This window comes from Budorcas taxicolor, chromosome 11 (assembly GCF_023091745.1).
Source record: "Budorcas taxicolor isolate Tak-1 chromosome 11, Takin1.1, whole genome shotgun sequence".
NCBI lineage: Eukaryota > Metazoa > Chordata > Mammalia > Artiodactyla > Bovidae > Budorcas > Budorcas taxicolor.
In genome coordinates this window covers 25,887,802-25,939,782 of record NC_068920.1, presented here as the reverse complement: position 1 = coordinate 25,939,782, position 51,981 = coordinate 25,887,802, and the positions used below count along the sequence as shown (strand labels likewise).

General features: G+C 39.4%; 1 non-coding gene and 1 pseudogene across 1 annotated transcript; one reads left to right on the top strand and one right to left on the bottom strand.

Annotated features, from left to right (window-relative positions):
* Positions 1 to 21,392: 21,392 nt before the first annotated feature.
* Positions 21,393 to 33,625, bottom strand: LOC128056167 (chorionic somatomammotropin hormone 2-like; annotated as a pseudogene).
* LOC128057010 (U6 spliceosomal RNA) lies at positions 28,870 to 28,978 on the top strand. Its single transcript, XR_008200208.1, has one exon. It is a non-coding gene; the product is annotated as a U6 spliceosomal RNA (small nuclear RNA).
* Positions 33,626 to 51,981: the final 18,356 nt, after the last annotated feature.

Sequence of the window (51,981 nt, the reverse complement as noted above, 5' to 3'; positions counted from 1 at the left end):
AGGACACAGGGAGAAGCCAGCATGGGAAGAAAGAATTCTTACCAGAACCTAACCTTGCTGGCACTCTGATCTGAGACTTTTAGCCCCCAGAATTGTGAGGAAATAAATTTCTATTGATTATTCCACTGAGTCTATTGTATTCTTCGCTGGCATTCTTGGCTGACAAATACAAAATCATTTATTTTAGAAATTTACCAAAAAAATGAGGAGGAAATTGAAACAGTTATTGCACTTCTTAGGAATCTTTGCGATTTCGCAAAACGGATCCTTTCTTTGATTTCCACATCTTATGAGCTGACGGCTTCTTTGACCTAGAGACTGTGTTATTTGAAGTTTGGCTGATGCAGCCTTCTTGTTGAAAGCACAGTATAGCTCAGAAACAAAGGCAAAGGTTCCATCTGGGAGCCTAGTGGGATACACAGTCCATGGGGTTACAGTAGTCAGACATGACTTAGCAACTAAAACACCACCACCAAAGTACTTACAAACTCAGGGAACATTATCCTGGAAAGGCCAAAAATATCATGGATGAGCCTGATGGCATTGAGAAACAGATCTCTAAGGGATGTAAGGGGGATGTCAAACATGTTAGGAAAGCAGGATGGGCATGCGTTGCCCTGGTACAGGAGCAGATTTGACATGACCAGCAGCAGCAGCAGGCAGGACCCTGTTTAAATAAAAACATGAACCATTCTGAGATGATCTAGTTACTTGAGGTTATCAAATCCATCCTGTGGAGGCAAGCCTTTTCTTTCCCTGTTGTGCTGAGGAGGAGTTGGTGCTGTACTAGCTAGGGTGGGGAGGAAGGAGCGCCTTCTGTGTAAATTTAGATGGATGATGATATTTGCACAGAATGTGGAGAAGTAGATTACTCTCTGCATTTTCTCTATTTCTCCCAGAACTACTTCTGTGCTCTGCAAAGATTTGGAACTAAATTCTGAGCCAGAGTGTTTAGGCCTTTTTTTTTTTTTTTTTTTTAAGACAATTTAGTGCTGGGACTCTGCAGACTCTGACAGGGAGGCCCTCAAGGAGTTTGTAATTTTTTCACTCTACATTGACTAATGCTTGAATTTTAGACACTGAAATGACAAGAAAAGTCCAGTTGATCTGTGTGGTTTACCATCACGCTGGGGTAAGAGTAAACATATGACTGACTGATCGCTACTGTTGAGTACAAAGAGAATACTAAGAGAAAAAGGATACTGTACCTTGGATCTGCTCACTCACATTAATAACCCCATGCATGTCTTTGATACTTTCCCCAAAGCTTCAGAACCTCTTAAAATTTGTGTTTCACAGTAACCCTGTGAGATAGCGTTAATCTTCACTATGATCATCAAGTTATGTCAATGAAGATGCAATGACTTGGAGAGGGCAAGTAATTTTCCCTAGGTCCCATTATTAGCAGATGCAGGTGACTGGGCACCAAAACACTCATCTGTTCACTTCCTGATGTCATATCACATGTGTCAGTGGGCCTTCAGTCTGCATGTGTGTAACCAGGACCACAGTGGAAGCTGTGATGACTGTGCTGAAAGAGAAAAATATTTTGTCTTTGACTGCAAATTGCAGTGACCCTAGAGCATTGGTTTTATCCACTTGTTCTGTTCTGTCTATAATACTCACTGTTAAAGTCTTTGACAATTATCACTGTAGGGGCTTGGTTTTGCTGACTATCCTTTTTCTAGGCACTTTGACAGCTCTTCTACTTTAATGAATCTTTAATCTTCTTGTTACATTTGTTTCTTCAAGAAAATAGCAAATAAATCTCCAAATGATAATATAAGAATATTACCTGGTCAGCACCAATACAACATCATTGGATCAGCTCCAATATTACATCATTGGATGTGTGAAGAAGGCCTCTCTTTTCCTGACTTTGACTTTTTAGGGACCAAATTTACCTGTCTGGTCCAGAGTACATCCTGAAAACCCATGGAGCTTAGTTTTTGAATCATCTCCAAACATCTCCTCTTTGATATTAGAACTATACCTTCATGCTTCCATGATGTATTATAATATTTCAGAAATTATTCCTGGCCCTACTTTGGCCAACAGAAGCATAAAATCATTGACTTTTGCAAGCATGATTTTAATATTACTTTTCGTGTCCATTCTTTCTAGGTAACAGAATTTAAGACTGAAGTGAGCAAGAATTGAGTTTGGACAAGAGAACTTACAAAATAGAGATTTCATCCTCCTGAATGAGACCTGAACATGAGTCTTCTTCCAATTTACCAGAAGAGCAGTAATGTAATTAAGGATAACGTATCAGCATTTACTACTGATTTACTACAGCATTTACATTTTCTCTGCTCTTAGTTAGTTTAAAGGGGCGTGGTATCTAAGAATAAAATGGTTATTTAAAATTAGATGATGGAAATAGTCTTTCTAACATCATACACAAAAATAAACTCACAATGGATTAAAGATCTAAACATAAGACCAGAAACAATAAAACTCCTAGAGGAGAACATAGGCAAAACACTCTCCGACATAAATCACAACAGGATCCTCTATGACCCACCTCCCAGAATATTGGAAATAAAAGCAAAAATAAACAAATGGGAGCTAATCAAAATTAAAAGCTTCTGCACAACACAGGAAACTATAAGCAAGGTGAAAAGACAGCCTTCAGAATGGGTGAAAATAATAGCAAATGAAGCAACTGACAAAGAATTAATCTCAAAAATATACAAGCATCTCCTGCAGCTCAATTCCAGAAAAATAAACCACCCAATCAAAAAATGGGCCAAAGAACTAAACTGACATTTCTCCAAAGAAGACATACAGATGGCTAACAAACACATGAAAAGATGATCAACATTACTCATTATCAGAGAAATGCAAATCAAAACCACAATGAAGTATCATTTCATGCCAGTCAGAATGGCTGCTATCCAAAAGTCTACAAGCAGTAACTGTTGGAGAGCCTGTGGAGAAAAGGGAACCCTCTTACACCGCTGGTGGGAATGAAAACTAGTACAGCCACTATGGAGAACAGTGTGGAGATTCCTTAAAAAACTGGAAATAGGACTGCCATACAATCCAGCAGCAATCCCACTGCTGGGCATACACACCAAGGAAACCAGACTTGCAAGAGACACTTTTACCCCAATGTAAAAGTTGCAGCACTGTTTATCACAGCCAGGACATGGAAGCAACCTAGATGTCCATCAGCAGACGAACGGATAAGAAAGCTGTGGTACATATACACAATGGAGTATTACTCAGCCATTAAAAAGAATACATTTGAATCAGTTCTAATGAGGTGGATGAAACTGGAGCCTATTATACAGAGTGAAGTATGCCAAAAAGAAAAATACCAATACAGTATACTAATGCATATATATGGAATTTAGAAAGATGTTAACTATAACCCTATATGTGAGACAGCAAAAGAGACACAGATGTATAGAACAGCCTTTTGGACTCTGTGGGAGAGGGTGAGGGTGTGATGATTTGGGAGAATGGCATTGAAACATATATAATATCATATGCGAAATGGAATGACAGTCCAGGTTCGATGCATGATACAGGACGCTTGGGGCTGGTGCACTGGGATGAACTAGAGTGATGGGATGGGGAGGGAGGTGGGAGAGGGGTTCAGGATGGGGAGCATGTGTACACCCGTGATGGATTCATGTTGATGTATGGCAAAACCAATACAGTACTGTAAAGGAATTAGCCTCTAATTAAAATAAATAAATATATATTACAAAAATAAAAAATAAATAAATTGATACAGCCAAAAAAAAAAAAAGGATGCAGGAAGGATATGGTGACTCTATTAAGTGGTAAATATTAATAAATAGATACATCTAAACAACAAAAAAAGAAGATGTGGTACATATATACAGCAGAATATTACTCAGTCATTGAAAAGAATGAAATAATGCCATTTGCAGCAACATACATTGTTCTATATGTAGGTCCATAGATGGACCTAGACAGTCGTGCTGAGTAGATTAAGTCAGACAGAGAAGGAGAAATATCATACAATATTCTTTACAGGTGGTATCTAAAAAGAAATGATACAAATGAACTTATTTGCAAAGCAGAAGGAGGCCTACAGACTGAAAAAACGAACTTATGGTTGCTGGGGGGAAGGGAGTTCAGTTCAGTTCAGTTCAGTTGCTCAGTTGTGTCCAACTCTTTGTGACCCCATGAATTGCAGCATGCTAGGCCTCCCTGTCCATTACCAACTCCTGGAGTTCACTCAAACTCACGTCCGTCAAGTCAGTGATGCCATCCAGCCATTAGAAGAGAACTGTTATGTGATCCCTTATCCCACTCTAGATATTTAGTCAAAGGAAATGAAATCATGTGTCAAAGAGAGATCTGTATTCCCATGTTCATTGCAGCATTATTCACAGTAGACTTGGTATAGGCACAACCTGAGTATCTTTCAACAGGTGAATGGATTAAAACAATGTCATTGACATATATAGGTAAATATTATTTAGCCATTAGAAAAAGAAAGAATCTTCACATTTGTGGCAACATGGATGAAACTGGAAGACATCATGCTAAGTGGACTAAGTCAAAGACAAATACCATATGATCTCAATTATAAGGAATCTCCAAAAAAGAAAAAAAGATGGAACTCATAGTAGAAAATTATTACCAAAGACTGGAGGGTAAGGGAAATAGGGAGAGAATTCTAAAGGTTACACACTTTCATATATAAAAAATTAATAAGATCTGAAGATCTAATTTGAGCTTCATGATCTAATCATGAGATCTAATCATGAGTTTGAGCAAGCTCTGGGAGTTGGTTATGGATAGGGAAATGTGTTGCTGCAGTCCAAGGGGTCACAAAGAGTCGGAAATGAATGAGCAACAGAACTGAACTGAGAACCTGACGTAGAGAATGGTTACCTTAACTAGTAAGATGGTGTTGTATTTTTGAAATTGTCTGAGAGATTGGACATCATCAAGCGGCATCACCAACTTGATGGACATGAGTTTGACTAAGCTCTGGGAGTCTGGGATGTACAGGGAAGCTTGGCATGCTGCAGTCCATGGGGTCTTTAATAGTCGGCCATGAATGGATGACTGACTCAACTGAAGAGTGTGGAACTTACCTGTGTTCTCTTCAAAAAGCAAAAGTTAAACATGTGTGGTGATGGCAATGTTACTTAATAGAAAGGGAAACTCGTTCCTAATACGTGCATAAATGGGGGTGGACAAGATGACAGAGCGGTGGGTGGAAGTGGGGTTCACCTCTCTCCACGGATATTCAGGAATGTCTAGAGATGCAGCAGTTCCCACAGAAGACCAGGTGAGCACTGGAGGGACTCCCTGAGCACTGAGAAGGAATATCCGGATCCATACAGAACTCGGTAGGATAAAGGAAAGAACAGACAAGGAGGAAGGGGAAAGGAGGAGGAGAGCAAGGGGACCAGCCTGCACCTGGGGGTGAGGAAGCTGAAGCGCAGGGGAGAGATCCCCACATCCATGGCCGTCCACAGTGACCGGGGATGCATTTGGAGTAGTTGGGGAGTGAACTCACTAATCTGTGACAGTCTGAATGGAGTGAGAACCACGTAGACAAGCCATGCTGCAGCCTTTCATACCTTGGACAGGGTTGTAAGTCCACTGGTGTCCATGGAAGCTGGGAGCTGGAGCCATGGGGAATGTGGAATGATCCCAGGGTGAGGACTCCTGTTGACCGTGGGGAGTCAGCCTGATGGGATGGGATGGAGGAAATCTGCTCCATGAAATGCTTCTTAAGGAAAGCCAGGAGGCCATTAAAGGGGGTTCAACTGCCTGTGGAGTAGAGCTATCTCTTTCTCTATGCTGGTACCTGTAGGGTGAGCAATAGAGAAAGCCTTCAGTGAGGGTGGTCCTTGAGTGCCTGATGCACTAAGCAATGGAGAATTCTGAATGTCTATATACCCGACCCTACCCTATTCTCTGTCTAAATTTTGAATTTTAGCATTGTAATATTTTTATGAACTTAAATTTCTTCTGGTAGTTTCTGGTTTACAAATTAAGCTAATTCCTCACATCTGACTCCTTCTTGGTGTTTCAGGAAACTTTCAGAACCTTCCTTCCTCTCAAGGCCATACTGACCTTTACTTTACTTCCAATGTTGACTTCCCATACTTAGACTTCTTGCCTAATATATTCTTTCTTTCTCTACTCACTGTAAGTTTACCAGTAGATGTCCCTATTGGTATTAGTACTTATGATAAATTATTACGCTGATGCAGTAGAGAATCTAAAGGAATAGAGTTACAGCAATAATAAGAACTTACCTCAAGTTATAATCCATTCAGTTCAGTTCAGTCACTCAGTCGTGTCTGACTATTTGCGACCCCATGAATCGCAGCACGCCAGGCCTCCCTGTCCATCACCATCTCCCGGAGTTCACTCAGACTCATGTCCATTGAGTCCGTAATGCCATCCAGCCATCTCATCCTCGGTCGTCCCCTTCTCCTCCTGCCCCCAATCCTTCCCAGCATCAGAGTCTTTTCCAATGAGTCAACTCTTCACATTAGGTGACCAAAGTACTGGAGCTTCAGCTTTAGCATCATTCCTTCCAAAGAAATCCCAGGGATGATCTCCTTTAGAATGGACTGATTGGATCTCCTTGCAGTCCAAGGGACTCTCAAGAGTCTTCTCCAACACCACAGTTCAAAAGCATCAATTCTTCGGTGCTCAGCCTTCTTCACAGTCCACTCTCACATCCATCTATGACCACAGGAAAAACCATAACCTTGACTAGACAGATCTTAGTCGGCAAAGTAATGTCTCTGCCCTCGATGGTCCCATTTAAAACTAATTTTCTATCTATATATTATTGAGGTCTCCTAACTCATTTTCCTTACTAGGTGGCTCAATTCTGAAATGCAATATAGAAAACAATGGAGTGGTAAATTCTGGAAATTGCTTTCCTTTTGATATGCCTCATTAGTAAGGGTGCCAATATTCATTTTTTTTCCTCAGTGGGGCTATTCTTAGTACACATTATAGCTCACTGTGGGGTGATTGCTATTGATTGAAGAATGTACACATTGAACTGTAATTGTTAAACACGTGAGTGGAGATGAATAAAGTAATGCCAGGAAGGCACAGACTTTTGTTGTTCTAGAAGGAAAACCTTGCTGAGTCTCTCATCTACAGTCTAATCTTCAGATTTATTGAAACTCTTACTTTAATTATGCTCCATTAAATTTTTTGATTGTTTGGGTTTTTTGCCCTTGAGTTGTATGTCTCATGTATTTTTGGATGTTAAGCCCATATCAAATATATGATTTGGAAATATCTTCTGTCAATCTGTAAGTTGCCGTTTGATTTTGCTGATGTTCCTTTTTCTGGAAAGTTTGATGTGGTCCCACTGGTTTGTTTTTGCAGTTGTTGCCTTTGCTTTTGGTGTGAAACCAAAAAACAATTGTAAAGCCCGATGGCAAGAAGACTATCTCAATGTCTTCTTCTAGGAGTTTAATCGCTTAAAGTCTTATGTTCAAAATTTTATTCCATTTTTATTTTATTTTTGTGCATGGCAAAGACAGGGGCACAGTTCCATTTTTTCATAGGACTCTCCAGTTTCCCCAGTGCCATTTTTGACAAACTTGTCCTTTCCCCACTGGACAGTCTTAGCTGATTTTTCATAAGCTAACTGACATTATATGGGTGTTCATTTTTTTCTGCCTTTGCTGTTCTTCTCTGTTGATCTATGTGTTTATTTTTGTGCCAGAAGCAAATCATTCTGTCTTGATTACTATAGCTTTCTAATACAATTTGAAATCAGCAACCCTAGTCTCGAACTTTGTTCTTCTTTCTCAAGATCACTTTTATCTTTGGTGTTTTGTGATTTAATACAGCAGAATAGACCAAGAAGAGATGAGAAAAGTACACAGAAGAACTATACCAAAAAATATCTTAATGACCCAGATAATCACAATGGTGTAGTTTCTCTCTTAGAGCCAGAAATTCTGGAATGTGAACTCCAGTGGGTCTTAAAAAGCACTGCTGCCAACGAAGCAAGTGGACGTGATAGAATTCCAGCAAAGCTATTTAAAATCCTCAAAGATGATGCTATTAAGTGCTCCACTCAATATGTCAGAAAATTTCGAAAAGCCAGCAGTGACCAGATGACTGAAAAGGTCAATCCTCATCCCAGTTCCCAAGAAGGACAGTATTAAACAATGTTCAAGCCACTGAACGGATGCAGTCATCTCCAGTGCTAGTAAGGTTATGATCAAAATCTTCCTGGCTAGGCTCCAGCATTATGTGAACCTAGAACTTCCAGATGTTCATCCTGGCTTTAGAAAAGGCAGAGGAACCAGAGATCAAGTTGGCAGCATTTGGTGGAACATAAGAGATAGCAAGGGAATTCCAGAAAAACATCTGCTTCATTAATCTCACCATTCTGTGTGGATGAAACTGGAGCCTATTATACAGAGTGAAGTAAGCCAGAAAGAAAAACACCAATACAATATACTAACAACAAAGTGGAAAATTCTTAAGGAGATGGGCATACCAGACCAACATTACCTGTCTTCTGAGAAACCTGTATGCAGTTCAAAAAGCAACAGTTAGAACCAGACAAAGAACAATAAACTGGTTCAAAATTGGTGAAGGAGTCTGTCAAGGCTGAATATTGTCACCCTGCTGACTTAACTTACATGCAGAGCATGTCATGCAAAATGTTGAACTGGATGAGTCCTAAAGGCTGGAAGCAAGATTGCTGGGAGAAATATCAACAACCTCAGATATGTGAATGATACCGCTCTAATGGCAGAAAGCGAAGGGGAACTAAACAGCCTCCGATGAAGGTGAAAGAGGAGAGTGAAACAGCTGGCTTAAAACTCAATATCAAAAAATCTAAGATCATGGCTTTTGATCCCGTCATTGACATGGCAAATAGAAGGGGAAAAGGTGGAAGCAGTGACAGATTTCCTCTTCTTGGGCTCTAAAATCACTGTGGATGGTGACTGCAGACATGAAATTACAAGACAATTGCTTCCTGGTTGGAAAGTCATGACAAACCTAGACAGTGTGTTAAAAGCAAAAACATCACTTTGCCAACAGAGGTCTGTATAGTCAAGGCTATGCTCTTTCCAGTAGTCATGTACGCATGTAAGAGCTGGACAGACAATAAAGAAGGCAGAGTGCTGAAGAATTGATGTTTTCAAACTGTGGTGCTGCAGAAGACTCTTGAGAATCCCTGGGCACCAAGGAGATAGACCAATCAACCTTAAAGGAAATCAACCCCATATACACTTTGGAAGGACTGATGCTGAAGCTGAAGCTCCAATACATTGGCCACCTAATGTGAATAGCTGACTCATTGGAAAAGACCCTGATGCTGGGAAAGATTGAAGGCAGAAGAAAAAGAGGGTGACAGAGGATGAGATGGTTGGATGGCATCACCAATTCAAAGGGCATGAACTTGGGCAAATTCTAGGAGATGGTAAGGGACAGGGAAGACTGATATGGGGTAGTCTATGCAGTCAGTAAGAGTCAGACGTGACTGCCAACTGAACAACAACAGTTTTATGCAAGTTGTAGAATTTTTTTTTTTCTGTTTTGTGAAAAATGCCTTGGGATTTTGAAAGAGACTGCATTGACTATGTAGATAGCTGTGGGAAGTATGGCTGTATTAAAAATATTAATTTGTCCAGTCAATAAATATGAATTATGTTCTTTTTGTGTGTTTTAAACATTTCCTTTATGAGAGTCTTGAATGTTTTCATACATAGCTCTTTCAACACCTTTTTAAAATTTATTTCTAAGTATATTATTTTTTTGATGCAATGGGATTATTTGTATTTCTGTAATGTGTTTTGGTGTATGGATAGGTAACTGAGTTTTATATATTCAAATACTGTATACAAAATGCATGCTTTTTTACGGAATAGACAATTTTCCCCCCAAATAAGACAATTTTTTATCTGGGAGGTTTTTAACTGTATCTTTCAAAACTCTGCAATACCCAAGGTATATACAAGAAGAAATCCATAATTCCTTAGTCCTTGGCTTCGTATCAGCACCACAGAGCATTCAGTATGGATGAGGCTTTGGGTTACCTTAGCCAAGAGAGAGTCTCCTCAATGGGTGCCATGGTCTAATGCTTGTGTTCTCCCAAAATTCATATGTTGAAAACTTAATCCCTCAAGTGACGATTTTAGATGGTGGGACCATTTGAAAATAATTAGGTCATGAGTTCAGAACCCACATGAGGGCAGAACCCACATGAATGGGATTAGGGCCCTTGTGAAAGAGGCCTGAAATACTTGCTCATCTCTTCTATTTAGGGATATATCCAGAAGAGGCCCTCACTCACTCAACCATGCTGGCATCCTGATCTTGAACTTCGAGCCTTCAGAACTGTGATAAATAAAATGGTTTATAAACCACCCAGCCTCTGGCATTTTGTAATAGCAGCCTGCATGCACTAAAACACTGGACATGATTAAGTAGTGAAAAAAAATTATCAATCTTGTTTTCCCTTCCTAAGTCATGAAGGTGGAATAGGTAACATAGATAATAAATTCCAGTGGCACATGATAACATACTCCATAGAATTGTAAATTTCTTTCAAATTGTGGTTCTTTGACATGCTCACATAGGAAGATATTTTCTTAGATGTAATTTACACTTAAACCAATAGATTGTGGATTTTATGGGATCAGTTGAGGGTGTTAAGAGCAAAGACAGAGGTTTCCCAAAGTAAAAGCAATTTCGCTTGAAGACGGCACAATTACTGGTACCCCAATCTCCAGCCCGTCAGCCTAAACATGAAGCAACTGGCCCCTAAGGCCTGTCACTCAGCTCTCAACAGAATCCTCACATAACTGCTCTTTGACTTAGAAAACTTATCTTCACTTCTCTAGGCCTTGGTTTTCTCAACTAAACAAGGAAATTATTTTTACATTTCCAAAGAGTATGCAAATCTCTCTGGAAAACATGATCCCAAGCTGAGGTTTTATTCTTTTTCCTGAAAAGAAAATTATCGCTTGTTCATGAAGCTTCCCTGTTTGGATCTCTTCTACTTCGCATTATCTGCTCACAGTGTATTTCTCTGGCTTAGCTTAAAGAAAAATTCCTTGATAGAAATAATTACTTGATCGTTATGGAATACTACTTTTATCTTTGGTCTTTCAGTGAAAAGCAAAAGTTGTAGTTAAGCACACTAGTGAGAGAAATTGTTTCTAAATGTCAGTATGTCACCTTGAGGAATTTTGCTATGTGTAGTTGCCTAGTCAGGCCCAACAATTTACGACTCCATGGTCTGACGACCCACCAGGCTCCTCAGTCCATGGGAATTCTCTAGGCCAGAATACTAGAGTGATTTGACATGCCCTCTTCCAGGGATCTTCCTGACTAGGGATGGAATGCAGGTCTCCTGTACTGCAGGTGGACTCTTTACTGTCTGAGCCAACAGCTCCTGATAAAATGATTCTTGACGTATACAAAAGATGCATGATTGTCTACTTTTGTTTACTGCCACAGTGGTTTTATTCCCATTAACATATCAGTCCTGTTTCTATTCACCTGAAAGCACTCTAGAATGCAAGTTCTTTCTGAAAGAAAAAAAAAAAACACACACACACACACACAAAAGGAAACTTTATCTGGAATAGCAGTAAAAATTCTGTCCTATTCAGCCTTTTTGTCAGTGACTTAATTATCACATTATCTGAGGACACGAAACTGTGAGGGCTAGTGTAGGTGGAATAAAAGATCAAACAGGTTTTAGTTCAATGTATGCTGTGAGAGCATCTCAAAAATTCACTGAAATTTTATTCTGCACAAATAAAAGTGTTTCATTGAACAAACACCTAAGGAAGACCTGTTGGATACCAAGAATGGACAGCAGTGAAGAGCACACTTGTGGACTTTGTGAATTAGGACTTAAATTTTAATAGAAAAACAGAAATGACATGAATTTCAGAGTTAAATGTTGCACCACAATTGGGATACCTGTCGAGAGGGAGAAGCACAGAATGCCATATTTCCACATAACAAGGAGACCTGAGCTGTGCCAGAGTCAGGAAACGCTGTTTGCAGGAAGTGGTTTTTACTGAGATCTGAAAGATGTCGAGGAGGTAATCTTGTAAGAGAGAGAGGGTGTTCCAGGGGGAAGAAGGCATTTGTAAAGAGTTAGCCACATGTGAGAATATAGAGTGAGAAGATCGGACATGCCAGGATTCAACCTTCAGGGAATTTAATTTACTTGGTAAAACTTATGCTAATTGGACAGTGAATACAATGTGGAATATGATCAGCTGTGAAAGAGATAAGAATCAAGTGTTTTCAGAGCATAGGAGATATTTCAATTTGCCGGGTAATTCGGTAAAGATTCACTTAAACCTAGGAAACCTGGTTTCTATTGCTACTTTTGCATCAAGTTTTATAAGTTTAGATAAGTGACATAATCATTCTTGGATTTACTTATATACCTTTATTATGGGAGGATTGCCTAGGTTTCTGACTTTTCTGAATATCCAATGAATCCCTATTATTTGGAATTAAAAAAAAACCCTTTACATACCAAGTGTAATGTCTGAAATACCTACATAATTATATAAAAAGCATTGAAATTCTTCCTATTTTTCTTTTTTTCAGTTTAAAAAAAATATATTTTCCAGATAAAATGGCAAGATACTTAAAGAATACCTGACAATTTAATAGGTATACATTGTCAATGGATTCTTCATTGATTTAATTAACATATCTATTAATATCACCTCACATATTTACCTTTCAAGATCTTTTTGGTGAGGACTTTTAAGTTTTACTGCCTTACATGTGTGCTCAGTGATTTCAGTCATGTCCAGCTCTTTGTGACCCCATGGCCTATATAGTCTGCCAGGCTCCTCTGTCCATGGGGAGTCTCCAGGGAAGAATGTTAAGGTGGGTTGCCATGCCCTCCTCCAGGGGATCTTCCTGACCTAGGGATTCAACTCTTTACTCTTTATGTAATGTCCTTGTATTCCTTTGTCTTTGGAACTTTTCTTTGCCCTGTAGTCTACTTTATCGAATTTTAACATATGGTTTTATCCTTTTATTTTCCAAATATCCATGCCATTATTGAGTTTCTTGGGCTTTCCTGGTGGCTCAGACAGTAAGGAATCCACTTGCCTTGTGAAAACCTGTATTCAACCCCTGGGTTGGGAAGATCCCCTGGAGGAATACATGAGATCCATAGTCTTCCCTGGAGAATTCCATGGACAGAGGAGCTTGGTGGGCTACAGTCATGGGGTCACAAAGAGTCAGGAACAGCCTGGCAACTAAACCACCACCTGGTGTTCCTTCACATTTGCTCCTTGGGAGGAACAGCCCTACTCAGGCTGCCTTCTGATGCTAGGCTGGAGGTCAGGAATGCTGGGCCTGGCTTGTCTTCTCTTAGGTGCTGCTGTGTTGCTCTTCCATTCTTCAGGCCCTAATCTAGTTCACCTTCCTCTTGCCAACTATACAAGGTCTCCTTTAGTGGTCTCTTCTTATTTCCAGAACAAACAATGGGGTGGGCACAAAGAGATCAAGCCCATCTTGTTTGAACCAGAAGCCCAAGGTGTGTTTTAGAACCTAGGGAAGAGATTTCATGGAGGGAAGTTGAGGAGGAAGGTGAAAGGAGTCCACAGTAGGCTGGAGATGAAAGTCGTGGAGTCCCTTTCTTTAGAAGTCATCAGAAGCTGAGAAAGTATTGTTCCTAGGTGATATGTATATTCAGCTCTGAGTGAGTACACTTTCTGTTTCTGCAAACTGTAAGGCTTCTGTATTTTTTCATTAATTTCCTTTACAAATGCATATATATGATGATATCCATATGACATTTTATTCATTCTTCTAGGCCATTGCTCTGCATTTATTATAACCTGAGATTTAAACCCTGAAAAAAAGATTTCTGTTGTAGAGTTTGGATTATTTAGCAGTAGATGAATTGATGGAAAACAAAAGAACTAAAATGATTACTTAATTCAGCTCACAAAATTTTACATATGCATATGAAGAGAGTTACTTTACTAGCCTGTGAGATGAGTGTAATTGTGCAGTATTTTGAGCATTCTTTGGCATTGCCTTTCTTTGGGATTTGAATGAAAACTGACTTTTCCAGTCCTGTGGCCACTGTTGAGTTTTCCAAATTTGCTGGCATATTGAGTGCAGCACTTTCACAGTATCATCTTTCAGGATTTGAAATAGCTCAATTGGAATTCCATCATCTCCACTAGCTTTGTTAAGATCATGGTATCTGGTCCCATTACTTCATGGGAAATAGATGGGGAAACTGTGGAAATAGTGTCAGACTTTATTTTGGGGGGCTCCAAAATCACTGCAGATGGTGACTGCAGCCATGAGATTAAAGGACACTTACTCCTTGGAAGAAAAGTTATGACCAACTTAGATAGCATATTGAAAACCAGAGACATTACTTTGCCAACAAAGGCCCATCTAGTCAAGGCTATAGTTTTCCCTGTGGTCATGTATAGATGTGAGGGTTGGACTGTGAAAAAATCTGAGCACCGAAGAATTGATGCTTTTGAAATGTGGTGCTGGAAAAGACTCCTGAGAGTCACTTGGACTGCAAGGAGATCCAACCAGTCCATTCTAAAGAAGATCAGCCCTGGGTTTTCTTTGGAAGGTCTGATGCTAAAGCTGAACTCCAGGCCTTTGGCCACCTACTTTGAAGAGTTGACTCATTGGAAAAGACTCTGACTCTGGGAGGGATTGGGGGCAGGAGGAGAAGGGGACGACATAGGATGAGATGGCTGGATGGCATCACCGACTCGATGGATGTGAGTTTGAGTGAACCCCAGGAGTTGGTGATGGACAGGGAGGCCTGGCGTGCTGCAATTCATGGGGTCGCAAAGAATCAGACACGACTGAGCGACTGAACTGAACTGAACTGATGAAGAGAGTTATTCACATATAATTGTATTCTTGGCCACTTGTGGTATTCTGAGAACTTTGATTCAAACTATATATAAAAGAAATTACTTTATTATGATAGTTAAATAACTGGTATAATTATGTGTGTATATTCAGAATCCATTAGTCCAGTGGCCATAAAAATGAGTGTCCTCATCCCCTGGGGAAGAAAATGTTACTATTTCCATTTCTATTTATTTCTGTCTCAATGTAATTTAGTTTATATTTGTGTATATTTTTTAAAATGTCATAATATATTAGAATAGCAATGCATATATGATACTTTTACATAATATAACTAGGTCACTGACGGTGTGCTGAAAAATGGAAAACACTTTGGAGATTAGTTCTTCAGGAATCAGAAAACTATCAAAATTTTCTGCATAAAATGTGACTTAATTTGGGGAATTTACCAAAAATTTTTTTATGAAACCAGTTCAACTGAAGAGAGGGAGAATATTCAGCACATGCATATTTGCATAGGTTGCATATAGCTCAGAGACGGAAACATTTTTGAAGTTGCATAGAAGATCAAGAGACCTGACTGGACAGGGGAAAACTTGAATCTTGAATGCAAGAGAGCATTTGCTCCCCTCAGTGTGGTCTAAGTTGTTTTTCTTTGAATCACCTCCCTTTCTTCACCTTTATTCCCTAAACCCCATCCTCTGCTTTACTAGTTCTTTTCCAATAGTACAGATCCCCTGTTAACATACCATATAATGTACTTGGATTCATGTTTATTGCAGATTATCTGTCTTCCCCCAGCTAGAATATCAGTTCCATGAGGATAAGTGTCTGCCTGCTTAGTTTAGTGATGTAAACTAAGCACCTATAAGAGTTTCTGAGTCAGGGAGGAATTAAGTCAATGATCAATTGGTTAAATGACCAATAGAAGAGTACTGGGCAGGCGTATAGGTTTCGAAATTTTGTGATTTTCATTAGCTATTGTAAATAAGCTGTTCTGCAGTTAATATTACAAGGTTAAGACACGTTTCTGTATCTACTATCAGCATAAACATAAACTACATTTGAAGAAAAGGTTTAGACCCAATATGATAGCCAAAATGCACATTTGAAAAAACAAATTATACTAGTTTATTTGTTTTCTTTATCTAATATATAATTATATCCTTTTCAAAAACTTTTCCTTACATATGTGTGTATTCATATATGTTTATATATGAATAAACATATATATATATAAACATCTAGTCAAAGCTATGGTTTTCCCAATAGTCAGTATGGATATGAGAGCTGGACCAAAAGGAAACTGAGACCCGAGGAACTGATACTTTTGAACTGCGGTGTTGGAGAAGACTCTGGAGAGTCCCTTGGACTGCAAGGAGATCAGACTAGTCCATACTAAAGAAAACCAGCCCTGAATATACATTGAGAGGACTGATAGTGAAGCTGAAGCTCTAATGCTTGGCCACCTGATGCAAAGAATTGACTCTTTGGAAAAGATCCTGATGCTGGGAAAGATTGATGGCAGGAGGTGAAGGAGAAGGCAGAGGATGAGATGGTTGGATGGCATCACCGACTCGATAGACATGAGTTTGAGCAAGCTCCAGGAGATGGTGGAGGACAGGGGAGACTGATGTGCTACAGTCGGTGGGGTCTCAAACAATTGGATATGACTGAGTGACTGAAGTCAGTTGAAGGTATGATGTGTTATGTACATAACATAATGATTATATGATCATTATACATAAGTCACATTGACAAATATGCTATTTCAGTTTCAGGTATCATTATACGTAGATAATATTGAGATATACTGTTATTTTGGTTTCAGGTGTACAACATAATTATTTGATATATATGGCAAAATGATCACCACAATAAGTCTGGTGAACATCCCTCATTAGAAAGAGTTACGATTTTCTCCTTGTGATGAAAAATTTACGATCTCCTGGCAGTGTTCAAATAGGCCATAAGTATATTCCCTTTTTGACTTAGTGCAGTTAAATGAGACAAGTGGCTTTGAGTCTTAGAATCAAAGAATCATGTTGAAACAGTTGAGTTGAATCAAACTTCTCAGTGCCAACTCAGAGAGAGCTTTCTTGAAAAATCCATCCCTCATTAGGACCACCTGGCTGCCATCACACATGGTATGGTGTGCAGGCATAGATCGGTGTTTAAGACTATGGTATCTTTCCCACGTGTCCATGCATTTCTTTCTCAACATCATTCAGTGCTTCATCCGTCTCCTGTCTTCACTATCCAAACAGGTTATAATTATGGCAGAAGACGTCCAAGTAGCTAGACTCGCAGTTGCTTCCCACTGGGCAATTTGGAAAGAGGCTGGGAAGGAGTCCTTCCAGTATTAGTGTTTTACTTTCAGGGGATTAGAAAGCTTTTCAGTTTGAAGAGTCAATCAATGCAAATATGTCTCAGGAGTGAACACTGTTTAATTATTTATTTGATTAGTGATAAGATGACTCTCATCTGCTGAGAGGAAGGCAAAGAAGGGTGAGTATATAAGGGAGAATTCAGGAAAAAGGATGAGAACCTCTTGGAGAAAGTGGACACATGATTAAGGAGACCATGACCTCTATTTGGTTTAGGTTTTAGGTTTTGTCTAGGCTGGCTCTGTAAAGGTATGGGATGTTTCCATTTGATTTCCATTCATCCTCTCTGCTTTACAATGTATGTCTTATTTAAGTGTTGAGAGTGACTAGTGACTTACTGCTTGTTATCACTGGGTAGTCCTACTTTGCTTCTGGTATTCCATACCGTCTAGCAGAGATACCTTAGAGTACTCATTTCTATCATTTGCTGCAGAACCTTAACATTTTTTGGTGATTTCTGCTACTAAGATGATGAAATACAGGAAACTAGAGCTCAGGTGCTTTTGGATAAAATGTTAATTTATCTCCCCCCTTCTCTCTGACTTTTCAGTCATTTCTTGACTCAGCTAGTCTCATATTGTTCCATGCCTTTTTTGACTCTTATGTCTGCCTCATTCCTTGCATGTGGTCAAGGTCTATTTCATTTCCTGTATCTCTCACATGCTTTGCTTCTTTTCACTTGGCAGAGCCCTCTTTGATTTTCAGTGTCATAATATTCCCAGCTCTTTCTCATCCCTTTCCTTTTCTCTATCAGCCCCAACAGCCACAACTCCTCAATCCATATTAAAGTTTCTCTTTTCTAATTCTGGACATTCTGCTCTCTTGGACTGAATATTCTTGGCTTTCTGTTGCATTGAAGAATAAAGAAAAACTCTATTTCTATTTGATAGAATCATCTATCAAATGATTCTCCCTAATGCATAAAAATCCATACAAGTATTTCTCCGTTCTAACCCTACAATAATATATACAGTATATCATGGGAGCATAATCATGAGAGATACAACATGAATGGTAAAAAATGAACATATCTCATGTTTTTGTCAGACTTGATTTTCCACTGATACCTTATAATGCTATCTGTATTAATATCTCAGTTGCCTTGATCTGGGATGTCACAGATCCTTACTTCATAGGATGATCCTAAATGAATTGACAGATATACTGTTCTTCTATTTTTGCACATCAAGGTCCCATCAACGTTTCAAAACTCCATCATAAAGCCATCCCAATTGCATCACTCCTATGACACACTCAGATGGCTCCTAGCTTTACTTCAATCCACTGTAGCCCCGTGGTGGCATCACACCTTATTCTTCTTCACGCTACCATGCAGTATAGCAGTTGGTGTGTTTATATCACCCTCTCCTCTACAACTCGCAGGCCTGCTTCTTGAAAATAGAGATTTTTTTTAAACCTCAGTTCAAATCCTCATTGTATCCATGACATGTGATTTGCTAATCTATAACATCAGTGAACTTCAAAGGTTCTTCATTTGTTTGTTTCCTTTCAGGAACCACTGTTACTAGTCTTGATATAATAGGGCCATTTCTTTAAATGTAATCTTACATGGAAATCTGTAAAAGAGGGGAAAATCAACACTTTCTGGATGGCAAGGGAGTGATTGTTAAATGTTGTCCAAGTATCCCCGCTTTGGCTATTTCTGACTCACTCTATAGTATAACTATGGCTCTGTTCAATATTGTCTGAAATCTACAGTGTTACTTTTTTGGTCACAGTCAACCAAGGAGAGAGCTCTCAATATCACCACCTCTGTTGTTGATCTAAAGCCCTAAATTTGTGCTTGAAGCGACAAACATGAAATTGCATGTGGTCTATTGGTGTGTGTATGTTTCCTCCAATTACATTGTCCCCCTTATGCCAATTTTTCCCTCTAATAAATGCCATCCTCTCTGCTGGAAATATCTGAATGAAAGAAAGTTAAGCAAGTAACAAAATAGAATTAGATGTTTTGGGCAGTAATGACTTTAAAAGTGCTTATAGGGTTTTTTCATGGAAAGAGAATATGAGAGGTTTGCTATTAGAATATTAAAAGCATATATATTTGGGTCCTTAAAAATAAAGTGTTCTAACAGCATTTCATTCTTCACTACCCACATCCTAGACTCACTTTCCCTTTGCTGTTTTTCCTTCCTTCTGTCTTTCTCTTCCTTCTCTCTTATTCATCCCTCTTTCACTTCTACCTTTTGATTTCCCATTTTCTTTGTCAGGAATTGCTACTAAAGCCCTAAGATGCTGTAAAACCAACCCAGCCACATCACTGACTTCTTAGGAGAGCCAGTCAAGAGACTGGCCTTCATCCCAGGTCGTTTGGAGGCTGTTAAACAAGCTGAGTATCCCTAATCAAGTCTCAAGCTCCAGTCTCAGTAAAGAGTCTATTTGGAGGATTTTATAATTCAGCAACCTACTAGGGCATGTTTGTAAGGCCAAATAATTAATGACAAGGATAGTTACTCTAAAAGGAAGAGAGAATGGCATCTCACTTCTCATGTAATGTGGTTTTCAATCCAGCTTTCTGATCTACTCAGTTCCTATGTGACCACTTGGACAATTGTCCAGAATCCACAGTGATGGACTGATGCACACCAGTATTTCTGACATTCAATCATTCAGAGTGTTTATGATACATGGGTCTCCTGTGGGTGAGCTAGTAGGCAGCTCACTGTGGGCTGCTTAATATTCTCCAGATGGTGCTTGCAGAGTGAGGGGAACAGAGAGGCTCTCGTGACTACTGCAGGTGGGGAGTTGTGGGTTCCAGAACATTTCCCCTGAATAAAAAGGAAACTATGAATTTGGGGATCCCTAACTTGTGAATGTCCTGGAAAATCACCAGGATAAGCCCTCAAGAGAAACACTTGTTAGTTAGGGGGAATTTCAGATCAGTCCATCTGGACCAAGAGAAGGCTACAACAGCACCAATTAGTCAGTGATGTCAGAACTTTCCCATCTTGTTACCATCTACCCTGTTCCAACGTGGCCCAAGGAATGACGATCCAGAGAGGGAGAGAGAAGGACATTTGCAGAAATGGACAATTCTGCATTTCCTGGTCGGTCCCCTGGGCCTCAGCAGGGGAGAGGGAAACACTGAATAGGCTGAATATGAGGTGGAGCTGACACTTGACTGACCTGGACTTGGGAAACCCAGAGTGATGGAATGTGTGGAATGGCTGCAAGGTGATGCAGGAGATGAGGATGCAGTGGAGTGTGGGTGACGACAGCCCCTGGAGGAGGATGAGCCAGTTCACGTTTGTATCTGCTATGGTCTCAGCCTTCGTGTCCCCCAGAAATTTCATATGATGAAACCCTGATTCCCATGCCTATGGTATCCATAGGTGGGGCTTTTGTGAGATGATGGAGTTATAAGGATAGAGCCTCCTCAGTGAGTTGAGTGCTTTTATATATGAGACACTCAGAGCTCCCAAGGCCCCCTGCCCCTGCCACCCCACCGCCCCTCCTTCCCCCCCCCCCCCCACTGCCCCACCGTGTGAGGATACAGTAAGAAGTGTGTGACCAGAAAGGACCCTGCATGACCACGCTGTGGAAATCCATTTCCATTGTTTTTAAGCCTGTGATATTTTGTTATAACAACCCAGAAGGACTAAGACAGCACCCTAACAATGTTTAGACAGTTCAGTAAACTTCATGCTATTTACACAAAAGTGCAAAGCACTTATCTTGTCTGGTGTAACACTGTGATAGTTGGCTGACAGTTTGTGGCTGGCTTTCATAAAGAATCCTGAGAATTCAGTCTTCTTGGTAGCATGACCAGAACCATGAAGAATTGTCTAATTCTTTGATTCTAATAACTTGACCCAGAATAATTGGCTGTGACTTTTACATAATCTCTTAATGGTCTTCTTTGTAATGCCAGGTTCTGCTATTTGTGACTACTTGTAACAGATGCTTCATTCCCTCAATTGTAAGGGTGGATTTTCTTTTGATTTACTCTTAAAGGAAGATAAGAAATGTTAAGAAATTGCCCTCTTAGATTTTGACGTCTCTACAGAGTCTGTGTTTATTTTGTTAACAAGAGACCCATTTCACAGAGCATGCATTAAAAAGCTGTAAATTTCAAAGAAGCTTGCTATGGGATAGATCATTATGACCACCTCAGAGCTGGATGGGATGGCTGTGGATTTAGCATGTTTTGCGGGCTCGGCATGCCAGGATCTTGAAGTACATGTCAACTTTACGTGAATCCCTGCGCAGGCAGTGGAACAGGTTATAAAATTCAGAATGACGCCTATCTTCATCGCTGGACTTCACGTATGGGACATCTGACCAGACAGTGGGAGCATTGTGAATCATCTTCAGGGCTGGAAAAATAATCTAAATACCCAAATGATAATGACTTCCTATGTGTTTTACTAGTATTTGCTTATCTTTTGTTCTTCTAATTATCAAATAAAGATTTGGAGAAGACATATGAATATAAAACTCTCTATATATGGATTTTGGAACCAGCTTATGAGAAAACTATTAGAAATCTAAAAAGTAGAGACGTAACTCCAGTTTAGTTTTAAATTTCTCTTTTCTTCCTTCCCACTCTCATCCTTTGATTTGAGGAGAACAGAGGAAGAAGAAAAGTGGGACTTCAATAGCATACGTCCTGGGTTACTTTAAAGAAAAATGCTAATCTTGGAAATTCAGTTCTCTAGTGCTATTACTCTTGAAAATATTTCAACCACCTGTGCCCAGGAAGAAGCAAGCTTTTGGTGGAATTGTGTGCAATGCAGGGAAGGCTGCACATGTCAAAAATTGCAGTGAAATTCTGATTCCTTTACAGTAGAATCTATCACTGTGAATGACTAGGCTCCTGCTTTATGTAGTAGCAGTCTAGCATATAGAAGTCATGAATCTTTTTCTTACAAAATGAGATATTTCCAAACTCCTTATGCATTATAGAGGTCACCTCTTTCATTCATGAACAAAGCAAGAAAGCCCTCTGCAGGATGCTCACCTTGCTGAAGTGACTCTCTAAGAATGCTTGAAGTCTCTCTGACATGTCCTCAATCTCCTCGGTGTTTGATATGAAAGTCTCTGGCAATTCTTTCGTCCTCTGCAGCTCTGTGACTAGGTGATACAGAGGATTATTCCAGGAGTACAGTAGCACGAGTGTCCACTTGGTAATGCTTTCATTCTAAGCAACCATAAGAAACAGTCTCATTAAAATAATCATAATTCAGTGGTTTTGGTAACATGTGATCTTTGCTCAGAGCAGCTAACCTAAACAACTTTTGGTTATTCCTATGTGCATGCAAAGATTTTTGAAGGCAGTAAAAGTTGCAAAAGTATAAAAGGTAAGCTGTTAGTTCACACTTTGCTGAAATATAAAAATCTAGGTTATTTTAGAAACTAATTCTTCTGATGAGTTCTATATAACATGAAGAATTTTCATTTTCCTCTGAAATTCTACCACCACTCACTGAGTTCTTCTGTGTTTGTATATTTGCGTGAGAGAATCTAAGTATTTACAGCAGGTCAGTACGTGCCTGCAGTGCCTGACCCAGGAAAGAGGGATTCCAGCTGTGCCCACATCACTGTCACCCAGTGATTCATTTGTATTAATGAATCAGATGAGTCCTTCATATTGATTTTTGATCGGTAATTATTTTATGATATTACAACAAAGAGACAAGGAAGAAGACATGGCATTCCTAAACAGGCTTCTCTCCTCAGCTGATCCTGACACCAGCCCCCTGCTGACTCAGAAGAATCTGTTTTGTTGACATGTGTCCGGACAGAAAATGGCACAGCATTGTCTTTAGTAACAGCATCAGTGGGATTCATAATGGAGGGTTTTCCCCCCTAGTTCACTACTACTAGCAGAATTGAGCCTGAAAATTCCAGGGCCTGACTTTCTCTAGTAAATATGCTTGATTTCTTTACAGCCATGAACTGTTTTAGTGGTAAAGAACAGAAAACTGAATAGGATTAAATATAGTAATGCACATAAAGTGCTTAGTAAAATGTGAGGCCATGTAGTAACTCTCAATAAACTTTAAATTTAAGCTTATTGAACAATTTCCCCCTCTTCTTCCTCTTTGTCCTTTTTCCTTTACTTGTTCACCCTCATTATTAATGAGCTTGACAGAGGAAAACAATGCTGGTATCATTAAGAAGGTTGTAGAGAGAGAAGATAGTATTTTAAGGGGGGATGCATGTGAAAATATTTTAAATTACGTTAGGAGGAACGATAATGCAGGAAATCAGAAAGGAGAGATTATAACTGTGAAAATCTGGAGCTGCAATAAATGATTGAGGCTTGATATGTTAACTGTGTTTTCCTCAGAACAGCAGCAAGTTTTGCGGCCATGAGAAGCAAAGCAATGTTTTATAGGCCACTGTGCGGGAGATGTACAAATTAAGAATAAAAGGTGACAGAGGAGTCATGGAGGATGACGAATGAAAGAGGTGTCAGAGAAGTAGAAGCAGAATCAGGAGAGCCTTGAAAGGCAGATGCGAGGGCTTGGGTGGTGCAGTATAGGATTCCGAAGTAGGAGTCACTAGTTACAGGGAGGACTCAAACTGGGGTGTGTTTCTTTATATTCATGAATTTTGCAATCTTATATTTTACACATGGAAGTTCCCATTCATTTCCTGTTTCCATCCAGAATAATAGCTGCAATCCTGTGTCTAATGCATTGGTTGAACTAAAGTTGTCTGCATGGACAGTTTATAGATCTGTTATTTATCTTGCTACTACAAATCTCTAGTCATCCCTTGATTTTTCTCATGCTTCATGAACTGCATAATATAATTTCTCTTCAATTGCTTGTGGTTCCTCCACCTTTTTCTGCATGTACAGTTACCATAACCTCTAATGATCTGACGTCTGGTAACCTACATACTGTCTCATCTGAAACGGTGAAAAACCCAGGTGAAAGACTCACGTTCAGCTGGTGGGCTTTATATCTATCTTCGGGAAAATCGAAGGCATTGGTTTGGCAGCTGTTGTCGGCATTGATATGGTACTGTTTGCCCTGGGCATATTTTTCATCCTGAAAGTGATCAGGCAATTCGTTAGTGTTGTTGGGCATTCATTAGATGAACCCATTAACAGAACATTAACATCTTTGATAGACGTGAAGTTTTTTTAGTGGTGGGTCATCACAAAATTTGAAAGTCATTCTTTTTCTCCTTTTCTATACACTGTCTCTATAAAAATGATTTTACATACAACTTCTCTAAATTTAACCTTTTCCCTTCTCTGTTTTGTTATCTATTTTTTTTTTTTTTTTTACTATTTGAACCAAATCTAGTATGTATGTACCAATATTTGGTGCTTCCCAGGGGACAGTAGTGGTAAAGAATATTCCTGCCAATGCAGGAGATATAAGAAGACTCAGGTTTGATCCCTAGGTGAGGAGCATCCCTTGCTAGAGGGTACAGCAGCATACTCCAGTATTCTTGCCTGGCCAGTCCTATGGACAGAGGAGCCTGTTGGGCTACAGTCAGTAGGACTGCAAAGATTGGACACAACTGAAATGACTTAGAATGCATCCATGCACCTATATTTAACCATTTAATCTCTTGTTTACCTGGAAGAGTTGGAAAAAAAAAAAAACAGTCAAAATGGAGGATGAAAGGATATCTAGTGAGTAAAAAGAACTATGTGAATTTAATAGAAACCTTTAGCACCGCCGTTTATTAGCTGTCTGCCCTATGTGGGCTCCCTGATTGACCTAAAAGAATTAACATAAAACTTCCAAATACCTTCCTCAGAAAGAGAATAATTGTTTCAAATTGTAAACACCCCTTCTATTGTAGCTGGAAACCTATTCACTGCAAATCTTAAAACAATAATTTGTAGCTTTAAAAGAACTACAAGTATTCGTTTTTATGAGCAGGATTCAGCTTTGTTTAAAATGTTCCATCCACCCAGTTCACTGCAGAGCTGCTGCTGCTGCTATTAAGTCGCTTCAGTCCTGTCCAACTCTGTGCGACCCCATAGACGGCAGCCCACCAGGCTCCCCCGTCCCTGGCATTCTCCAGGCAAGAACACTAGAGTGGGTTGCTATTTCCTTCTCAAATGCATGAAAGTGAAAAGTGAAAATGAAGTCACTCAGCCGTGTCCGACACTTAGGGACCACATATACTGCAGCCTACCAGGTTCCTCAATCCATGCGATTTCCAGGCAAGAGTACTGGAGTGGGTTGCCATTGCCTTCTCACTGCAGAGCAGTTCTCATTTATTGGCTATTTACTCTGAGCCTGGAGAAGAAAGCCCATGGAGACCTTGAAGGACCAGAAAATCAATATGCTTCCTTTCCCCAGTCCCACCTAAAAGTGGTTTGTGTCAGGTAGTATTGTGGACTGAATGTGTATTCTTCAAATTCATCTGTTAGAGCCCTAACTGCCGAAATACTGTGTTTCGAAAAGGGTTCTGACTTTTTGGGATCCCATGCTCTATAGCCCACCAGATTCCTCTGTCCATGGGATTTCTCAGGCAAGAATACTGGAGTGGCTTGCCATTCCATTCTCCAGGGAATCTTCCAGACCCAGGGATAGAACCCAAGTCTCACATTGCAGGCAGATTCTTTACCATCTGAGCCACCAGTGAAGCCCATTAATGGGAAATGAGCTCTTAGGGTGGAACACTCATCCAATAGGTTTAGTGTCTTCATGAAGCGAAACACCAGAGAATTCTCTCTGTGTCTCTGTGTCTTTTCCTCTATCTCTCTTCCCCACCTCCCACCCTGTGTGGGGACTCACGGAGAAGCCAGCCTGGGGAGAAAGAGTCCTTACCAGAACCTCACCTTGCTGGCACCCTGATCTTGGACTTCTAGCCCCTGGACTGTGAGGAAATAAATTTCTGTTGTTTATTTCTCAGAGTCTATTGTATTCTTTTATGGCATTCCTACCTGACAAATACAAAATCATTTATTTTGCTTATTTAAAAAAGAAAATGAATGAAAGGAAATTGAACAATTTATTGCACTTCTTAGGAAACTTTGAGATTTCACAAAACTGATCCTTTCTTCAATTTCCACATCTTCTGAACTGACGGCTTCTTTGACCGAGAGAGTGTGCTCCTGCAGCCTTCTTGTTTAAAGGATAGTCTAGCCCCGTCACTTAGCGGAAGTTTCCTTCTGGGAGCCTGGCGGGCTACAGTCCATGGGGTCGCAGGAGTCGGACACGATTTAGCCACTAAAGCACCGCTATCATAGTACTTACAAACTCCTTGAACATTATTGCGGAAACGTTATGGAACTCGTGGGACAGCCAGGCAACTTCGATAAACAAGTCTGTACGGGATCTCAGGGAGGTGGCAAACACGTCAGGACTGCAGGAGGGGCATGGGTTGCCTTGGCACAGGAGCAGATTTGACATGACCAGCAGCAGCAGAAGGCAGGACCCTGTTTAAATAAAACCATGAGCCATTCTGAAATGATCTAGTCACCTAAGGTTATCCAATCCATCCCATGGAAGAAAGCCTTCTCTTTCCCTGTTGCTGTGAGCAGGACTTGTTGCTGTAGAAGCTGGGGTGGGAAAGGAGCGCCTTCTGTGTAAATTTAGATGGATGATCGTATTTGCACAGATAGACAGTTGGATAAGTAGGTTACTCCCTGTATTTTTGAATTGCTCCCAGAAGTACTTCTGTGCTCTGCAAACATTTGGAACTAAATCTGAGCCAGAGTGTTTGGGTCATTCTTTTAAGACAGTTTAATGTTGGGACTCTGCAGACTCTGAGCCACGAGGCCCTCTAGGAGTTTGCAATTTTTTTACTCTACATCTACTAATGCTTGAATTTTAGACACTGAAATGACAAGAAAAGTCCAGTTTATCTGTGTGGTATACCATCACACTGGGGTAAGAGTAAACACGAGACTGACTGATAACTATTATTGAGTACAGAGAAAATACTAACAGTAAAAGGATACTGTATGTTGGATCTGCTCACTCACCTTTGTAACCCCATGCATGTCTTTGATACTTTCCCAAAAGCTTTAAAACATCTTAAAATTTGTGTTTCACAGGAACCCTGTGAGATAGCCTTAATCTTCACTATGATCATCAAGTTATGTTAATGAAGATGTGATGACTTGGAGAGGGCAAGTAGTTTTCCCCAGGTCCCATTATTAGCAGATGCAGGTGACTGGGCACCAATACACTCATCTGTTCACTTCCTGATGTCACATCACAGATGCCAGTGGCCCTTGGTCTGCATGTGTGTAACCAGGACCACAGCAGGAGCTGTGATGACTCTCCTTAAAGAGAAAAATATTTTGTCTTTGACTGCGAAACAGCAGTGATCTGAGAACACTGGTTTTATCCCCTTGTTCTGCTCTGTCTATAAAACACTCACTGTTACAGTCTGTGACAGTCATCAGTGTGGGGGCCTGGTTCTCCTGGCAAGCCTTTCTTCTAGGCACCTTGAGAGCTCGTCCACCTTTATGCATCTTTAATCCTCTCGTTACATTTGTTTCTTCAAAAAAATAGCAAATAAATCTCCAAATGGTAATACAAGAATATTACCTGGTCAACACCCAAGACAATGTCATTGGCTCTGAAAACAAGGCCTGTCTCTTCCTGACTTTGACTTTATAGGGACAAAATTTACCTGTCTGGTCGGGAGTACATCCTGACAACCCACGGAGCTTAGGTTTTGAACCACCTCTAAGCATCTCTTCTTTGACAGTAGAACTAGACCTTCATGCTTCCGTGATGTATTGTAATATTTCAGAAATTATTCCTGGCCCTACCTTTGGCCAACAGAAGCATAAAATCATAGACCCTTGCTAGCATGATTTTAATATTACTTTTCCTGTCTGTCCTTTGTAAGTAAGCAGAATTTAAGACTGAAGTGAGCAAGAACTGAGTTTGGACAAGAGAACTGATAAAATAGAGATTTTATCCTCCTGAATGAGATCTGATCATCATTATTTTCCCAATTTACCATAAAGAGTGTGATAAATTAATTAAGGATAAGATATCAGCATTTACTAGGTTTTCTCTGCTTTTAGTTATTTTAAAGGGGCATGGTAACTAACAATAAAATGCTTATTTAAAATTAGATGATGAAAATAAAAGAAGTGGTTCTCAAAAAGGAGACTTATAAGTTGGAGAAATTTGGGACTATCTCTCTCATCAACTAAAAGCTTATTGTGACAGGCAAGGAGAATAATAGCTTATATAACATAAACGTATTTGTGTGCATGTATCCATGTGCTGTGCATAAATATATGCTTAATTCCTTCATGAAACTTTGGACCTTATAAATGCGATTTTATAAGAGGCAGTAAATATAGCAGAATACCCTAATTCCTAATGTAATTGATCATTTATTGGTAGATGACTAACTATATTATTTTTTCTGTTAAATTGTTTTTTTAATATTTTATCTCAAATATTTATTTTTAATTTAAATTTATTTAATTGGAGGCTAATTACTTTACAATATTGTATTGGTTCTGCCACATATCACCATGAATCTGCCGCGGGTGTACACATATTCCCCATCCTGAACCTCCCTCCCACCTCCCTCTCCGTACCAGCCCTCCGGGTCATCCCAGTGCACCAGCCTAAGGATACTGTATTGAAACTGGACTGGCGATTCATTTCTTATGTGATATTGCACATGTTTCCGTGACATTCCCCTAGTTCTTATTCACGTGTTTGCCTTGGTAGCACATATATTTAAAAACTGGAATAATACTGAGAAGATTAGCATGGCCCCTGCCCAAGGATGACACACACATTTGTGAAGCCTTCCATATTTTCCTGTAACAGCTTCGAGGGTTGGGATGGGAAGGAAGGTGGCAAGGAGGTTCAAGAACAGGGCACATAGGCATACCTATGGCGGATTCATGCTGATGTTTGGCCGAAAGCAGTACAGTATTGTAAAGAAAGTCCCTTTCAATTAAACATCAATAATTTCAATTATAAAAACTGTTATTAGGGATCATATAACAGGTTCACATATCCATTGTGTGACTAAAGAGGATCTGACTAGAAACTGATGGTGTCAATTATCATTGGTTAGTGATTCATTAACGTTATAGTTGAATGAGAAAAGTAAACTAACAAACACTACTGTCTTGATTCAGTGCCATAGCAAGCTATAATCCTTGTCTGTGTTCACTTTTAGGTGGTATAGTGCCCAAACTTTGAAACTGAGCCTGTTCCCAGAAGCGCAGTCATGAGTCCTGCCCAGGGTTTTTGTTCCAGATGCTGGAGGCTTCTGTTTGCTGGTCACTAAGGCCGAAATTTTTTCTCTTGAGCATTCTAACGTGCACAAGTCTTTATATTTTGGTTTTCTCATTTGATTCTCTTATTCTTTTGATCAGACTACCAAGTCCCTTTACGATTTATTTCTCAGACCCTTTTCTGCTTTGATTTTTCTGACATTCATTCGTGTACTTGCTTCCATGTCTACCTCTCTGAGTAATTTTCAGCATCTACATAAACCCTACCCTATTCTCTTACTGTCTGGATTTTGGCGTTTAGCATCAGCATATTTTTATGATCTTCATTTTCCTTCTGGTGTAGTTTGATACACAGTTTAAGCTGGTTGGCTCACATCTTGCTTGCTTGTGTTGTCTCCAAAAAATTAGAGAACTCTGCTTTTTCTAGGCAGTACTTCCCCTTGTTTTGATATTGTTGATAATTTTCTGTGATTTCACATCCTGCCTCATAAGCTTTGTCTTTCTCAATCTACTGTAACTTGAGACTATGTACCTCTCTTTTGGTATTACTATTTTAAGTAAATATCCACTAGTATAGCAGAGAATTAAAGGGAATAAAATTGTAATAGTATTAGTAATAATACATTCCCCCCAAATATAATCTAGTAATGCTCCCAGTTTTAATTGACTTCCTATCCATGTATTATTGAGGTCCCCTACTTATTTTTCCATACTAGGTGTTTCAATTTTGAAATAGAATATAGAAAACAATGGGGTAGGATATTCTGAAAATCACCTTGGATTTTAGATGCCACAAGATTAAGTATGTAATTATTAGTTTGTTATAGTTAATACGGCTATTCTGAGCACATATAGCTCACTGTAGAGTGATAGCTATTGAATGAAGGATGTATACTGTGTACTATAAAGAAAGCAATGCCAGGAAGACACAGGCTTTTGTTCTGGAAGGAAAAACTTACAGTGTCTGTCATCTACAGTCTACTCTTCAGATTTTTCAAAACACTTACTCTTCCTCTGCTTATTTAATAATTTGGGTTGTTTGATTTCTTTCAATACTGAGTTGCATGAGTCTCTTATATATACTTGGATATGGAGCCCTTACCAAATATGTGATTTGCAAATATATTTTTTTTTCATTCCACAGGTTGTCATTTCATTTTATGGATGGCTTCTTTTACTATGCAGAAAGTTTTGAGTTTGATGTGGTCTCACTAGTTTATTTTTGCAGTTTTTGCCTTTGCTTTTGATGACTGAGTTGTTTGAAATGCTTGTATTTTGGTAAGTAATCCTTTATCAGTTGTCTTTTTTGCTATTATCTTCTTCAATTCTCACCAAAAGACACAGACTGGCTGAATGAATACAAAAACAAGAACCATATATATGCTGTCTATAAGACATCCAATTCAGTCCTAGAGACACATACAGACTGAAAGTGAGAGGATGGAAAAAGATATTTCATGCAAATGGAAATCGAAAGATTGCCGGTTTGGCAATTCTCGTATCAGAAAAAATAGACCTTAAAAACAAAACTATTATAAGAGATTAAGAAGGACACTGCCAAATGATCACGGGATCAGTCCAATAAAAAGGCCAACAATTTTAACTATTTATGTACCCTACATAGGAGCACCTCAATACATAAGGTAAATACTAACTGACAAAAAGGAGAAATTGACAGTAACACAATAATAGTAGGGCATGTTAACACCACACCTATGCCAATGGACAGATCAACAAAACAGAAAATTAAGAAAGAAACATAAGCCCAGAAGGAAATATTAGAGCACACAGACCTAATTGATATCTTTAGCACATTCCATTCAAATGCAGAAGAATACACTCTTTTCTCAAGTGCACAAGGAACAGTCTCCTCATCTTGGGTCACAAATCAAACCTCGGTAAATTTAAGGAAATTGAAATTATACCAAATTTTTCTCTGACCACAACACTATGATACTGCTGCTGCTGCTAAGTCGCTTCAGTCTTGTCCAACTTTGTGCAGCCCCATAAGCGGCAGCCAACCAGGCTCCTCTGTCCCTGGGATTCTCCAGGCAAGAACACTGGAGTGGGTTGCCATTTCCTTCTCCAATGCATATAAAGTTAAAAGTGAAAGTGAAGTTGCTCAATTGTGTCCAACTCTTGGGAACCCCATGGACTGCAGCCTACCAGGCTCCTACATCCAAGGGATTTTCCAGGCAAGAGTACTATCATACTAGATATCGATTATAGGAAAAAAAAACGATAAAGAACACAAACACATGTTGATTAAACAACACATTTCTAAAAAATGAACAGATTACTATAGAAATAAGGGAAATCAAAACATACCTAGAAACAAAGAACAATGAAAACATGATGATCTAAAACCTGTAGGATGCAACAAAAGCAGTTCTAAGAGGGAAGTTTATAGAAATACAAATGCTACCTCAGGAAACACATTAAATTGAAAACCTAGCTTTACATATTTTTAACTCTTTTAAAATTTCTCTTACCAATGTCTTAAAGGTTTTGCATAAAATCTTTCAACACCTTCCTAAGTTTATTTCTAAGTGTTTTATCTTCTTGTGATGCAATAGCAAATGGAATTGTTTCCTTTCTTCCACTTTCTGATAGGTTGTTGTTGATATACAGCTAGGCAACTCAGTTTCATATATTGGAATATAGTAAACATAATGTATGCTACATCTCTAAAGGATAGACATTTTCCCACAAATAAGCCATATAGACGATCAACAGGTATATGACAAGATGCTCAGCATCACTAATAATCAAAGGAAATGCAGATCAAAACACAAGAGATATCACCATTTACCTGTTTGAATGTCTAGTACCAAAAATGGAAGAAATGACAAATGTTATTGAGGATGAAGAGAAAAAGGAGTGCTTATGCACTGTTGAGAGGTATGTATACTGGTGAAACTCCCATGGAAACACACTGTGGAGGTTATTCAAGAAATTTAAAAGAGAACGTTTACGTGATCCATTATCCCACTTCTGGATATGTAGTCAAAGGAAATGAAATCATTGTCTCAAAGAGAGATCTGTATTCCCATGTTCATTGCAGCATTATTCACAGTAGCCTTGGTATAGGCATAACCTGAGTATCTTTCAACAGGTGACTGGATTAAAACAATGTGACGTGACATATATAGGTAAATATTATTTAGCCATTAGAATTAGAAAGAAATCCTTCTGTTTGTGGCAACATGAATGAAACTGGAGGGCATGACACTAAGTAAACTAAGTTAGAGAAAGACAAATGCCATATGATCTCAACTATAAGGAGTTTCAAAAAAAAAAAAGGAAAACAGAGTAGAAAAATGATTGTCAAAGACTGGAAGGTAGGACAAATAGGGAGAGATTTTTAAAGGTTACATATTTTCCTGTATAAAAAATTAATAAGGTGAGGATCTAAGTTTGAGCTTCATGATCTAATCATGAGATTGAACAAGCTCTGGGAGTCGGGGATGTACAGGGAAGCCTGGCGTGCTGCAGTCCCTGGGGTCACACAGAGAGGGACACGATGAATGGCCGATGGACCTGAAGAGAGTGGAACTTACCTGTGTTCTCCTCAAAAAGCAAAAGTTAAACATGTGTGGTGCTGGCATTGTTACTTAATAGGAAGGGAAACTCATTTCTAGTATGTGCACAAATGGGATGGACAAGATGATGGAGGGGGTAGGTGGAAGTGGGGTACACCTCTCTCCACGGACGCATCAAGAACGTCTAAAGATGCAACAGTTCTTACAGAAGACCAAGTGAATACTGGCAGGACTCCCTGACTACTGAAAAGGAATATCCGTATCCATATGGAACTTGTCAAGGCAAAGGGAAGAATAGACAATGAGGAAGGGGAAAGAAGGAGGAGAGCAAGTGGAACCAGCCTGCACCCAGGGATGAGGGAGCTGAAGCGCAAGGGAGAGATCCCCGCGTCCATGGCCGTCCACTGGGATGGGGGAGGCATATGAAGCAGTTGGGGAGTGAACTCACTAATCTGGGACAGTCTGAATGGAGTGAGAACCACATAGACAAGCCACGCTGCAGCCTTTCATACCTCGGACAGGGTTGTAAGTCCACAGGTGTCCACGGAAGCTGGGAGCTGGAGCCATGGGGATTGCAGAATGATTCCAGGGGTGAGGACTCCTGTTGACCGTGGGGAGTCAGCCTGATGGGATGGGATGGAGGAAATCTGCTGCATGGGATACTTCTTAAGGAAAGCCATGAGGCCATAAAAGTAGGGTTCTGCTGCCTGTGTTTTGGTGCTCTTTCTCCATGCTGGTACCTGTAGGTTGAGCAATAAAGACTTCAGTGAGGGTGGTCCTTCAAAGCCTGATGCACTAAGCATTGGAGAATTTTGAATGTCTATATACACAACCCTACCCTATGCTCTGTCTACATTTTGGGTTTTAGCATCGTAATGTTTTTATGAACTTAAATTTCTTCTGGTAGAGTTTCTGCTTTACAAATTAGGCTAATTTCTCACATCTGGCTCAATCTTTGTGTTTCAAGAAACTTTGAGAACCTTCCTTCCTCTCAAGGCAATACTGCCTTTCACTAGCATTGCTGGCTTCCCATACTTTCACTTCTTGCCTAATATATTCTATGTCTTTCTCTATTCACTATAACTTTAGTAGGCAATGGAAATCCACTCTTACCTGGAAAATCCTATGGGTGCAGGAGCCTGGTAGGCTACAGTCCATGAGGTCCCTGAGGGTCAGACACAACTGAGCAACTTCACTTTCACTTTTCACTTTCATGCATTGGAGAAGGAAATGGCAACCCACTCCAGTGTTCTTGCCTGGAGAATCCCAGGGACAGAGGAGCCTGGTGGGCTGCCTTCTATGGGGTCGCACAGAGTTGGACACGACTGAAGCGATGCAGCAGCAGCAGCAGCAGCAGCAGTCCCTGTGTTGATATTAGTATTTATAATAAATTATTAATGGATGCAGTAGAGAACCAAAAGGACTACAGTTACAGCAGTAGTAATAAATTACTCCCAAATTATAACCATTAATTCTCCCATTTAAAATGATTTTCTATCTATATGTTATTGAGGTCTCTTAACTCATTTTCCCTACTAGGTAGCTCAATTTTGAAATGAAATATACAAAACAATGGCATGGTAAACTCTGGAAATTACCTTCCTTTTGATATGCCTCATTAGTAAATATGCAAATATTAGGATTTTTTTTCCCCAGTGGGGCTGTTCTTAGTACATACTATAGCTCACTGTGGGCTGATTGCCATTGACTGAAGAATGTACACATTGAACTGTAATTGTCAAACAAGTGAGTGGAGATGAAGAAAGTAATGCCAGGAAGGCACAGGCTTTTACTGTTCTAGAAGGAAAACCTTGCTGTGTCTCTCATCTACAGTCTAATATTCAGATTTATTGAGACCCTTACTTTTCTTACACTCCATTAAAAATTTGAATTATTTGGGTTTTTTTGCCCTTGAGTTGTATGTCTCATGTATTTTTGGATATTAAGCCTTTATCAAATATATGATTTGGAAATATCTTCTGTCAATCTGTAAATTGCCATTTGATTTTCTTGATGTTCCTTTCCTTGGAGTATGATTGGATTTTACTTGTTTGTTTTGGCAGTTGTTGCCTTTCTTTTGGTGTGAAACTCAAAACCTCCTTGCAAAGACTGATGGCAAGAAGATTACTTCGATGTCTTCTTCTAGGGGTTTAATCACTTAAAGTCTTATGTTCAACTTTTTAATCCCTTTTTAGTTGCTTTTTTTGTATGGTAAAAGACAGGGGTACAGTTTCATTTTTTTGTAGGACCGTCCAGTTTTCCCAGGGCCATTTTGAAAAGATTGTCCTTTCCCCACTGGATATTCTTGGCTCCTTTTTCATTAGCTAACCAACAATATATGGGTGTGCATCTCTTTCTGGCTTCGTTGTTGTACTCTATTGATCTATGTGTCTGTTTCAAGCCAGAAGCAAATCATTCTGTTTTGATTACTATAGCTTTCTAATATATTTGAAATCAGCAACCATGGTATCAAACTTGTTCTTCTTTCTCAAGATCTCAAGTCTTCTCCAACACCACAGTTCAAAAGCATCAATTCTTTGGCACTTAGCTTTCTTCACAGGCCAACTCTCACATCCATACATGATCACTGGAAAAACCATAGCCTTGACTAGACGGACCTTTGTTGGCAAAGTAATGTTTGTGCTTTTTAATATGCTATCTATCTTGGTCATAACTTTCCTTCCAAGGAGTAAGCATCTTTTAATTTCATGGCTGCAGTCACCATCTGCAGTGATTTTGGAGCCCCCCAAAATAAGGTCTGTCACTGTTTCCACTATTTCTCCTTCTATTTGCCATGAAGTGATGGGACCAGATGCCACGATCTTAGTTTTCTGAATGTTGAGCTTTAAAACAATTTTTTCACTCTCCTCTTTCACTTTCATCAAGAGGCTCTTTAGTTTGTCTTCACTTTCTGCCATAAGGGTGGTGTCATCTGCATATATGTGGTTATCGATATTTCTCCTGGCAATCTTGATTCCAGCTGGTGCTTCATCCCACCCAGCATTTCTCACAATGTACTCTACATATAAGTTAAATAAGTAGGGTGACAATATACAACCGTGACGTACTCCTTTTCCTATTTGGAACTCTTTTGTGCTCCATGAGAAAGGAATCTAAATAAGAGTATTTATACGTATATGTATACCTTTTTCACTGTTCAACAAAAACTGACATTTATAGCATTGCAATTCAATTATACTGCACTAAAAATAAAAAATGAATTAAAATAAATCAAAGATCTGGAATAAACCATATCCATATGTATAAGAGCTTTCAATGAACTCTTGGACTCCTAGCTGAATATGGAACCCCAAAATGGTCTTGGGAGATCCCCAAACTTGTAATTGCTATCTGAAGTGAGTAAAGTCTTGAGGACTTTCCACACTGAAATTTGTATCTGTCAAAGGCCCTTTTCTTCATATGCATAGTCGTGATGTTTCCATGTTGGTCAACAGGTACTTTGTCTAAGATCTCAGTAATTAACTCATATTTCAAATAGGAACATGTATTAGAGGGGCGGGGGGATTGCTCAATAACTGATATCCAAAGAAGAACCTGAAAACACTCTTATATTGTTGTGAAATCCATCCAGGAGTTTGCCATCTCAGACCCTCCACCTGGGACGGCTGGTCGTGATCCAACTTCCTTAGTCCTTGGCTTCCTATCAGCACCACAGAGCATTCAGTATGGATGAGGCATTGGGTTACCTTAAACAAGTCAGTCTTCTCATTGGGTGCCATGGTCTAAATTCTTGTGGTCTCCCAAAACTCATATGTTGAAAACCTAATCCCCAGAGTAACGATTTTAGGAAATGGGACCATTGGAAAATGATTAGGTCATGAGGCAGAGCCCACATGAATGGGATTAGGGCTCTTGTGAAAGAGGCCTGAAATACTTGCTCATCCCTTCTATTTAGGGATATGTCCTGAAAGGGGCCCTCACTCACTCAACCATGCTGGCACCCTGATCTTGGTCTTCTACCCTCCAGAACTGTGACAAATAACGTGGTTTATAAACCACCCAGCCTCTGGCATTCTGTAACAGCAGCCTGCGTGCACTAAAACACTGACTGTGATTAAATGAGGAAAGAAGTGTCAATCTTGTTTTCTCTTCCAAGGTCATAAATGTGGAACAGGTAGCATAGATATTCAATTTCGGAGGCACATGGTGACATATTCCATAGAATGGTACATTTTCTTTCAAATTGTACTTCTTTGACATGCTCACCTGAGAACATATTTTCTTAGAGGTAATTAACATTTAAACCAATAGATTGTGGATTTTATGTGATCAGTTGAGGGTGTTAAGAACAAAGATAGAGGTTTCCCCAAAAAAATCCAATTCAGCCTGAAGACTGGTACCCTAATCACCAGCCCGTCAGCCTAAAGATGAACCAACTGGACGCTAAGGCCCGTCACGGGGCTCTCATTAGAATCCTAACTTATATGCTCTTTGACTTGGAAAACTTATCTTTAATTCTTAGGACTTGGTTTTCTCAAGTGGAAAAGGAAAATTAAAGTAGGAAATCCTTTACATTTTCAAAGAATATGCAAATCTCTGTATAAAACATGATTCGAAACTGAGGTTTTATTGTTTTTCCAGAAAGAAAATTACTGCTTGGTTGTGCAGCTTCCCTGTTTGGATCTCTTACACTTCTCATTATCTGCTCTGTCCCACAGTGTATTTCTCTAGCTTAGATTTCAGAAAATACCTTGATAGAAATAATTACTTGACTGTTATGCAATATTACTTTTACCTTTGATTTTCCACTGAAAAGCAAGAGTTGTAATTAAGGACACTAGTGAGCAATACTATTTCTAAATGTCAGGATGTCAAGGAGGAAGTTTGCTGTGTGTAGTTGCTCAGTCATGTCCAACACTTTACAACCCCTTGGACTGACGATCCCTTGGACTGCAGCGCGCCAGGCTCCTCTGTCCATGGGGATTCTCAGCAAGAATACTGGAGTGGTTTGACATGCCCTCTTCCAGGGATCTTCCTGACCAGGGATGGAACCCAGGTCTCCTGTAAGCAGGGGGATTCTTTACTGTCTGACCTGCTGGCTCCTAATAAATGGCTCTTGACTATAGAGAAGATGCATGATTCATCTGCCTTTGTCTCCTGCAACAGTGGGTTTTTTTCCAGCTAACATATCAGTCCTGTTTCTATTTACCTGAACGCTATCTAGCATGCAAGTTCTCTAAAAGAAAAAAATCAATACAAAAGGAACTTATATCTGGAATAGCAGTTAAGGATTTGTCCAGTTGTCATTTTGTCCAAAATACCAGTGGCTGGGTATTTGCTTTTAATTATAATATTTACCTCAGAAAGAACAAATGGCTGGCCAGTTTCTGCCATGTTTGATATGCAATAAATAGTAACTTCAGGGCAGTTGGCATAACTCTGTAGACCCAATGGAACTGAATTAAAGGAGTGGGATTGGTGTTTTTCATATAATTAACTATAATATAGATCAGAATGTGGTCAGTGATATAAAAATTATGAGAATGAAATTAGGAAGCAATAAGGAGGAAGACGGTACTTTCATCTGGGAAAAGCAGGTAACAATCATCAAGGAGGTGAATTTCTTTTGTACCTTCCAAGAGAGACTAGGTGTTTTTGTCCAATGTGAGAATATTTGATTTGTAGGCTTGCTTTAAAGTATTTTTATCTGTTATCATCAGAGAGCTCAGCTAAGAAATTGAACTCCTCTAGTGAAGTTGAGAATCCTATGGCAAATCGTAAATTCAAGCAACAGATTCAGAGCACTATCTCTAGTTGTGTCCTATTCAGCCTTTTAGTCCGTAACTGGATTAAAACATTATCTTAGGACATGAACTGCCAGGGCTAGTGTATATGGAATAACAGACTCCAAATCTAGTGGTTTCTATCTAATAAGGTAGTGATTAAAAACAATTGCATCCACAGTTTTGTGAAAGTAAAAGTCGCTCAGTCGTGTCTAAATCTTTGTGGCCCCATGGACTATACACTCCCCGGAATTCTCCAGGCCAGAAAACTAGAGTGGGCAGCCTTTCCCTTCTCCAGGGACTCGTCCCAACCCAGGGATCAAACCCAGACCTCCCACATTGCAGGCAGATATTTCACCAGCTGAGCCACAAGGGAAGGCCCCACAGTTCTAGTTCTGTAATTATGTCCAAATAACCAGGATATAAGGGTTTGGGTGGGGAGAGAAGTCCTCCATGGTTTTAGTTCACTGTATGCTGTGAGAGCAGCATCAATAATTCATTGGAATTTTACTCTGCACGAATGAAAGTGTTTCATTGAATGAACACATAAGGAAAGCCTGCTGGATGCAAAGAATGGACAGCAGGGAAGAGCACACATGTGGACTTTGTGAATTAGGACTTAAATTTTAATAGAAAAACAGAAAGAGATAAATTTCAAAGTTAAATGTTCCACCACAATTGGGACACGTAAGCACAGAATGCCATATGTCCACATAACAAGGAGACGGGAAATGTGTCAGAGTCAAGTACGGCTGCTTTGGGGAAGTGGTTTTTACTGAGATCTGAAAGATGTTGGGGAAGTCATGAGGTAAAAGAGAGAGGGTCTTCCAGGGAGAAGGAATGGCATTTATAAAGAGTTAGCCATATGTGAGAATATAGAGTGAGAAGAAGAACCATCCAGGACTGAATCTTCAGGGAATTCTATTTACTTTTAAAACTTATGCAAACTGGACAGTGAATACAAGGTGGAATATGATCAGATCTGTGAAAGAGATAAGAATCAAGTTTGGCAGCGCATAGGAGATATTTCCATTTGCCGGGTAATTCGGTAAAGATTCACTTAAACCTAGGAAACCTTCTTTCTATTGCTACATTTGCATCGAGTTTAATAAGTTTTGATAAGTGACTTAATCATTCTTGGATTTCCTTATATATCCTTAATATGAGAGGATTTTCTAGATAATTTCCAAGGTTTCTTCCTTTTCTAAATATCAGGTGAATCCCATTGGTTATTATCTGGAATAAAAAATCCTTTTTACATACTAAGAGTAATGGCTGAAATATCTATAATATGATATAAAAAGTATTGAAATTCTTGTTTTTTCTTCTTTTTTCAGTTTTATAAATCGTGATTTCTAGATAAAATGACAAGATATTTAAAGTATACATTATAATTTAAATAGGTATAAATGGTTAAATGATTTCCTCATTGATTAAATTAACATATCTATTAATATCACCACACATATTTACCTTCCAAGATCTTTTTGGTGAGAACCTTCAAGTTTAACTCCCTTACATGTATGCTAACTGACTTCAGTCATGTCCAACTCTTTGTGACCCCATGGACTATATAGCCTGCCAGGCTCCTCTGTCCATGGGGATTCTCCAGGGAAGAATACTAGAGTGGATTGCCATGCCCTCCTCCAGGGGATCTTCCTGATCCAGGGATTCAATCCATGTCTCATGCATCCTGCACTGGCAGGAGGGGTCTTTACCACTAACACCACCTGGGAAGCGCCACAAATGTCAATAACACATTACAAACCATAGTCACCATGTTACACATTAGATCCTGAGACCTTATTCATCATCTTATAGCTTAAAGTTTGTACACTTTGACCAAAGTCATTCTTAAATCACTGATTTCTCAGCACTTATTTTTACATGACCTGTGACATGTTCTTGTATTTATGATTTTGGAGTCAGGAGAAAAGATGTCCCCCTCCTGTCATAAGCAGTTTAGCATTAGATCTTCGAGGGACCATCTTTATCTAGCAGCTCCATAGCCACCCCTATCATTGTAGGAAATCAAGAAGATTTACACAGGTAAGGAAAATAAAGAAAAGTGGCTTCCCTGGTGGCTCAGATGGTAGAGAGTCTGCCTGCAATGTGGGAGACCTGGGTACACCCCTGGGGCAGGGAAGATCCATGCAGAAGGGAATGGTTACCCACTCTAGCATTCTTGTCTAAAGAAACCTTTGGACAGAGAAGCCTTGTAGGCTACAGTCCATGGGGATCACAAAACATCAGACATGCCTGAGTGACTAACATACAAGGAAATTTAAGGATTTGGAAGCCGTATCAGAACTAAGGATAGCTTAAAAGGAAAAGCAAAACTCTTTGAGACAGGCAAGAACATGGATGCACGAACAATTATCGGCCAACAAGGCAAAGGAAGAGAATGGATATTGCAGCCTCTAAGAGCCTTGTACATAGCTGCAGCTAAAAGCGAGGGCCTCTGACAAGAGCTTTGGGGTTCAGTGGAGAAACTTGGCCACTTCCCAGCAAGAAAGGAGTCAGAGGAAAGAATCAATCCACTGATCTCTTTCTCCACTGACTCTCCAATCTCTTTTGTCCACCCCTGGCCAAACTCAATTAGAAGTCAGATGCAAGGAGTGCTAGAGGGATAAAGTCTGGTCTTCTCAGCCTCCAAAGGTTCATAACATAATAGAAAATAATCAACAGGGTTCCTGAGGGGCACATAAAGAATATCAAACACACCCACCATTTCTATATAGTAGCTATGTTTTCTTTATCTTATGATTCTAGTTGTGGTTAATTTTGCTAGACATTTAGCATGCCTGGGTAGGATTACCTTTAATGGGAGAGGTCAGTTTCTGATTTGACCTAGACTTGAGCATTTGTCAATGTATTTCTGGTATCAAAATATTATTACTGGGACCCTAACTAGGTAAGGAAGCAACAGTTAGAACTGCACATGGAACAACAGACTGGTTCCAAATAGGAAAAGGAGTACATCAAGGCTGTATATTGTCACCTTGCTTATTTAACTTATATGCAGAGTACATCATGAGAAACGCTGGACTGGAAGAAACACAAGCTGGAATCAAGATTGCGGGGAGAAATATCAATAACCTCAGATATGCAGATGATACCACCCTTATGGCAGAAAGTGAAGAGGAGCTAAAAAGCCTCTTGATGAAAGTGAAAGTGGAGAGTGAAAAAGTTGGCTTAAAGCTCAACATTCAGAAAAGGAAGATCATGGCATCTGGTCCCATCACTTCATGGGAAATAGATGAGGAAACAGTGGAAACAGTGTCAGACTTTATTTTTCTGGGCTCCAAAATCACTGCAGATGGTGACTGCAGCCATGAAATTAAAAGACGCTTACTCCTTGGAAGAAAAGTTATGACCAACCTAGACAGTATATTCAAAAGCAGAGACATTACTTTGCCGACTAAAGTCCGTCTAGTCAAGGCTATTGTTTTCCCTGTGGTCATGTATGGATGTGAGAGTTGGACTGTGAAGAAGGCTGAGCGCCGAAGAATTGATGCTTTTGAACTGTGGTGTTGGAGAAGACTCCTCAGAGTCCCTTGGACTGCAAGGATATCCAACCAGTCCATTCTGAAGGAGATCAACCCTGGGATTTCTTTGGAAGGAATGATGCTAAAGCTGAAACTCCAGTACTTTGGCCACCTCATGAGAAGAGTTGACTCATTGCAAAAGACTCTGATGCTGGGAGGGATTGGGGACAGGAGGAGAAGGGGACGGCTGAGGGTGAGATGACTAGATGACATCACAACTCGATGAACGTGAGATGGTGATGGACAGGGATACCTGGAGTGCTGCGATTCATACAGTTGCAAAGAGTAGGTTACAACTGAGCAACTGAACTGGACTGAAATGAACTGACTGTAACCTTGATTCACTTAAACCCTTTGAAGATATAAGTAATGTGACCAGACTTAGGAAGGGACAAGAAACTATCAAGAGATGTTTTTATGCATTGTTGAATTCATTTGGTTGATTTGTATGTGTGAGAGTGAAAACATTTAATTGCAAATTTGTGAGAGACGTTAGTCTAAAATTTCTTTTTGTACTGCCTTTGTCTGATTTTGATATAGATCAATATTGGCCCCATCTCATTAGTTGGGAATGGTTTCCTACTCTTTCATTTTCTTGAAGAGATTATATCAAATTGATCTTAACTTTTTAAATATTTATTAGAATTCTTTGGTCAAACTATCTTGGATTGATGATTTCTTTTTCAAAAGTTTTATGTCACAGTTTCAATTTCATTAAAGTTTATAGGAGTATTCAGATGATGTATCCTTTTTTGCTTCATGTATATTGAGGTTATGTTGTTTGGTGTATACATATTTAGGATTATTATGGATTCCTGCTGAATTGACTCTTTTTCACTTATGTAAACTCCTTGTATTCCTTTGTTCTTAGATATTTTCTTTGCTCTAAAGTCTACTTTATCAAATATTAACATCAGTTTGTATCCTTTTATTTCCAAATATCCATGCCATTATTGAGTTTCTTGGGCTTTCCTGATGCCTCAGACAGCAAGGAATCCATGTGCCTTGTGAAGACCCGGATCAATCCCTGAGTTGGGAAGATCCTCTGGAGGAGGGCATGGGAATCTGTATTCTTGCCTGGAGAATTCCATGGACAGAGGAACTTGGTGGGTTACAGTCCATAGGATCCTTAAGAGTCAAGCACAGCCTAGCAGCTAAACCACCACCTGGTGTTCCTTCACATTTGTTCCTTGGGAGGAACAGCCCTAGTCAGGCTGCCTTCTGATCTAGGTTGGAGGTCAGGAATGCTGGGCCTGGCTTGTCTTCTCTTAGGTGCTGCTGTGTTGCTCTTCCATTCTTCAGGCCCTAAACTAGTTCACCTTCTTCTTGCCAAATATACAAGGTCCCTTTAGTGGTCTCTTCTTATTTCCAGAACAAACAGAGGAGTGGGCACAGAGATAAATGTCTTCTTGTCTGAAGCAGAAGCCCAAGGTGTGTTTTAGAACCTAGGGAAGAGATTTCATGGAGGGAAGTTGAGGAGGAAAGTGGAAGGGAGTTCACAGCAGGCTGGAGATGAAAGTTGTGGAGTCCCCCTCTTATAAGTCATCGGAAGCTGAGAAAGTATATTTTCTAGGTTATATATATATTCAGCTCTGAGGGAGTACACTTTCTGTTTCAGCTAACTATAAGCCTTCTGTATGTTTTCATTAATTTCATTTACAAATACATATATATATAATGATTTCCATATGACATTTTATTTATTCTTCTAGGCCATTTCATTTCAGTTCAGTTCAGTCTCTCAGTTATATCCTACTCTTTGTAATCCCATGAACTGCACTAAACCAGGCCTCCCGGTCCATCACCAACAATCAGAGTCCACCCAAACCCATGTCCATGGATTCGGTGATGTCTTTAACCATCTCATCCTCTGTCATCCCCTTTTCCTGCCCTCAATCTTTCCCAGCATCAGGGTCTTTTCAAATGAGTCAGCTCTTCACATCAGGTGGCCCAAGTATTGAAGTTTCAGCTTCAACATCAGTCTTTCCAATGAACACCTAGGACTGATCTCCTTTAGGATGGACTGGCTGGATCTCCTTGCAATCCAAGGGACTCTCAAGGGTCTTGTCCAACACCACAGTTCAAAAGCATCAATTATTTGGTGCTTAGCTTTCTTTATAGTTCAACTCTCACATCCACACATGACTAGTGAAAAAACCACAGCCTTGTCTAGACGCACCTTCGTTGGCCAAGTAATGTCTCTGCTTTTTAATATACTGTCTACATTGGTCATAACTTTCCTTCCAAGAGTAAATGTCTTTTAATTCTGTAGCTGCAATCACCATCTGCAGTGATTTTGGAGCCCCACAAATAAAGTCATCCACTGTTTCCACTGTTTCTCCATCTATTTGCCATGAAGTGATGGGACCAGATGCCATGATCTTAGTTTTCTGAATGTTGAGCTTTAAGCCAATTTTTTCACTAGGCCATTTTTTTTCAAGAGTGTTGCTCTGCCCTTATTATGATTTGAGATTTAAACCCTGTAAAAAAGAAATCTATTGTACAGTTTGGATTATTCCCAGTAGATGAACTGATGGAATATCAAAAGAACTAAAAATGATTACTGAATTGAACTCACAAAATCTTATCTATGCTTACAAAGAGAGTTATTCACATGTAACTGTATTATTGGCCCCTGTGGTATTCTGAGAATTTTGATTGAAGCTATATATAAAAGAAATTACTTTATTATGACATGTAAACCACTGATATAATTATGTGTGTACATTCAGAATCCATTAGTCCAGTGGCCATAAAGATGAGTGTCCTCATCCCCTGCAGAAGAAAATGTTACCATTTCCGTTTATTTTTATCTCACTGTCATTTAATTTATATTTTGTTTATATATTTTAAATGTCATAATATATTTTAATAGCAATGCATATATAATATTTATACATAATAAAATTACATCACTGACAGTGTGTTGAATAATGGAAAATAATGTGGAGATTAGTTCTTCAGGAAACAGAATTATAAAAATTTGCTACATAAAAAGTTACTTAATTTGGGGGAGTTTACCAACAATTTTTTTTGAAACCAATTAAACTGAACAGAGGCAGAATGTTCAGAACATCCATGTTTGCATGAGTTTGCATACAGCCTCAGAGACAGAAATATTTTTGAAGTTGGGTAGAAGACCAAGCGACCTGCCTGGACAGGGGGAAACTTGAATCTTGAATGCAAGAGAGCATGTTTGCTCCCTTCAGTATGGTCTAAGTTGTTTTTCTTTAAATCACGCCCCTTTCTTCACCTTTATTCCCCAATCCCTGTCCTCTCCTTTACTAGTTCTTTTCCTGAAGTAGAGGTCACCTGGTAACATACAATGCAATAAACATTCATGTTTATTGCAAAGTATCTGTCTTCCCCCAGCTAGAAGATCAGTTCCATGAGGACAAGTGTCTGCCTGCTTTGTTTAGTGATGTAAAGTAAGCACCTATAAGAGCTTCTGAGTCAAGGAGGAATTAAGCAAATGATCAGTTGGTTAAGTGAACAATAGCAGAATACTGGGCAGGCTATAGGTTTCAAAGTTTAGGGATTTTCATTAGCTATTGTAAATAAGCTGTTCTGCAGTTAATGTTACAAGGTTAAGACATACTTCTGTTTCTTTTACCAGCATAAAGATAAACTACATTTGAAGAAAAGGGTTAGACCCAACATGATAGCCAAAATGCACATTTGAAAAATCAAATTATACTAGTTTGTTTTATCTAAAATATAATTATATTTCTTATCAAAAACTTTTCCTTACATAGGTGTGTGTACATATATGTTTATACATATAAATAAAATTCCATCTAGTCAGAGCTATAGTTTTTCCAGTACTTATGTATGGATGTGAGAGCTGGGCCATAAGGAAACTGAAGCCCAAGGAACTGTTGCTTTTGAACTGCGCTGTTGGAGAAGACTCTTGAGAGTCCCTTGGACTGCAAGGAGAACAAACCGGTCAATACTAAAGGAAATCAGCCCGGAATATTCATTGAAAAGACTGATAGTGAAGCTGAAGCTCCAATACTTTGGCCACCTGATGCAAAGAACTGACTCACTGGAAAAGACCCTGACGCTGGGAAAGATTGATGACAGGAGGAGAAGGAGATGGCAAAGGATGAGATGGTTGGATGGCATCATCGATTTGATGGGCATGAGTTTGAGCAAGCTCAGGAGATGGTGGAGGACACAGGAGCCTGATGCGTTGTAGTCCATGAGGTCTCAAAGAGTGGATATGACTGAGTGACTGAACTTAACTGGAGGTATGCATATGTGCCATGTATATAACATAATGATTATATGATCATCATACATAGGTCACATTGACAAATATGCTATTTCAGTTTCAGGTATCATTATACATAGATAATATGATGCCATGATCTTAGTTTTCTGAATGTTGAACTTTAAGCCAACTTTTTTACCCTCCTCTTTCACATTCATCAAGAGGCTCTTAGTTCCTCTAGAAGCAGAATCAGGAGAGGCTTGAAAAGCAAACGAAATGGCTTGAGTGGTGCAGTAGAGGACTTCCACGCAGGAGACACTAGTAATAGGGAGTACTCAAAACTGGGTGTGTTTCTTACATATTCATGAATTTTGCATCTTTTATTTTACACATGGATGTTCCCATTCATTTCCTGTTTTTATACAGTATAATAGCTGCAATCCTGTGTCTAATGCATTGATTGAATTAAATTTGTCTCCATGGACAACTTATAGATCTGTTATTTATGTTGCTTCAAAGATCTTTAGTCATCCCTTGATTTCACTCATGCTTCATCAACTGCATAGTATAATTTCTCTGCTATTGCTTACAGGCCTCCACCTTTTCCTGCATGTACAGTTACCATTACCTCTAATAATCTGAAGCCTGGTAAACTACATACTGTCTCATTTGATCCGGTAAAAAAAAAAACCCAGATAAATGACTCACGTGCATGTGTTGGACATGTTCTTTATCTTCAGGGGTATGGAGGGAATTGATGTGGCAGTTGTTAGAGGCATTGATTGGTGTAGTTTGCCCTGGGCATACTGTTCATCCTGAAAGTGATCAGACAATTAGTTATAGTTGTTTGGCATTCAGTAGATAAACCCATTACCAGAACATTCACATGTTGATAGATGTACACTTTTTTTTTTCACTGGGGGCGCATCACAATATTTGAAACTCATTCCTTTCCTATCTTTTCTATACATTGTCCTATAAAATGGATTTAACATCTAACTTTTCTAATTTAACCTTTTCCCTTCTCTGAATATTATTATGGATTTTTTTATTATTCTTTAGTGTTTGAACCAAATATAGGACATATGTATCAATATTTGGTGCTTCCCAGGTGATGGTAGTGGTAAAGAACATTCCTGCCAATGTAGCACATATACGAAGACTCAGGTTTGATCCCTAGGTGAGGAGCATCACTGGCAAGAGGGTACAGCAGCATACTCCAGTATTCTTGTCTGGCCAGTCCACTGGACACAGGAGCCTTTTGGGCTACAATCAGCAGGGTTGCAAAGAGTTGGACACAAATGCAGTGACTTAGAATGCATGCATGCAGCTATATTTAACCATTTAATCTCTTGTTTACTGTGGGTTAGAGCCAATATAGAGCCAATATATAACACCTTATAAGGTGTTATACAGTTATGACTTTCACTTATCACTGAATCCGCACACCAAAAAACCTAGTGTTTGTTCCAGGTGCAGAAGGCAATGTTGTTTATGGTGGGAAGCTGGTACGGCAGAAAAATTTGACATGGAGTTATAGGAAATACTAAGCAATGGACTGAGAATAATAAGAATAGAAAAATCTAGCCAACACACTGATAGAGAAAAACTAGTCTTTAGCAAAAGTTATGAACATTTCAAGAGATTACTTGGAAGATATGGGGGAAAAAGGGTAGTAAAAAATGGAGGATGAAACAGAAACTAGTGAGTAAAAAGAACAAAGTGAATTTAATAGAAACCTTTAGCACCGCTCTTTATTAGCTGTCTGCTCTACTGTGTGCTCCTTGATTGACCTAAAAGAATTAACATACAATTTCCAAATACCTTCATCAGAAAGAGAATAATTGTTTCCAATTGTAAACTCCCATTCTACTCCCATTCTACTCCTATTCTAAACTCCCATTCTAAAGCTATTCACTGCAAATCTTAAAACAATAACTTGTAGCATGAAAAAAAACTACCAGTATTTGTTTCTGTGACCAGGATTCAGCTTTGTTTAACATATTTCATCCACCCAGTTCGCTGCAGAGCAGTTCTCACTTATTGCCTATTTATACTGAGCCTGGAAAAGAAAGCCCAGAGCAACACTGAAGGACCAGAAAATCAACATGCTTCCCTTTCCCCAGTTCAGTTCAGTTCAGTTGCTCAGTCTGGCTGACACTCTGCGACCCCATGAATCACAGCACGCCAGGCCTCCCTGTCCATCACCAACACCCAGAGTTTACACAAACTCACATCCATCGAGACGGTGATGCCATCCAGCCATCTCATCCTCCGTCGTCCGCATGCCCTCCTGCCCCCAATCTCTCACAGCATCAGAGTCTTTTCCAATGAGTCAAGTCTTCACATGAAGTGGCCTAAGTTTTGGAGTTTCAGCTTTAGCATCATTCCTTCCAATGAACCCCCAGGACTGATCTCCTTTAGATGGATGGGTTGGATCTCCTTGCAGTCCAAGGGACTCTCAAGAGTCTTCTCCAACACCACAGTTCAAAACCATCAGTTCTTCGGTGCTCAGCTTTCTTCACAGTCCAACTCTCACATCCATACATGACTACAGGAGAAAACATAGCCTTGACTAGACGGAACTTGTTGGCAAAGTAATGTCTTTGTTTTCCATATGCTATTTAGGTTAGTCACAGCTTTCCTTCCAAGGGGTAAGCGCCTGTTAATTTCATGGCTGCAGTCACCATCTGCCGTGATTGTGGAGCCCCAAAAAATAAAGTCTGACACTGTTTGCACTGTTTCCCCATCTATTTCCCATGAAGTGATGAGACCAGATGCCATGATCTTAGTTTTGGAATGTTGAGCTTTAAGCAACTTTTTCCCTCTTCTCTGTTACTTTAGTGATTTATATCAGGTAGTATTATGGACTGAATGTGTTTTCTTCAAATTCGAAAGTTAAGCCTTAACTGCCAAAGTACTGTGTTTTTAAAAGGGTTCAACTTTTTGGGACCTCATGTTCTTTAGCCCACCAGACTCCTCTGTCCATGGGATTTCTCAGGCAAGAATACTGGAGTGGCTTGCTGTTTGTTCCCTTCTCCAGGGAACCTTCCAAACCCAGGGATTGAACCCTGGTCTCTCACATTGTGGGCAGATTCCTTACCATCTGACCCACCAGAGAAGCCCATTAAGGATAAATGAGCTCTTAGGGTGGAACACTCATCCAATCGGTTTAGTGTCTTCATGAAGGGAAACACCAGAGACTTCTCTCTTCTGTCTCTGTGTCTTTTCCTCTATCTCTCTTCCCACGCCCCATCTTGTGTGAGGAAACACGGAGAAGCCAGCCAGGGAAGAAAGAATTCTTACCAGAACCTCACATTGCTGGCACCCTGATCTGAGACTTCTAGCCCCCAGAATTGTGAGGAAATAAATTTCTGTTGATTATTCCACTGAGTCTCTTGTATTCTTCTATGTCATTCTTGGCTGACAAATACAAAATCATTTATTTTGGAAATTTACCAAAAAAAAAAAAAAAGAGGAAATTGAAAAAGTTATTGCACTTCTTAGGAATCTTTGAGATTTCACAAAACGGTTCCTTTCTTTGATTTCCACATCTTATGAGCTAATGGCTTCTTTGACCTAGAGACTGTGTTATTTGAAGTTTGGCTGACGAAGCCTTCTTGTTGAAAGCAGAGGATAGCTCAATCACTTAGGCAAAGGTTCCATCTGGGAGCCTGGCGGGATACACAGTCCATGGGGTTGCAAGAGTTAGACATGACTTAGCAACGAAACCACCACCACCAAAGTACTTACAAACAGAAAAAGGATACTGTACCTTGGATCTGCTCACTCACCTTAATATCCCCATGCATGTCTTTGATACTTTCCCAAAACCTTCAGAACATCTTAAAATTTGTGTTTCACAAGAACCCTGTGAGATAGCCTTAATCTTCACTATGATCATCAAGTTGTGTTAATGAAAATGCAATGACTTGGAGAGGGCACGTAATTTTCCCCAGGTCCCATTATTAGCAGATGCAGGTGACTGGGCACCAATACACTCATCTGTTCACTTCCTGATGTCACATCACACATGCCAGTGGGCCCTCGGTCTGCATGTGTGTAACCAGGACCACAGTGGAAGCTGTGATAACTCTGCTTAAAGAGAAAAATATTTTGTCTTTGACTGCAAAAAAAAGTGACCCTACAACGTTGGTTTTATCCACTTGTTCTGCTCTGTCTATAACATTCGATGTTAAAGTCTTTGACAATTATCAGTGTGGGGGCCTGGTTCTGCTGACTATCCTTTCTTCTAGGCACCTTGACAGCTCTTCTACTTTTATGCATCTTTAATCTTCTCATTACATTTATTTCTTTGAGAAAATAGCAAATAAATCTCCAAATGATAGTATCAGAATATTTCCTGGTCAGCACCAACACATCATTGGATCTGTGAACAAGGCCTCTCTTTTCCTGACTTTGACTTTTTAGGGACCAAATTTACCTGTCTGGTACAGAGTACATCGTGACAACCCATGGAGCTTAGTTTTTGAACCATCTCCAAACATTTCCTCTTTGATACTAGAACTAGACCTTCATGCTGCCATGATATAATATTTCAGAAATTATTCCTGGCCCTACTTTGGCCAACAGAAGCATAAAATCATTGACTCTTGCAAGAGTGATTTTAATATTACTTTTCCTGTCCATTCTTTGTAAGTAAGCAGAATTTAAGTCTGAAGTGAGCAAAAATTGAGTTTGGACAAGAGAACTTACAAAATAGAGATTTCATCCTCCTGAATGAGACCTGAACATGAGTCTTTTTCCAATATACCAGAAGAGCGGTAATTTAATTAAGGATAACATATCAGCATTTACTACTGATTTACTGCAGCATTTACATTTTCTCTGCTCTTAGTTAGTTTAAAGGGGCAAGGTATCTAAAAATAAAATGGTTATTTAAAATTAGATGATGGAAATACTCTTTCTAACACCATACACAAAAATAAACTCAAAATGGATTAAAGATCTGAACATAAGACCAAAAATGATTAAAACTCCTAGAGGAGAACATAGGCAAAACACTCTCCAGCATAAATCACAGCAGGATCTTCTATGACCCACCTCCCAGAATATTAGAAATAAAAGCAAAAATAAACAAATGGGAGCTAACCAAATTTAAAGCTTCTGCACAACAAAGGAAACTATATGCCAGGTGAAAAGACAGCCTTCAGAATGGGAGAAAATAATAACAAATGAAGCAACTGACAAAGAATTAATCTCAAAAATATACAAGCATCTCCTGCAGCTCAATTCCAGAAAAATAAATGACCCAATCAAAAAATGGGCCAAAGAACTAAACTCACATTTCTCCAGAGAAGACATACAAATGGCTAACAAATACATGAAAAGAAGCTCAACATTACTCATTGTCAGAGAAATGCAAATCAAAACCACAATGAGGTACCATTTCATGCCAGTCAGAACTGCTGCTATCCAAAAGTCTACAAGCAGTAAATGCTGGAGAGCCTGTGGAGAAAAGTGAACCCCCTTACACTGCTGGTGGGAATGCAAACTAGTACAGCCACTAT